The 72,089-nt window shown below is 34.8% G+C and overlaps 1 long non-coding RNA gene across 1 annotated transcript; it reads right to left on the reverse strand.

Moving 5' to 3' along the window:
• Nucleotides 1-24,472: 24,472 nt before the first annotated feature.
• Nucleotides 24,473-59,273, reverse strand: LOC124102505 (uncharacterized). Its single transcript, XR_006854887.1, has 2 exons — nucleotides 59,000-59,273; nucleotides 24,473-24,724 (listed from the first exon to the last, which is right to left on the reverse strand). It is a non-coding gene; the product is annotated as an uncharacterized LOC124102505 (long non-coding RNA).
• Between the last annotated feature and the right edge of the window lie 12,816 nt (nucleotides 59,274-72,089).

Here is a 72,089-nt window from a genome sequence, read left to right on the forward strand (position 1 = left end):
AAATAAATGAAAAATAGTCCCAATATCGGTTTTCTAAAGTTATGAAGCCCTGGTTTGCTGTTACCACTGGAGCCACTGCTGACAGTAAGTCAATAATTCTGGAAATCAACATGCATTCTTTGTAGCCCCAGACTGGAAACATAGGAACCATCTAATTTAGGGCAGTTCTGTAGCTAATTTAATTTTCATGTTGCTGAGCCTATGATGCTTAATATATATATATATATATATATATATATATATATATATATATATATATATATATATTTAAAATAGATATATACTATATGTACCTATCTACATATATATTTTATTTTATTTTGGGGGGTACCAGGGATTGAACTCAGGGACAATTGACCATTGAGCCACAACCCCGGCCCTATTTTTTGTATTTTATTTAGAGACAGGGTATCACTGAGTTACTTAGCGCTTTTGTGAGGCTGGCTTTGAACTTGCGACTCAGCCTCCAGAGCTGCCTGGATTACAGGAGTGTGCCACCATGCCCGGCTTATTCACATATTTACTTTAAATTATATTTTATATTTTATTAAAAATATATATTATATGTATATAATATATAAGTATACACACACACACACACACACATACACATGCTCACACAGTCTCTAAGACTGCATTCACTTCTGACACCATTTGCCAGGCTTGGGGGTTCCCAAGACCTTTGCAGTTTCACTAGAAGGACTCAGAACTTACTGAAAACCATTTTATTCACATTATATTTCATTACAAGGAAAGGATACAATAAAAATCACCCAAAGGGAGAGATTTGTGGGGTGGAAAGTTCTAGACAAGGGGCTAGATGAAGCTTCCACCTATACTGTCCTCATGGAGTCAAGGTACAGCATGACTTTTCTGGCAATGATGAATGACAGTACAACTAGGGAAGTTCATCTGAACCTTGGGCTCATACTTTTTATCAGGGCCTAATCATATGCTTGACACCTGACTATCTGACCTTTAACCTCCAGTTCATTCTGAAGTCAAGCAGATACCTTTAGTCTCCAGGTCTTCTGGAGGTGATACTATGTGGACCAAAGCCCCCATGACGAGTCACATTGTTAGAATTTCTGGTGCGGCCCCAAGCTCCCAGGTTAACAAAGACACTCTTTCTGGAGATCACCTCTCAGGAGACAAGGACAAAGGACAGATATTACTTTGGGTAATAGTACATCTTTTCTACATATTCTGAGATTTAACTAGCTTAACGTACTGACTTTCTGATCCATTTCTTTTCCACACTCACTGGTAAGGAGGTGACTTGGTATGCATACAGTCACCCCAAAGAATGTCACAAAATGTGTTTTAACTGTCTCTTCCTAAGGACTTATCACATTTTGATGTTAATTTCCAATGTTTTATCAGTAGTGGCATAATGGAACTAAGTGGCAGCTTTGGATCAGCTTTTAAATACATATCCAAAGGTACATGTTCTGTTTCTCATGCAGGAATCTGTGGCCCAACACAGCCATTAAACTGCAGAGCTTCTCCTTGTCGTATATATTGCACTGGCTCGCTTCTGCCTCAACTGTTTCTTCTCTTTTGTAACTATCATCCATCTTTTTTTTTTTTTTTGATCTGCCAATGAAATATAGGTGGAGGGTACAAATGTTGATTGGAAAATAACTATCTATCCTATCTTATCTATCTGTCCATCCATCCATCCATCCATCCATCCATCCATCCATCCATCCATCTTTCCTTTGCTAACATAGGCTTGATAAACAACTTGAAACTATTAGTCCTGGCTTATTTGAATGGAAAATTTTTACTTTGCTGTGCTCCACTTATGTATTCAGAGTTTATTCATCTTCTGCTATGTGTCAGGTACTGATGCACACACAATATGCATGGCATATATCGTCACCTTACAGGAATGTTGTAAAAATACACATGACCTCCTCTCTGCTCTCCTCCTTGTGTTCTGTTGTAGTTTCAGAGTGGCAGTAAGTACTGGAAAGGTGAATGCATACATACAAAGAAGTCCCTCAATCACCTGTTATGTTCTGTCCACCTACTGTTAAGAGCTACTATTAGAAGTTTATGATATAAAGGAGACAGAGATGAATAAATAATTATAACTCTCTGGCTGAAATATTAATAGAGGAATATTCAAAATGCTGCTAAATACATTCAAGTATTTGGCTAACGTTGTTGGGTAGAGGAAGCAAGGTAGAGGAACAGATTCTCTACTAGATTTTTCCAGTAGGTAACAGATTTTCAGCAAAGATAATTTAAAAGATAACTGAAGGAAGAAAAAGAAGTATTCAGTTATTTTTTTTTTTTGTAAAACTTACCCATTTTCTTTTTCTTTTGGTCCCATGAATTGACACCTGTCAGGAACTTGGCATGGGTCATTTTCCTGATTAAAATGAATGGTTTGACATTGAAGAGATGTGTTTGAATTTTGGACTAATGTATAATTTCAGAGGAGAATAAAATTAGGCAGTTTCACAATAGTAGAAATTAAAAAGTATAATCATGAACTGTGTAACACCACGCACAAGCATTTTATTGTGGGAAGAAAAATAAGCCTTTTCTTTTTCATTAAAAAGAAATCTATATAGATGTAGCCTGGAGAGGATGAAAGTGTCGGTTTTTACATTTAAGGATTTGTGCTTTATGAGCCTTGATATGTTAACGCTTCCTCTGGGGCTCTTCTGATGAGCACATTGCACAGGTGGCCCACTGAATTTATAGACACAATAACCGAACGGGAGAAATAAGAGGCCAGAACATTTGTGGCACATGGGATGCAGCTGGCTGGGCCACTTAACAGCCGACATAAGTTTTATGTGACAGAGACACTTACTGAAACTCAGGAGACACTTTGTCCTGGGTCCCAGACCTGCTGCTTTTTTACTCTTCCCTTCCTCTAGCCCAGACCAGACCAGGCTCTGAGAGCTGCCTTGTCAAACTCCAAAATGAGCAAATTAATTTATCATAATTTACAGTGTTCTGAAACTTCTTGAACATCTGCTAAATGCAGCTTCTCTTTGTAACACTCTAAAGCTTGGATGAGTTCAAGGGGTTGGAAACTTCAAAAAATTAAGTGCTTGTGTCTGAAGAAAGTTCCAAAAAACCAAAGAGCTAGCTTTTGCAAATTAAAGTGGTAAATTTTTCATCTAAGTTATAAATAAACATTTACATGTTTGCTGCACTTGTAGGTATAAGGAGATCTTGGAAATTCCATTAAGTCCATTGGTATAGTTATTGTCAAATGTAGCTGGAAATAGAAAAGAAAAGTAATTTTGCACACACATATACACATTCAATACTTAAATCTTAAAGGAATAGATGTAGTGATTGGCAAGTACCTCCAAAGATTTAAGGTATTTCCCTGCTAGGTTAATTTAAGCTAATTGTGTATCCAAGTTTGCTTGCTACTAAAGGCTCACACTTCGAAAATATTAGGATATACACAGGCAAGACAAACAATTGTCATACTCATAGCAAGTCCTGACCCTTGGTTCATTTAAGTTAGACTCCTAAAATTCCAAACAAAACATATTTTCTTATTACTACTCTATGTACCCATAGAAACAAACCTACATTTCTTTGAGGTATTTTATAATTCAAATTATTTACTACTTCACATTGGTATTTCTCTAACCTATAGTGAAAAATCAGGTATGTTTATATAAGGAAAACACATGAGCATGGTATGTTTTCGCTTGCTTTGTTCAAAAATATAAGTAGATTGAACTAAATTATTAACATAGCTCTTCCAGTTTTCCTGTTAGTTTGATGCAGTGACTGTGTGTGTGTGTGTGTGTGTGTGCGCTTACTGGCACCCTGAGCACGCTCACCTGCATTTATTCATGCACCTGAAGCAACCTGAAATTATTTAACTTCAATAGTTTAGTGGATTTTGATGTTATCACAATGACCCTATGAGCTCTGGGCTGCAATTAAAGAACAGAAGTTAGATTAACTGGAGAAAATGACAGAAATAGATAAAGCATTTTTACAATATATTTTGCAATGTATAGCATATGCTGATAGAAACCATTTTTCTTAGGGAGCATTCTATAAAGGGTAATGCCTCCTTGATCTTTGTGGGCTTTGTTATCTTATTTTTTTAATATTTATTTTATAGTTATAGTTGGACACAATACCTTTATTTCACTCATTTATTTTTTTATGTGGTGACGAGGATCGAACCCAGGGTCCTGCGCATGCGAGACGAGCGCTCTACCACTGAGCCACAACCCCAGCCCCATGTTATCTTATTTTTAAACATATCTTGATTTGAATAGTAATATAATTTTTAATTTGTTTTAGTCAGCTTTTTCCACCACTCTGACCAAAAGACCCAAGAAAGAAAAGTTTATTTGGCACTCAGAGTGTCAGAAGTCTCAGTTCACAGACAGTGGATTCCATTGCTCTGTGCCCAAGATGAGATGGAACAGGACAGAAGGATGTGACAGAGGAAAGCAGCTCAGGACACAGCAATCAGGAAGCAGAGAGAAAGCTCTGCTCACTAGGGACAAAAATATATACCCCAAAGTCATGCCCCCAGTGACCCACCTCCTCCAGTCTCACCTACCTGCCTGCAGTTACCACCCAGTTAATCCATATCAGTGGATTAATGCACTGATTAAGTTAAGGCTCTCAAAACCCAATCCTTTCACCTCTAAATTATTTTTGCATGATCTTGCATATGAGATTTTAGGGATACCTCATATCTAAGCTATAACACACTTTTTCTGATTTCATTAGAAATATATTTCTTCTTGGGAATTTATTATAGCTTATGAAATGATTAGTTAGGAAGTAATTGAAACTGTTTGATGATTGAAAAATGTACATGGTTAATTGCAGCTAATATGACCATATAGTCCACAAAATTAATACAACTAATCAGGTGTTTAAAATGCTCCTTCCTCATTAAAAATGGGTGGAACTCTTGGCCAGATGTGACTAGTGATATTGTCTTTTTATTATGGATCTGGCATTGGGATGTGGATTTTAATACAGACAATCAAGAATTATCAGATTCTTTTCCTGGTAGTGATCAAATTTTTGTCATTAAGTTTCTCTTTTTTTCTTCCCATTATCCTCTAGATCTATGCAAATGCTAGACCATAATATTTGCTCTGATGACATGTGCTTTCTGTGAAACATCTCCTGTGTTGCTATGGATACTTCTTTGAGATATAATTGTATTTTCTTTTTAGAACTCTACTATAGTGGTGGCAAGAACTCAGAATGTTGTAGATCTAGTTTTTTTTTATAGAAAATGATACTTTTTTTTTTTTTCTTGAAAAAGTCATAGAACAAGAAAAAGAGGGAATTCCGCAGGGTCATAAAGTCAATTGTTTTAGTTGCAGAATGTCTCAAATATTTCCTTGAGGCTTCTAGGGGAGAATTAGTTCCTAACAGTAGAATGAGTGACTCAGAACGTCAATATCCAGTAGTATTTTTAAAAGAGTTTTACTCCTTTAAATAATACATTGTTCTATTAGAGGGAATATAGTGGCAAAGAATAATTCATTGTTCAACCTTGCCTTAAGAAGAGAGTTAGTCATTGAGCTAATGATAGACTTTTTTGATTTCTAAGAATTTATCCCTAAACCATGAGTATCATACACACAAACTTGACTATAGGGGTAATCGTCTTAATGTGCATATTAATAGTAGAAAATTAGAAAATCATTAGTATCTCTTGGTTCAATAAATTATTCTAACAAGCAAGATGGAACCTTGAAGTAGCATGTTATTATTGATATGGGATATTTATTGTGTAGTTTTACTCTTTAAATGACAGGACAGTAGTATAGTATAATTTCTATATTGAAATTTTAGTATAGCTCTTTAATTGGTGATATTTCAGTTAATAGAAAGTTATGAGGTAAATTACATATTGATTAATTTGCTTTTTCATTTAACTACACCTTATGGACATTTTTCTATGTCCATAAATGTTCATTAACCTCATTTATTTAAAGTTGTATTCTGTTTTATTGCCTAAATATATTAGTTTTATCAATACTATATTCATGGACAAAATGGTTATTTTAGTGCTATATTAAACCTATTTGTAGTTACACCTTTATATACTTGTAAGAGTATTTCAAAGGACAAATGTTTAGTAATGGAATTTCTAGACCAGAGAGAATGCTAATATACTAATATATAGCAAATATCCTTTAAAAACCTATCACTTCTCACTCAGACCATCAGGGTACCATTGTTACCATTCCTCTAGATCCTCAAACACTGGTTATTATCCATTATAGCTGTTTTTCAAAATGAAGTCACTATCAAAATGTGTGATGATTTAAATTAATTAAAATTAAACAAAGTTTAAAAGTTTTTCATTCTCACGAGTCATCTTTCAAGCGCTTGGTAGCTACCTGTGGCTAGCTGCTATCATAGTAGACAGTCTATATGGAATATTTCCATCATCTTGGAAATTTCTATTGCACTGTGCTATTACAGTTTTGACCTTTGCTAACTTGGCAAATGAGGAATACCTTTCAAAATTTTTCATTTCTTATTTCTCAGTTAAGCATGATTGTTGATTTTATTTGTTTCTTTTTCTGTGAATTGCCCTTTCTTGTCTTTTGCTTACTTATGTACTATATTCATGTACTATATTGGTATTACTTATTTTATAAGATCTTTTTGTTAAGAATGTTAACCCTTTACAAATCTTTTGCACAGTTTTTCTTACTGTTTTCTTTTCATCTTTCAGCCAAGTTTATAGTGTCTTTCATTACAGAGATTCAAATCTGTATGTGGTCAAATGTGTGTTACTGTAACTGTCATATTCTATCACTTCCACCACACACGTTATTTTTATTTATTTAATTAGCCTTAAATATACAAGTAAGGACAGAAGAAATAGATTCATATAATTTTGAAGTTTTCATATAAGGATGGTGATTCATTTTGTAACTAGAAGTAAGTACATTAAAACTGGTAATATTCAATTTTATATTTGTGGTTTGGGCTCACTTGTATGCCTATCACTTTTAATCTTGTTTTGACTATCCAGCCTATAATCTAGTCTGACTAGTTTTGTGTCATTCAAAATTTTGTTCCAGTGGGGAATCAATTACATTTTCAAAAGATAATTATTAAAAATGCCAGCAGGAGGTCTGGGGTTAGAGTTCAGTAGTGGAGTACTTACCTAGCACACATGAGGTCCTGAGTTTAATCACTAACATATAGCACACAGACACGCACACAGACATGCACCCACACACACACATATGTACACGTATGTGCAAAGTGCTAGCAGGATAGAGTCAAGCCCATAATATGGTGAGCAAATTAAATAACATAGATTTGAGATCTATTCAAATAATTTAAGCAATCTCTAATTTTATTTAATATAAAAACTATATTTTAAGACAGATTTATTTTTTAAATATTATTTAAAATTATTCAGGAAGTTGTTGAAGATCTTTATTATTTATATATCACTGATTCTTATACAATTTATGTATAAAGGTATTGATTAGTGAGGTTGGTGATTGGCAAAACACTAATAACCTAATCACCAGACTTTCCATCATAATACAGCAAGAAATATCACCTTCTCCCCAATAAACTCCATATTCCTCTGCTCTCTTTTCAAAATCTTGCTCTCACTCAAAGGGTCAAATTGAATGTTTTCTATATGTCCACTTCTGCTTGCCCAGTTGGTCCAATATTTGGCTTACTTGCTGAGACAATGAATGTCAGCTCTCACTCCCTATTAGAAACCTTTAAATCTTGCCACAACAAAGGGATAAGAATTCACTGTGCTGCCCTCAACTTTGAGTCTGTTGTTTTTGGGTGACTCCTTATAAAGCCTCAGCTTGCCTTTTCTCCAGCCATCTCCACATGAATCCCACGATCAATAGCTTATATTCCAGATACCATCGAGAGTGAGATCCTATTCTGAACACCAGGCTGATTTGGGTCCTACTGTCTCCTTTTTTTCTGAAAAGCTGAATTCTATATTTAACTTCCACTCACTCTGGTTGAGGCATTGCTTCAGTCTATCTTTTACTGCTATCTCAGGTTCAAGATAACTATAGGCAGGTGTGACCACTTTCCAGATTCACATCATAATGACCCCATCTTATAGAATGTGAGACACAGAGGATTAAAAGCTTGAATGGGACCCAGTTCATAATCTTTCCCTAAGGTACTAAGGTTGGATTCTTGGTAATTTCATTTGGGTCCCATCCTAAAACCTTTTAACTGAGTCAGTATAATCCTAGTTCCAAATACTTGCTTTTTCCTGTCAGGTAGCTTCAGACATTTTGTCTGAGACTCTGAATTTTTTTTTTTTTTTTAAAGAGAGAGAGAGAGAGAGAGAGAGAGAGAGAGAGAGAATTTTTTTTTAATATTTATTTTCTAGTTTTCGGCGGACACAACATCTTTGTTTGTATGTGGTGCTGAGGATCGAATCCGGGCCGCACGCATTCCAGGCGAGCGCACTACCGCTTGAGCCACATCCCCAGCCCCAAGAGACTCTGAAAATTATGACATTATTATATCTTCCTTCACAAGTATAGAGTAATTATTAAATTATTTTTTCATTCAGTTTGTAATTTATTCCAATCTCCTAAAGAGTGAAAAGTATACATTGCTCTAACTATCATTATGGTAGTAGCCAAATTTTCTAGAAAAGGTCCAGATACATGATTTGATAAATTCAATTTTCTTTATAGGGTCAGAGTATGGATTATTTGAAATAAAATTTTACCTTGTATTCTGACTATTGTGATTACTCTGTATGTAGCATAGTTTCTTGCATGTAATATTCAAAACATATTTCTTGGTTAATATATATGAATGATATATGACATGCATTGGATGAAAAAGCATTTGTGATTGTAAAAAGTCATGATTATTATTATCAGGGACTTCTGAATATATTTCTTAATTTTTTTTGAAAACTCTTAGCATTTACATATTATGTCAGGCAGACCCTTTCCTCTTGGTACATAGAATAGTCCTTTCAACGTAGCACCTGAAGGGGTCACTCATGCACAGGACAAGTAACATTCTCTCCCTAGCATCTAGAATTTGGACAGAGCAGTTGAATTCTGTCTTGAAATAAATGTTGTTTTTCCTAATGAATATGTTCAGACTTGGGAATTTAAGGAAATTTGAAAAATCATTTTTGAAAAGTTTTTAATTCTTTGACATTTTTCTAGAAGCTTATTCTAAGGATAAGAATGAAGCCTGGAGCACATAAGCATTAGAGAGATTAAATTTTTTTCAAATATTTTTGATGGAAATAAGGATGAGGGAAATGTCTTGTCAGATTTTTTTCCTCTATATTTTTTATCCTAGAGAAAGGATCCTTTTTTATTAAAGAGTAGGCTAGGAAAAGGCATATTATTTTCAAAACTCAAATTCAGTTGTTTTTTTCTAATCCAAAATACAGCTCAAGAAAGTATCCTCTTCCTTCATGGTTTATAACTGATTTCACTGTAGGCAAGAATACAGGAAAATAAGCAGCTCTTGGCAATTAGATACTGCTGAGATACACTCTTTTAATAATACTGAGATGATTCTTTCCCCATTAAAAAATGGGACAGATTAACTTCACCCAGAAAGCCAACATGGAAATTCAGATATTTGTCTGATTATCATATATCTAGCTTTTTAATTTAAAAAGTATGTGCTTCTTATATAATAATGCAATGATCATATGATAAAATTAAAATTTGATATTGCTTTTGCAATGCTTTATGTCCCTCTGTGAGAGAAAATTAGGAAGGCCCATTTTCCACCCGTCCTCTGAGTCATCTTTTTTTTATTTCTAAATTTAGTTGCGTTGACATCTTAAATAGTTTTATCGAGGAAAATACAATCACTTTTCTCGGTTCCTGGTGTTTGACACTTGCGTTTTCTTAAGCAATACTCATCGATTACCTAGAAAGTTTCTTTATGCTTTGTTAATTTGAGAGACCAGGCAATTTATTAGGTGTTTCCTGTTTTTAACTGCAGTCTGATTCTGAAGGAAATGAGGAGAGTCTGTGGCACAGCAGATGAGTCTGTGTCTGATGAGAGCCATGTGGGCCAAACACTCATTTTTCATAAGTGCTGTCATTTTACAGATGTATGACCTTTTTCTTCTTTCTCTGGAGGAGGAGGGGTTGGGGGAAGATAATGCACAGGGTTCATTTGAGAAACTCTTGTAGGCAGATACACAAATCATGTCATGTAAACCAGAACAGGCTAAGGAAACCTCACATCTCTTTTCGGAAGACAATAACAGATAGGACAGAGAAAGATGGAGTCAACGATGATTAGGAAAACAGGAATGGTTAATGGATAACAGCAACGTGGCGCCAAGCTGTTCATTCCATGTCATAAAGATATGAAGCCACACAAACAGAGGCCAGGTAAAAGGTCTCTGACTGGATATCCAATCAATGCAGATGTAGATTTTTGCTTTGAGACTATTTGGTGCAGTGTAATAGGAAGCATGGGGAAGTCACTTATACTAAATTCAGCTATTCCTCACTTAGAAGTTTTAGCACACCTAGGGCTGGCTTTATAGGTGTGTGGTGTGACCAGTGGTATCACACCAGGCCCTGAGTTAGATGCCTGAGTCCTTGGTCTCATGTTCATTGTTGCCCTGCATTTTCATTACACACTGGGTCCTGAAGATTATGTAGCAGTCCTGAGAATGCCTACTAAATTGTGTTTTTAGTACACAGTACTTTGTTTTTAAATTCTGAAACCCTAGGTTCATATGGTCCTTGAAACCAATGGTGGTTCAAATGATCATCAGAGTAAGTCCATAAGGAGAGGTATCTTTTGTTCTCATTGTACCCAATGCCCAAACCACTTGCCCTAGGTCCTGGGTGTTTATTTAAGCAAGGCCAAAATGGATGAAAAGATCATATCTTGTTTTAGATGGGATGAAGAAAAAATTATTCTCAGATTGTTTTGCTAAGTAGAACCCAAAGATTATGTTCTCCAAAGTCCATCAACCAATGTGTGCACTTGTGCACACACGTGCACACAAAGCTAGGAATAAGTTCAATGTTAAAAATTACATATTATGTTAAAAACAAACTTCTATTTTATAATCTGAAGTGTATCTGAATCAAGTATAAGGTTTTCATGCATATGAAGAGATATTACTTTATGAAGCCTGTCCTTGTGAAAATAAACCTTCAACCAACCAGGTATTCTTTGGAATAAACATTCTATGATATTATCACCACATCTTTTAAAAGTGTTCATTAAGAAAACTATTATTTTGTCCCATCACTCTTGCTAAATTATTTTCTAACATTGAATAGGTTTTTTTTTTTTTTTTTTTATTCCCTAAGCATTTATACGAGGTCTGTCAGGACTGTATTATAAAGTCAGACCTCATTTGATTTTGAAGAACGTCTTTGTTTGATTCACTACTTTACTTTGTCCTGTAATAAAATCTCATGGGACGTGAGTGTAACTGATGAAAGCCAAGTGAATTATCTCATCTGGGGTTTATTTGACTTCATTATTAAAGGGAATTTTCTAATCTGAGCTTCCCAGTAGCTGTCTCCACGTCATGTACACTATAAACTGTGTTGGGAGCCTTCCCTCCTCCTACTGTCTCTGATGCAGGAGTTAATGTTTATTTTGGGGGAAACTACAAAGGAAGAAACTCTTTCACTTCAGTTGATCTTTTGCAAAAAAAGACAATAATGTGCTATCTAGCTTCACATCTTGTATCTAATGATAAATGTCCAGAGTGGCTCTGATATCAATTAAATCAAATTCATGCATTCATCTTAAAGGACAATCAATCTAAATGCTTTCCGGCAAGGTCCAAGTGGACCATTAAATGACAGTTGCCAAGCAATTTCTATTTTACAAATCAATTCCATACTTGGATTGAGATATAAGTTTAAAATATCTAATCTATTACAGAGTGATTTTTTTTAAAAAGACCCTGCCCCAAACCCAAACTGTTAATTATTGCATAGTCAACCCTGCAATTAAAGTCTGGATAGATTTGTGCAGTGAGATAACAGAGGAAAACCGAGGGACAGTATCTCTCTATGGAACAGTTGCATCACACTTGATAGCCCTCTCATGGATGCTGCTGTTTGTTCCTTAGCAGAATGTCCTGGTCAATAGATATGCAAAAGTAAAGAGCAATTGAGATGAGCATCTGACTGATTATTGGAAAGAATACACCTCTACGAAACGCCTGAAGGATTCTCCTTTATCCTAACATCTCAATACGCCCTATCTCTAGTTAATTTCTCAGGAAAATGTCATTGATGACCATATAACTATCCAATCATTTATTTACTCAGAGATAAGGGACCATGCGGTAAACTTATTTAAGATAGACAGTGATTCTTTTAAGAATCTTTTAAGAGATTTCTTTAAAGATTTGGCTTATCTAACAAAACAGAGTTAAGACTATAGAAAGATATTTAAAAGTGAAGATAAGTGTCTTAGTATTATTCTATTTTCATAACAAAACTTGAAGTCTCTAAGGTTACTTCTAAGGTGACTTTGATTTGTTTTCAGCATTGTTTTGAAATCTTTTGCCTAATATATAAAAAGGTTTGTTCATTTAATTTTTATTTTTTCTACTTTTCAGTTTTTAAATCATCTACTTCTGGAAGTAATTGTCTTCATCCATTTACTCCACACTCCCCACCACTTTTAAAAAATGATAGTCAGGGGCTGAGGTTGTGGCTCAACAGTACAGTGCTTGCCTGGCATGTGTGAGACCCTGGGTTCCATCCTCAGCACCACATATAAATAAATAAATTAAATTAAGGTATTATGTCGAACTACAACTAAAAACTAAATATTAAAAAAAAAAGATAGTCAGCTCTTGTTTTAGTCTCTAAAGCCCATGTTTTTGAATCTGGAAAGATGCTCTAATTCATTTTTTTTTGCTTTCCTTTTGGATTATCCCTCATTCATGTAATGCCTTATTGTATTTTCTATTGTATATTTAACTCAGGGACACTTGCCTGTATCTTTCGGCAACATTTTACTCAACTTAATACAAGGGGCATTGATCAAAATCTATGTATAAATTCTTTCTCCTTTATTTAATAAATCTACTGTATTATAATTTCTATATGTGACAGAAATAAGGAAACATGTTCATCTATTTGAATATCAATAAAATATACATAGAAATGTAATGACCCAACCATGGTGTTGCTTTGAATCGAATCCCACAATTGATCAAAAAGGTGCTTAACTGCTTTTTGGGATACATGATTGTCATAACTGCATTCTTGAATAGTTTTTGACAAGAAGGAAACATTTTTCTTTGCTACAAAGATTGAAGATCTAAGGAAAATATCCACAAAATAAAATGTGGAGGAGTGGGGCTTATGAGAGATTGGAGCATGTGCCTAACTCTTGCTTGTAACATTTCACTGATTTAATTATGTTGAGAGTCATAATAATATTTCCCCCTTTACAAGTTCACAGTAATGATAAATAATTGTAAAAAACTGGCCAGGGAATTTAACGAAAGGTGAACCTTCCCCCACTCCTTTGGTATCAGAAATTGAATCCAGGGGCTCTCAACCACTGAGCCACATCCCAGCCCTTTTCATGTTTTGGTTTTGAGACAGGGTCTTATTAAGTTGCCTCACTAAGTTGCTGAGGCTGGTTTTGAACTTGGGAATTCTTCTGCCTCAGATGCCTGAGCCACTGGGATTACAGTCACATGCCCCAGAACTTCATGTGAATCATAAAACCTTCTTTGTGAAGCCTGCAATAGAATAGATCCTACCCAAGGTTTCAAACTTTTCATTAGCTCTGATGTGCATGCATATAAATTTGTATGAAACTTGAGATCACTGGGCTCTCCTAATATTCTGACTATTCTTGAGTGATTTTCATATGACTCATTTAATCTTCCATTTCTATTGCATCTTCAGAAAGGCCTGTAGATCCCTATTTAAGGTTTCAATTGCTGCCCATGCTGTTTTGAGTATTAGGAAGCTCAATATTGTCATTGTGATAGAGCATATTCTGGCTTTTCCTTCTTAAAAAAGGCAATGACATAATCTAACAGGATATTGAAAGCTGATTTCTCATTTTGTGCAATATCTACTAGGCAGCAATTCTGAATTGAAACAATATAGCAAACTTTTTACACTGAGCAGCAATATTTATAAGTTTTATATTTTAGACTCTTTGGGAAATTGAAAATACAAAATAGTATGTCTGTTTTGCTTAATTGTATCATTGTAAGATTTAATCTTCAAGCAACATGCAAATCAGAAAACAACATCCAGGAAAGAGTCAATCAAAAAATACCGTGATTAAACAATTCATTTGGTAACTATTCAAAGGGACGCCCCAGCCCCCCATATTCTTTTTATTTTTCAGAGTAGTTGTTTTCTCTCTTATTTCCTCAGGTCTATGGCATCTTATTTGCATTTGATTTGCATTTTGTTCTTAATGGGAAAAAAAGAGAAAGCGGGGAGATAAGAGGAGAGAAGAAAAAACAGTTCCAGATATCTAGCAGTAACCAATTCCTTGGTGTTAGCCTGTGCTTTTGAATATTTTATAATTTATAAACTGAAAACACATTATGCTCTGCTTTTTAAACAGGCTTTGTCACATGCCTTTCCTAAACCTTTTAAGACATTAGGCTTGTGACTGGGATAAAAAATCTGCGTTCTTTATTTCTCCATATCTTTTGCATTGCTACAGTGTGGGAATGGAAGAACAGAGGAGGTTAGAAGGAGATCCCAGTGCCTGCTAATCAGTTACAGAGGCAAACTGATTTTTAACATTTTACTTTTATTGAAAAAATACATGTTGATACTTTAGAAATATCCAGAGAATAGCTGCTAGCTAAAGAATGCCTGATTTCTTAACCATCATCTGGACACAATATTTTGGGAGATGCTACTGAGAGATTTGTTGAACCCTCATTGAATTAAGGTCAACTCATCAATTCTTAACAAGAATATAAGTTGAAGCTGATTCCTAATAGCTTCTGGAATGTAAAAGAAATTCCGACCTTTAGTCTAGATGTCAATGGAAGCAGAGTCAAGAGTCAGAGAGTTTGGATAGGAAATTTATACATTGCTGATAAGAGGTGCAGATTGTCTGTGTTTCATGTGCTGGAATCCAGAAGGGACGATTCTACTTCTGCTCTTTAAAACCAGGATCAGTCATATAAGTGCTTTTTTATTTTCTTGTGCTAATGAAAAATTTTTTTATGTTGGCAAATTGCTTTCTGGAGAGAAAATGAAAACTAACCAATGTAGATATTCAATAATTGCAACTTGTGTAATATCAGTGATTTGAATTTTGTAAGAATAAAGTTTCCAGTTAGCTGAAGTCCAGATCTGGGAGCATTGGAAACATGGAAGAGAAGGGCTGAGGCTGTCTGTTCTTGGAAAAGGATGGTCATGTGCCCTGCAGCTTCCAGACAGCTGCCCAAGAGCCAGGCAGTGCAGGGATCCTGTAAAACTTCAGCCCTTGAATTCTGTAGCGATAAGAGAGGCTGTTTGGATTAACAACCCTGTCAAGGGGATCCCTCTGAAGTGCTTATTTGTTTAGAAAAAGAATCTCATTCATCATCAGGGAGTGACAGAAATGGGGGCTCTCTGACACTATATCTGAAGGCTACCTGGATGTATGGGCTCTTTTGGCACCTTCCATCAAAAGGAAGAGAAAGGAAAAGACACTCTTGCTATTCAGTTTCAACTGAGTGTTAAAGGGAAATCTATTTATACATGTTCAAAGTTGCTATTTTTCATGATGCCAATTTCATCCTTTTCCTTATAAACCACTTTGGGAGAAAATTTGTCTTAAGTAAAAATCAGAGATGACAATCATAGCTATATTGTTAAGTAGCATAAGATGGTCCCCCATCCTCCCAAAAGTAAAGTAAATCTGAAAGTAGAATCACAGTTTGCCTTTTCATTACTTTATTATTAGATCTTTTGAAACCTCTTTTATCAATTCCCCTAGTCTAGCATGTGGCTCTGGTATTTATTTGCTATAATAAAGAGATTATAAGCCCCAAATGTTTTTGTTTTAAAATGTTATTGCTGAAATGGTGACTCAAAAAGATTTGGGATAATTTCAGATTTTTTGATAGTCTAGTGTTTATAATGTTATTAAAATAAAGTTCAAAAGCAAATATCTGAGAAAATGAATAACAAAAATTAATATTAAAATCAAGTACCCTAAGTATAAATAAGAATATAATTACTTGCTATGTAGGCAAAATTTTAGGTACAATAATTTATCAGTTATGTTTTGCAATAAAAACTTAATTCTAGGGCTGGGGATGTGGCTCAGTGGTAGAGTACTTGCCTGGCTTGTTCAAGGCCTGGATTCAGTCTTTGGTACCACGGGGAAAAAAAAGAAACAAAAAACAGAACTAAATTCTGTAATATTTAGTATATGTATAATGATTAATAAGAGATTTCAGATTTATTTAAAACATGAAATGACCTATTTCAATTAGCAATTTGTAATATAAATCACAACTACTATGTCATGATAGATTCATATATTACAAATAAGACTATATATTACATATTATAAATATACATATTATATGTTATCTGTAGATAGAGAGAACCTGTAAAATTCAAAGCACATCTGCACTCTCTATTATAGCTATAATTTTTAAAGAAATATTATTTGCCAATAGTTATCCCTTTTTAAATGCATTTATGTAGGCGGATATTATGATTTTAGTTTATATGTGAGGAAAGTGAAGTTAGGACAGATTAAATGACATCTGCAAGACCAAACAACTAGTGAGTGCTAGAAACAGACTTTGAAGGCTAGTTCACCTTGTACCAAAGCCCCTGCTTACCCTTTATGCTGAGCCTTCCACCCAGCCTTCCTTTAACACCTCTATCTACATGTTTCTGCAAATGTCACTGTTATTTCTAATAAAGCCATGGGAAATGCATTTCTGAAAGGATGTAACAGCTACAAAGGGAAAAACAAAACCAACTACAATGCCTGATACTTACTGCCATCTAAGAATCAGACCCAGCATACACAGTAGGTTGGAAGAGCAAGCTGTTGTTAGAAGAAAACATGGTGCAATAGACAGATTGTTTCTGATATCATCTTGCTGCTGCTTCTAATTTTTTCCAGTGTTGTGGGAATCCTCCCCATGACTGCTTTACTCAGATCTCACATCCCAAGAACTTCCTTTATTTTGTCTGATTTCTTAAGGTTTTGATAACTCCTGGATGACTATGGGTAAAAATAGATTATCCTAGTAAACTGGTTAATATATAGTAAGCTAACCTGGGTCTATTTAGAGAAATAAAATTATAACAATACCAAGAAGAGGAATAAAACAAACAATAATGACAACTAAACCATCTTCTGAAATGCATGGCTTGACATTACTCCCTCCCCTACTCCTCCACACCAACAAAATTTGCTGTCTATATTGACTTGAGCACTATTTCATGATTTTGCTCAGGCAAGTGGCTTGGTTGTTCATTACAAGAACTTCTCTAAAGACTGACCAGCTCTGAAGGCGAGCACCAAATGGCAATTAGGGATGTACAAATACACATGATCTTCACCTAATTCTAATCAAGGTCCCTAACAGAGAAAGCCATCATAAATCAAACTTCCAGTTCTTGAAAATGTTGACCTTGCTTTCTTCTGTTCAGGATATACTTGACCTCACCATAGTAAGCAACAGGTCATTTCAGGTGGTTAGTAATATTAGGGGGGCCGGCATTAAACAATAATATCAACTATATTTGCATAGTACAGTACGTAAATGTGTCAGGTCCTTTAAGTGCATATGTATAACATACACACACACATCACATAATAGTTTTAACAAGAATTGTCATTAGTGTTATTGCCATATTATATAAGGGAACTGAGGCCCAAAGAATTGCTATGTAGCTTACCTAGATGATATGGCTTCTTAAGTGACCTTCTAGACTGTCTCTTGGAGTCCACCACCATCAGAGAAATGTGTCTTCAGGAGGCCTCTATGGGAACCACTGTTAAGTGGACTTATGGAACTCTGAAGGCCTAAGGTATATAGACAGCTGTTACTGAGTATGTTTCTAGGTGCTTTCATTGTCTGCAGGGGGTACCAATCTTGCACGTTGAGTCAGTCAGGTTGAAGGAATTAGTGTGGCATATTGGTTGAGGCAGGAAGATACAAGGGGCATTAGCATAGGTAACTGTCCATGATGGCTGGTTTCTCACACAAACTCTATCTACTTTCACAGATCAGACTTACATTCACCAGGAAGCTCTCCTGTGCTGAATTCCAACCAAGAAAGGACATCCTCATGAGGTCAGGACAGAGGAAACGAAGCTGCAGATAAAAAGCTCAGCAACTCACACTCCCGAGTACTGGATCAAACTCAGTGCCATAACAATAAATCATCATTAGGCTTCATTAGCACCAGGAATGATGGGGGCAAATACTCTGCTTGATAGTCTACCAATTCTCTACCAATAAACTTTAGGCAATGGGACTGGTTGGATTCCCCACACCACTGTCTCTCTTACCAGTGTCTGGAATAGTGCAAGCATCCTTTGCCATCAGAGCTTATCAAGTTCCTGAATTTGGATAGGCAGAATTTGGATAACAGGGGATACCTGTGTTTCCTGGTCCTCTTTTTTTCATATTTTTTCTCTCTCTGTCTTCATCTTTCTTGCAAATTCTTCCCAATAAAATTCTTTCCATCCTGTTTCTCTGATGCTATCACAATTCTGCATTAGGTTTCTGTAGGTGGTGACTAGGTCGACATGTGTTTTGTGACCTCATCATCTGGGGAGTGAATTACTGTTTGATAAAATGCTGCCTGAGAATTACACTCCTGGGATCATTTTACTTCCTGGAAACTAAGAGCAGGGAGCCCTGATACTCTTTAGGAATTAGTAAAAAAGAAAATATGGGATTAAGTATGACACATTTAAATACTTCTTAAATCCTTTATCCTACATGACTCTCAAGTGAACAACTAAATAGGATTCTAATTGTTTTTGTGATATATGTATCTATGCACATGTATATATGTGCATGTATGTATATACAAATATATATGGATAGATATGTAACTCTTTAATTTGCAGTATTATAGTCTTCTTTCTAAAGTAACTTCCCTGTTTCAAGTCTTTATCTTCATCTACAAAATAGAATATGAACTGTGTTCTATAGCTTATGGTTCTATAGTGTAAGCTATAGAACATATAATCTATATATTCTATAGCTTATACTTACCTACTGTAGTTTTCTAGAGAAGGGCGTCTCAAATGTTAAAATGTGCATGAATCACTGGGGGATCTAGTTACAATGCAGATTCCCCATTCAGCAGATCTAGATTGAAGCCCAAGATATTGCAGTCTCACATACACACAAGTGAGACTGATGATGCTTATCCCTGATCTACTTTAGAGTAGGGGTGATTCTAGATTCCAGATCCTGGATACTTCAGTAATAAGCCATTTTTTCCTACTCATTACCACTTTTGATGATGTTTTACTCTTCCTGTCCATTTGCCTCATGCAGTTTGTTTCAGGTCAGTCTCTATTCTCCTGGTATTGTCTCCAGAAATAAAAATGAATCGGATAGCTTCTCATTGGCAGAACATGTCTTTTCAAAAGCCACATTTTCATGCCTGTGAAGGAAATCCTTTGAACCCCATTTTCCTGGGAGAATACATATCTTTGAACCACCCTTTATATCCCCTCAAACACCCAAGGAAATGGAGACTCCCTGCCTCATGCAACACTATAAGTCACAGAGGACACTGGCACAGACTGGAATACAGGCTTAGGACAGAGAAATAACACTTTCTCTCAAAACATTACAAAATCTACCATGAACTGTTCTTCTCTTTCTCTACCCCTAGGAAAAACATGGCAGACTCAGGATGACGAAAGCTAATAATACTGGCCTTTAAGACACAAGATGAAGTACAGAGCACTCTAGCAGGCTCTGTAAATTAGAAACCTCCTGAATTCTGGGACTCTTGTGAGCACGTGCCTTTCTTTGAAAGGAGTTTGGAGTGATTATCTCACAATAGCTAATGACAGTCTCCCCTAGAAAGTGCTAATTAATAACACAGGACCATCTCATCCAGTATTTATACTGCTGTTGTTGGTCACCTGCCTCCTTGGCAGGAGGACACTGGGGTGGCAGAGCAGGCATAGGAGCAGCAGTCAGTCTCTCCTGATGAGTGCCAACCCCTCTGCACCCATTCGGAATGCGCTGCTCTCAGGACACAGACAGCCCTTCAGCCTCACAGTCCTGATCTCCCCAAAGTGAAACCCTCTGTTCACCTGGTTAAGCTGGCTAATCCTAAATCAGCTTTTAGATAGTCACTTAACAACTCAGAGGCCCTCCAGCCGGATCCTGTGCAAATCCCGAGGTAAATGAGGCCCAGGGGGAGTGAAATGAATCAACACAAAGGATTTAAAATGAACAAATTCTCTACCTAATTGCGTTTTATTTCTTTTGTCTGAGAATTAGGTTCAGTTGCCATCTTCTAACGATGTTGTATAATCTTCAGATTTATCCCATCAATGCTACATGACTAAATTTAAGAACCAGGTAATAGAAGAAAAGCTACATTTTCTATTAAATTTCTTGGTGCATTGTATAACCTGCAGAATTTCAAAATCTGCTTGAGGCTGGATATCATTGCTTGTAATTTGTTCATGCAGTTGAGGAAGTGCACACTTTTCAAAATATACATGTTTTGTTATGGAAAGGACTGTGTCTTTTTGAGAGTGTTTTCCTCACTCTCACGATGCCATAAAAGTATTAGTGCTCCAATGAGAAGTTCTCAAATTTGAAATGCAAATTCCTTATAAACCTATCCATGTTCTGATTTAATAATTCAAGAATGAAGCCAGGAATCTGTATTTTTATCATGCCTACCAGGTAATTCTAATGCACACTTAAGCAGGTTCTATATTTCTTAAGGAAAGTGCCTTTTTAATTTGTAAATTTCTCACCCAAAAATTAAAAGAGTAAAAAAGTCAGGCATGAAGCACACCTTTTTTTTTTTTTTTTTTTTGGTGGGGGGTTGGTTGCCTTGTAGTGCTGTCTCAGGGAGGAAAGAAACCACCTAGATGCTGTGGGAATCCACCACCCTGGATGAGAACTGCTGGCACAGAGCTAGTCCTGGCAGGAACAGATCCATGCAGAAAGATCCAAGGGAAGAGGGCATTTGGGAGCTCTGATGAGTGATTTTGAAAGGAAGGAATGATTTGAGTAGAGGCCACATGGTTTAACTTACAATGAACCTGCAGGTTTTGAAAATTGCAAGCTGGATTTCCTCATAAACATACATCAATCTCAGAGAACAGCAGGCTCTGCTCTTTGTATGCAATCTTTTGGGAGTTTTTCCTCATTCGGTACAAAAACACAGAAAATATGGAGTTGAGAATTTAAAAATGCAGAGAAATAGAAAAAGCTTTCGACAATTTAATAAAAAGCACGTGGGCAAATGTGAGCTCCGGTCACTTTCCATTTAAACTATGAAACCTTAGAATTTGCTTTTAGGAGGATAAGCACCATGTCCCTTGGCATTATTTTTTTCTCTATTTTTTTTTTTTAAACCTGCACGTCATTTTGGGATGAAGTGGTAGCAATTATTGTCAGGGACCCAAGCAAGCAGTAGCGCTTCAGAAGAATGACACATGGTACAGAGTGAAATTGGGGTGCCACCTGCCACCAATCTTAAGCACTTATCTTTTCTGATAGACAATTATACAGAAAAAAAGAGAGAAATATGAACACACAGAGATATTAAAGTATTATTTTACTGTTCTTTTGGAATTAATAGAATATAAAAAAGATCTCTGGTTGTCTTGTAGGAAGTTTAGTAAGTTTCCAGGATTAAATGGCTTTCCTCTTCTGTGAAGGGTCTGATGTAAACCCTTGTACCAAGGCTTAAAGTCTTAGGTCTGTTAGAAGTTTCCATCAGTCAGTCTGTATGTCAGTGGATAAAGTCGGTTGCTGATATAGCCTATTCATTGCTTTCTGGAAAAATGCATCAAACTACAGATATATTTTTTAATGATGAAGGAAGGCTGGGGAAATGTCGACTCATCCAAAGATAAAATGCATTTTCTAACTGGCAACATTTTGGAGCAGTGTTTTACCACAATGCTTTTCTAAGAAATTCTAAGTGCTGTATTTGATGAAGTGCTGATAAAAAAGGCATGAGTTGTCTTTGGTAATCTATCTTTAGTTACTTTCATGAAGTTGAAAGTATCTGTCATTTCCATGGTTAGAAAAATTTGTGTTCTATGTGTATTCTGCTTGGAATAATTTATTTTACACACTCAGTATCAGACAGATTAAGTGAGAAGAAATTTGTTTTACCCCTATTCTCTTTTATCTTAATTTGATGTACACTTTAATACTTAAAATACCTTCATTTTACAACAACATTATATTATGTGTAGTGGGATGCATGTGGTCTGTTGGTCAACTTACTTTGTGCTGAATTGTGTACTGTGCTCGTTCAAATGTTAAAAGGGGGCAGAGAAGGACAGAACACAGATCAAATGTGTCTGGTCTGGGCTTTGGCCCTCAGGAGTTGGTTATTATATAGTATTTGAAAACATGTGATGGGAGCTGTTCATAAACTTGGCTGAGATACATGTAAGTATCCACATGCTTTTTAGGCCAGTGAATCCTTAACAGGCTTCTCTTATAGTTCATGTCACAAAGTTCACCAAAGGAATTTGCTAATGATTTAACATTGTTGAAAGTACTGGATTACATTTCAGTCCAGCTAGACTGGCAAACTTTCTATAAAGCATTTTAAATCAACCTTATTACATTGTGTTCCAATAATGGGGGGTTCCCAAAAGACTCATCAACTTCTCTTTTGTTATCCTGTTTTTACGATTGCTTCTGAAGTTAGATTACATTTATCAGATAGTCTCAGCACCAAATTATCACAATAGACAATGTGTGGATTCACAGGGTCCTAAGGTGGATTTTGACATTTTTCCTTCAGGTAGAACAACTGTATTCAGAACTGATTTAGTCTATTTGGCCAGGCAGATACATGGTAGCATTATTCATGTTTCTAAATATTATAATTAAGTCTTTGACTTAAGCACATTGCAATTGATCAACAAATATATGAAGAAATGTTCAACTTCTACTTGTAAGTTCATGTCACTCCAGTCAGAATGGCACTTAAAAATACAAGCAATAATAAGTGTTGGTGAGAATGTGGGGAAAAAGGTACACTCATACATTGCTGGTGGCAGTGCAAATTGGTGCAACCACTCCGGAAAGCAATATGGAGATTTCTTAGAAAACTTGGAATGGACTCACCATTTGACCCAGCTATCCCACTCCTCAGTCAATACCCAAAGTACTTAAAATCAGCATACTATAGTGATGCAGCCACATCAATGTTCATAGAAGCTCAATTCACAACAGCTAAACTGTGGAAGCAACCTAGATGCCCTTCAATAAATGAATGAATAAAGAAAATGTGGTATATATACACAATGGAATATTCCTCAGCATTAAAAGAGAATAAAATTATGGCATTTGCAGGTAAATGGATGGAGTTGGAGAATATCATGCTAAGCAAAGTAAGCCAAATCCCAAAAAACCAAAGGCTGAATGTTCTTTCTGATAAGTGGATTCTGATCCATAATGGGGGCTGGTATCTGTGGGAAGAATGGAGGAACTTTGGGCAAAAGGGAGGGAGGGGGCTGTAAAGATGGTGGAATGAAACAGACATTATTACCCTAGGTATATGTATGACTGCACAAATGGTTCAACTCTACATTGTGTACAACCAGAGAAATAAAAAATTGAGGTCCATTTGTGTACAATGAATTGAAATGCATTCTGCTGCCAAGTATAACTAATTAGAACAAATAAAAAAGAAAGAAAAGCACATTGCAATAAAGCTATGTCCTATTGAGAGCTATAGAATAATATTTTTGTACACAAGCAAAAGGCAATGATGGAAAAGTGACAAACTTGAAATTTCCCAAGAGATATCTATTGATTGGAAGAAGTTTCATTGCTTTCAACAAATATAAAACAGAAACATGGTGGGTTTTTTTTGCAAGTCTAAAATTTGTGTAAGCCAAATTCTGTGAATAAATCAGCCACTATGAGTTCCAGGCTGGGATTTTAGGAAGGGGATCAACTCTTTTGGGGCCATGTGGATATCCAAAAGTGGTCAGCACTTCCTAGGAGAGAGGTTCATTCATAAGTAGCATCTGGCTCGAGGTTAGCTTTGTTATATTTGCATTTTTCCCCTTTACAACCTGGTATTCATTTCCTGCTGCTACTTTCTCTCAGTTTAGATGATTTTTGGAGCTGGAATATTGTATCTACTTTCTTCCTTCTCTCTTTACCAACTGCCAACCCAGATGTCTAAAAAATTCTTGATTTGAATATAGAAAAGATCATCAACTTTTTCCTTAAAAGGAGATTTGGTTTAAAAAAACAGTGAAAAGTACATGGAGAAAAAATAAAATAAAAGCTTACTTGAGTTTCTCAACAAATTTTTAATTTTAGACCACTATAAAAATAACCTTAGCAGAGTTTAAAACAAAAACAGTTAACCCCAATTCTAAACAATAGAATAACTCACTACCCTATCATCATAGGTGAGAGATGTTTCCTCATTTACTTCTTAAACAATCCCTGGAGAGCAGTCCTTTCCACAGATTTCAGTCACTCCTGTCACGCAACATAACTTGATGGTCCAGTGGGTCAGGGGAGCACCATGTTGGTTGTCTAAGAAAACAAGCCAATAAAAGTTAGCTTGGTTAATTTTTTATAGCTGATAATATTAGGAGAATGCAGAGTTTATCAATTGGGAGGGAGAAAATCAGGATAGAAAACAAACATTAAACTCACATATCACAGAAACAAACAAAAGAAAACTTTGGTCAGTCACAGAAAATAATGTCATGAAACGAGTCTTGAGTAAGGCCTAATTTGCTTCGCTTTGTAAAAAGCTGACCATTCTTTTTATGGTAATTTATCCTTGTTAACTTTCTGCAAGCTTTCACCCTGAAATTATCTGGATTTTTTAAAAATTTTAATCAGTAATATTTAATTGAAACTTTTTTTGGATAGAGTAACTATTGAAGGTTTAAGATATATTTTATATGCTAAACTCTCATATGCAGAGGACATCAGCTCTTTACCATCCAAACCTGAATGTCTTAGAACTGAGGAGATTGTTCCTAAGATTTCATTTGCAAACTAACCCACAACTATCTTACAGACCAAACCAGAATTTCATCTGGTTATTTTTATTTACCATAAAATTGGCTTTTGGTTAAAGCGCCTGAATTATTACAAAGGAAAAAAAAAAAGAACAAACCTTCAAATCTATGAATAATTACCAAAAAATAGTCCCTTTGTGCTTTGCATGGAAAAAAAAAACACATCCTGATTTTATCAAAATTTTCCCCAATAAAAGTTTGTTATTATAATGAAAAGTAGCAGCAATAGATATTATAATTTTTAAGATTAAATGCTGTTGATATAACTTCAATAATCATAATCTTCCAATAATGGAAATTTTTTTTTTCCAGAATCTCAAACTTTTTGGAGAATTAGGGTCCCATCTCACATCTTATCACATGTATTACTTTGGCAAGGAACGTGACCTTTTTTAGCATAAATTTCCTTATTTTTGAACCAGGGACTAATAATAATATAAAATATTTACTGACCCCCTTTTCTGTGTCAAATGCTATCTTAAGTTCTTTATTGACTCTTCAGAACAATCCTATGATGCCAGTGTACTATTATTCCCATTTAAAGATGAAGATACTGAGGCAAGAAAAATAAACTTGTCCACAGATCAGACAATAAATAGCAAAGCCAGGATTTATATGCAGGAAATATTGCTTCAATATTATTTCTTTTCAGTTCTTCCATAGATCTTAATCAGTAAACCACTCTACCTTTGTTTTATTTTGTGTGTGAATTAAATATTAGGATATTCCTTAAGAAGTAGAGGCTTCATAATTATATATTGGTTCAGAAAAATTTATAAACTTTCATAATATTCTTTAGCTCTTTAGAGTTATAATAAAAACATTTATATATTATATCATGTTAATCCTGGTGAATTTTAAAGTTGTGAAAAACAATTGAGTCCTTCTAAGTTGAACAGAAATTCAAGTTTATTTTCATCTGGCATAATTTATTTTAGACTTTCAAGTTCTGAACCTAAATCAATATGTGTAGAAATATTAAACATAAATAAAAAAGGATGTTGAAGAGAAAATGTGAATTTAGTTGTAAATTTTATAACAGGATATTACCATTTAATTACATCAGAACTCTTTGGGTTAATATAAAACCAGATGGATATCAACAGTAGGCAGGCATGATGGCCAATTAAGTTCAGATATTAAGATGTTCATTTAATAGCTTTTCATTGAGAAATATATGGATTCACGATTTTTGAAGTCCCTGACATGGGTAGTTCATAATTTGCATTTGATGATTATTTTTATAAGAATACAAGTGCATATCACCTCAAATTTTAAAATTCTTTGAGTACAAAATATGGGTAGAGGCAAGAAATTTATTTTATGGTATGTATTTAGGTTGCATTTTATTTAAATTGAAATAGGCAAGTACCTTTTTATATGCTGATTTATTTAAAAAATAGTGTTAGAAGAGACCCTGTGCTTTAGCTTCATTCGCCTTTCACACCATTTGCCTCCATTTCTGGTTCCCAGTGTTACTGGAATTCATAAAATTCCATTAATACCTGTGGAAAATTTAAGTCTACATAACTTAAAATTTATAATTTTCAGTGTACCAGTTAGGTAAAATATGCATAAATTAAAATTTACAATTTTTTAGTGTACTATCCATTCAGTGATATCACATATATTCACAGTGTCATATGACTATTGCCACTATATAAACTTTTTCATTATCCCATACAGAAACTTTGTACTCGCTAAACAATATTTCCCCTACTCTTCTTTCCCCTTACACTCCAGTAACTCCTATTTTATTTTCCGTCTCTGTGAACTTTCTGAATTACCTGCAATCATGCAATATGGACCTTTTTGTGCCTGGTTTATTTCACTTAACATAATGTTTTGAAGCCATCCATATTTTGGCATGTATCAGAATATCATTCTTTTTAAGGCTGAATAATATTCCATTGTATGGATATACCTTATTGTTTATCCATTTTTTCTGATGATGGATCTTTGAGTTGTTTTCACTTTAGGCTATTGTAAATAATGCTGCTATAAAACATTGGTTCAAATGTTTTTGTTTGGGTCTCTGCTTTGACATCTTTTAGATATGTATTAGAAGTAGAATTGCTGGATCACACGATGATTCTATATGCACATAACTTTTTGAGGAAATGCCAAATTGTTTTCCACTGTGACTTCATCATTTTACATTTTTATTAGTACTGAACAAAGGCTCCAATTTTTCATCTCTTCATCAACATTTTCCATTTCCTTCTTTTCCATCCGTCCTCTCTTCCTCTTTCCTTCCTTTCTTCCTTTCTCTCCACCTCCCACCAAATTATATATAGCCATCCTAATGGACATGAAATGGCATCTCATCATCGTTTGGATTTGCAACCCTTAATGACTAGTGATGTTGCCTGTGAAGGATTTAAGTGTTTTCCAAAAACTTTCCAAGAATGATATTGATATTTACCTCATATGGCTACACAAATCATTGGAAAAACAAAATTTATTTCTTAAAGCTTTCATCAGAGTAGGAAAGGTTGACTAAATGGGAGCCAATACAATGTGACTTAAAAATGTGATTTATAAATAAGCAGTGACTGAAATAAAAATCTACTGCCTCACTTGTACGTAATAAGGTCTTGGACAAGTTTTTCAAAATTGGGAAGCACTTACTGCCCTTGGGATATTATGAAGCTTACATTGAGTTGTGTACCTATATTTATTCATTGCTGTACCCCCACATTTATTGTAATTTCTGGGTTATAGTAGGTGCTTGCTAAGTATTTCCTGAGTGAATGGATAATGCTGGTAATATTAAATCAAGATAATTGTTGCTATTCTTATTATTCAATAAGCAGAGGCATTAGACCTTCTATTTAAGTAAATTAAAGCTGGCAGATCTCAATGTATACACATTTTTATGATTTGAAAAATATCACTATATGTACATGTATAATATGAATATATTATCAACATATATCTCACATAAATATACAGCTCAGAATCATTTAGAATTTACAATATAATATTAAATTTCAAAACTTTCACCGAAATAAATTCTGAGTAGCTGAATGGAAAAGAGTATATCCTCCTCAGTTGTTACTGCTTGGATTGTAAAATGATTTAGGATCTCTCTTAGAGAAGAATTTAATTGTTTTCTAGTAATGTAGGCCACAAGAGTTAGTAGAAGTGTTTTGGGAACATAGCTAACCGAATAGATTCGGGTAATGCTATCTCAGTGTGCACTATTCATTTTTGAAATATGAGTTGTTCAAATGATTGCACATATAATATATAGAGACAAGTTAGATCCCTGCCTTTTCCCTTGGTTTTTCAGGCATTTTTAGCAGTTCCTTTGTGTTTGTCTGTTTGATTTTTTTTTCAATTTATACTGTTTTAAATCTACACAGAGTTCCCAAGTATGTCCTTATATTGTATGTACCATGAAAACAAGGTAAACTGACCAATCTACTACAGATAATTCCAACTTTTGTGACTTTGCTTAAACAAGAGAAATTTTAAAATGAAGCTATATGTTATTTACATTTTAGACAAGTAAAACAATTAGTTGAGATGCAGTTATTTTACATAGCCTTAGAAAAATCACCTTTGAAGTTTCCTGCTGTACAATTTTAAGAAGAAGATCTTTCATAGGTTCTCCATTCCACAGAATCATTAATCAAATAAGCTTTCTTTTCAAATTAGATGAATTCTTCCTGCCACCTTCTTATGAAATGCTGATTTCTTGTGAACAATGATATCTTCTTGGAAGAATTTCTCACTCATCAGCTGAGGGTTTTTATTTTTTCAATTTTTATTTGGAAAATTACTCCTCTCATGACGTTCTCCTCTCCGTCTCTCTAGATGGCAGCATTTGCCTTATGGACTGTCTCCTGTTCTTTTCTTGATCACCTTCTTCAAGAAGGTGCTGCATGAGGACAATCCAAGAGTTGGCTGCTGACTAAAGACTAACTGATACAGAACGGCTGAGTGGCTTGTGGGTAAGAGTAGAGTTTGTTACTATGTGAACCTGGTTTGTTTCTCAGCAAAAATACTGTAGTTCATGTGAACTTGCAGATGGGAAAGCATTCCAAATGGAATGAGTAACTTCCAAATCTGAAGGCTTTACTTCAACCCCATTCCCAATATGTTCACGTGGGGAACTAGTATTCTTCTGTTTTAAAATAATATCATTGAGGTTTAAACCAACCTGGCAGAAAACCAAACACTAAAGAAATGTAAAAACAAAACAAAAATCTAAAAAAAACCAACCAACCAACCAAACAAACAAAAATCAAGTTTCCTTGTTAAAGTAATCTGGGAATAAACATGTGTATTTACTTGTTATATGGAAATAGAAATAAGAGGCCCAAAATTTTTGAGATTGGTAGGAAATGTGGTTCTAGAATTGTGACTTAGAAGAAGCTGAAATATACTAGCAACAGAGCCAACTTCTGCAGATGTCTGCCCTGGACTGTCGCATAGGGCCACACATTTAGAAGGACTTAAAATTTGGCTTAATGCTCTGCTATAATTGTTATAAAATTCTTAATAACATTGAACAAGAGGCCCTCCATTTTCGTTTTGCACTGGCCCCATAAATTAGGTAGTCATTCTTGCTATACTTTTAAATATTTAGTTATGATATATTTTAAATAAGGATAAGTGTCTGACAATATCTACATAAAATAATAACAGGAGCTGGTGGCATAGCTCAGTGATAGACACTTGCCTAGAGTGTGTAAGGCCTTGAGTTCAATTCCCAGCACTGAAAAAAAAAGTAATAACAGATCATTGCTGAGATTGATGTAATGTGAAATAAAGCAGATGTATGATAACTAAGACCTTTAGGTATAATAGAAAATACTCATCTAGGTCTCACGAATGTTGAGATTGCAGTTTTCCAAAATTAATATGTTTTTTTAAATTTATGTCAACTGTGAAAAAGATGACAGACAGAATGGAGATAGTATTTTTTCTCTTTTTAAAAACTGGATGTATTTGAATACCTCTATTCCTGTGGTTCCAACTGGAATCCAGAAATCTAGTAGCACGTATAAACGAAGGAAGACAGACAGAACCAAATGTACTTCATGTATGTTTTGTAGATGAAGCATCTCACGAGCTGTTAGAAGGGCTGGAGAAATAAAATGAGGATTTGGTGCTTCTATACAAACAAAAATATTGAGCAATCAGTTTTTAACAGTGTGAGAGAGTATTAAAAGAGAAAAATAAATCAGAATGTTGAGACTCTTTTTTCCATACACTCTTTAAGGAAAAACAAAACAGCATTAATTTATAGCCACAATAGGGGAATAAAAAACAAACAAAATTTATACTCATTTTCCTCCTGTAGTAGTAATGTAAGGCAGAACATGTACTGACAACTTTCATGCCTGAACAAAGTAGTTGTATAAACCACTTAAAAAAGCTAAGGTTAGAGTTCCCAGGTTAATTTTATGGCTGCATGTATTCAGCTTACTTCATTGACATCTAATTAAACATTTCTTGTAATAGTGGTTCACTCTTTGGATGTTGAAGAAGTAAAGATCATGTAAACAACCCAGTAACCTCCATCAATCAAGGGGGAATGCAAATAATGTCCAGTCTCCCATTTATCTCAGTGGTACCTTCCTAGATGCCAGCGGAGAAGTCAGAATGATCCCAGAAAGCCATGTGATCTCTAGAGAAGTTTATTTGTACAAGAACTTATGTGGAAATATCATGATATAAGGAAGGAATGAAGGAAGGAAGGTAGGGAGGGAGAAATGAAGGGGAAAAAGGGGCGGGGGAAGAGAGAAGAAAAGATCAAAGGAGGGAGGGAAAAAAGAAAAGTAGAAAAAAATTTGTATGTGTACATGAACTTTGAAATTAGTAGGGGTAAAAGAGAATCAGGTTTGCAATATTAGAAAAAAGGTGTTAAAATTTTAATTTATAGAACATATATGGTCTGCTCCAAACTTACAGAGTGTGTGGAACTTTCTGAATGTACTAGAGGGAAGTTTCTTACTTAGAAATGTTGGTAAATGGGACAAAAACATTCACACAATCCTTTCCCAGTCTGTAATATGAAGAAAACCACAATCCTAGGGTCAGGGACAAGGATATAATATTCTCATTTTATATTGTTGGGTATCTTTGACCCTATTTTTAAGTGTAAAAACTTTTATTCAGCAGGTCAGTTATAAACTCTAAACTTACAACTAAACATAAGAAGCAATAACAGTACTTTCTCATATTATAAGCTCATAGGTCACTTATTCAGTGGAAAATATTGTCTGAAGGCATTCAAATACTCTCAAAATAAGAGACAAATATAAATTGGAAGGTTGTAAAGAACATGCCAAAAGGAGAAAATGGTATTAAAATAAAAAAGAAAATGACTTTCTTTAGAGACTTTCCAACTACATGGTTTGGAGAGAGGTAAGAGAGTGGTATGAGTCACTGCCGGTATCAGAATAACTCAAGGAGATAAACAGAGAAGTTATCTAAACAAACAAGTTATAATTCTACTCCATGATGACATTTATAGGAGCAGTCATTTTTTCTCAAGCCGATAGAATATCAAACGATACATAAACATCGAAATAAATTGCATATTCTAGATATATGTGAAAGGAAAGGCACTGTAGATTAATCAGGCACATATGTATCACACATAGTTTCTTTCTGAGCCACAACTCTGTCTTTTTTTTTTTCCCAGTTGGGAAAATACATCTGTTTCTTCTCCCTCATTTGATATGATCCAGTAAAATCTAAGCTTTGGAGACATTTGCCTGGAACATCAATGATTACTCGATTTCTCAGCACATAAATCTAATTGCAGTCCTTGTTGGACAGATATTAGGTATGAGGTAACTCAGTCTATGTCGTCATCTGCTCTTTGTTTCTCTCCACCAGGGGACTCCTTGTAACCCACCACTCCAACACTGTCAAGGCTGATGTCAATTATTTTCCCAGTTCCTCATGATGGAAAAAGACATGCTGTTTAAAGAAAGACAAAAAAAAAATGCTTATGGAGTTATGAAGTATTTCTGGATATCAGCACCATGAACACTGAACTCCAAACTTGTAGTTAAATTATAAAACATGATGTCCTGAAAGACTCAGTGGGAACCAGGAAGATAATTCACTGTTAAACTATCTTCTCCCATGCCCCCTGTATGCTCTTTTGTCTCACTGCTGCTTTTCATTTTTAAACTTAAAAAAAATAGATTCACAGCTCCTTCTTTTTAACAGAATACAACACATTCATAATTATATTTTTAAAATTCTTATTTTAGTTTCAGAATATTCACCAGCCTTGCCAGAAGGGCACGGACATCAGTTATCTGAAGATGAATTCTGTTGTAAGCTGTTTGTTTCTTGGTTGGTAATTTGGTGTGAAGATCTGTTTGTTTTGCTGATTTGACAAGGAAGGGCTGAAAACAGGCTACTTTGATTTATGAAAATTTGTGTATCTATCAATGCTATGGAGCATATATATTTAAATGCTTTTCATTTAATGTTAATATTGCATTTTAGATTTCTGGTGTGGCCAGCTGTATGGATGTGACACATATCATTTCACAAAAGTCTGCACTCATTGAGGCCCCTAGTTTATTTTATGCCCACTGTTGTCTTGAAATTCTTAATAATGCTCAATAATTTTTAGAGACAGAACCGAGAATTGTCATGTTGCCCTGAGTCCCATGTATTGTTTTGCTAGTCTTGACTTCTAATAATAATTTCTTTCTGATTCTAAGCCTCCAGGTACATTGTTACTGGACAGATATTAGGTATGAGGTAGTTCAGTCTATGTCGTCGTCTGCTCCTGGTACATTGTTACTGGTGGGGAGGACTAGTTTATATTGCTCAGGAAAACATACTAAGTATTGAATAAATTGTTGATTTAGACATAGTGTAGATCTTGAAAAAACAATATAGGTGTCTGATGATTTTACAGGATTGTTTATAAAGAATAATTATATACATTTTTTCATCATCATTCATTGTAAAAACAAAGATTTGTTCTTATGGATCATTCTGTCATTGCACAGAGTTGATATCCTTTGGTGACAGGAGTTTGACTCAGTCTCCATGGATTCTCTGGGCAAGGCAGAACCAATTGCTGAGGAAGAAGCAAAGGACCTAGTTAATGAGGACTCCAGGTAGACTGTCTCAAAACTGAAAAAGGAAGTGACAAATACAGGGATTACGTAAAGGTAAAATTTGTCTGCACAATGGATAGTGTTGCTGATGCTCAAAAAACTTCTCTAGAAATCTTCTGAGCAGATAGAGAAGCTGGGGTTGACATCACCTGGAGCCTCAGAGTTTTACAATGCAGCTGAAGAGGACTAGACATTTGCTCTTTGGTAAAATGTAATACAATTATGTGCCGCATAATATACTGCATTATGGCAAATAAGGGTCCCGTAAGTCTATAAAAATTCCTATCACCTAGTGATGTCATGGTTGTCAGAATGTGACAGTGCAACACAGTTCTCATGTTGCTATGGTGATGTTGGTATAAACAAATCTACTGCAGTGCCAGTGGTACAAAGGTATAGCACATACAATTGGCTCATGTATATACTTGTATGGTTATTTTTAAAGTCTACTCCTACTTATTAAAGAAAGTTACTGTAAAGGAGTGGACTGTGTTATGCTTCAGAAGATTGTCTCAAGAGGCTATTTCTAGTGACTGATCCAGGTTTTTAAGGATACTCTATGAAGTTCCTATGATAACAAAATTGCCTATTGACGCAGTTCTTAGAACATATCCCTGTTGTTAAGTGACACATGACTGTATTATTTTTTATAAAAGATGATAGGCTGTTGAAGGAAGTAAGAGATTGTGTTTACATAATTAAAATGAAGACTTCTCCCTTCTGTTCAATGAATACTTTGGGGGAAAGTTACATTTATTGTTGTAATAATTGGCTAGTTTGTGATCTCTATCTAAGCTTCTTCAACGTACAGCTTCTACACTCCTACAATTAACTTTTTGTGATATTTTCCAAATTACTGGGTGCTTTTATGGCCTGTGGTCCTGTGAGTGAAGATTATAAAGTCTTTTAGAACAACAGAGATCATGTTTAAACCCCAGCCATGGTACAGCGATGGGTTTAATCTCTGACTACAATAAAGCCAGGCATTTTGACATTTCATCGCCGTAGCAGGAACTCTTGGCTTTGTTTTCTGCAGACTGGCATTGTGCCATCACTTTATATCCCCCTGAAATAGCACTTCTTATACCCGTGCCTCCTTCCAAGGCTCTTGCACTGGTTCAAGGCTAAGAAGAAGTGGCGCAGTGCCAGATCTAATTAAGCAATAAGACACTCCAGGCGGTACATTTCTGGGGATTACTGCATGCCTGCCTTAAGTGCGTCACTACTCAAGAAGGGCAATCATCCTTTAGAAAATGCATTCTCTGGAGTGACTTATTGCCATTTGGAAGGGGAACTTCTATAAACTGGAAAGAAGAAAGAGAGGAGGAGAGGTATTTCCCAAGTACTGGATGGTATTCTGTGTGTGGCTTTCTTATTCCTTTGCCAGAGGGGAGCAATGAGAACATCATAGCATGTAGATGTTCCACCCAGACCAGATCTTACTACAGACACACACTTGTTCTGTTGGTTTCTCACTACTGGACAGTATACACAATGAATATAATCTTTAATAGGAAGTGTTTTTGCTTGCGTGTTGAGGGAACAGATTAACTTTAAAATAGCACCAGAACTCTCTTGTTTCAAGTTTTGATGAGTTAAAATAAATTTTGATGAATTTAAGAAAACCATTTGGCTTTAGTTCCCTCCACCCCCTGGAACTGGGGTTTTGAACACATGGGTGCTCTACCACTGACCTACAACCCCAGTCCTTTTTGAATTTTGAGACAGAGTCTGGCTAAGTTGCTGAGACTGACCTTAAACTTGAGATTCTCCTGCCTCAGTCTCCTGAGTATCTGGGTTAATGAGTACACCTTTTCTGTCTAAGAGACATACAGTAGAGAGTGCTGGTTTTGAGAGCAACCACTCAAGCCAGACTGATAACTTGCAAGGTCATCCCTGACACTTTTTTTGCTGTGTGACCTTTATTTCATTTTTTCTTATCTGTAAAATGTGTATCATAAGAATAGAATTGTTTTCTGGATTAAATGTGATGACCTACATAAAGTGATTAAGTTGTGCCTGTTATCTAGAGAGGTAAAAATGTATTTCTTGATTTTTGTTTTTGAAAATAATAATTATTATAATTTAATTTTATCAATAATCCTGAAAAGATGCTGAGCAGGCATTCAGGATTTCTTTATTGCCCTTTGACTATGTAACTTGGGAAAAATTGACATCTTTAGGTTTCAACTCCTATATCTATAAAATGATCAGTACTTTTAGCCAGCCTCTGATGGCCTCGTGGGATCCTAGCCTCTTGCTAGTCACACCTGCATAATCTCCCCTTGGATGCGAAAGGGACTAAGATGCCACTTCTGAGATTAGTCTATAAAAGATGGTGGCTTCTGTCTTGGAAGTTCTCTCTAGCTCTCTTTATCTATTTATATGGCTCCAAAAGTTGTGACCAATTAATTCCACTGTCTTTCTATTACCACATCATAAGGACACTCAGGCAGCCCATGTGATGAGGAACCCAGGCCAGCCAGCAACTACATGAGTGAACCTGAAACTAGATACCTCAGACCCAGGAGAGCCTTATATGGCTGCAGACCCAGCCCTGGGTTTGACTGCACCCTCATGGGAGATGTGGCAAGAGGTGTAGAACCAACGTACCAGCTAAGTTGCACCCTAATTCCTCATCATAGAGTCTGGAATACCAAACATTTGTTACATTTAGCCACTAAGTTTGAAGTAACTTGTTATGTGGCAACAAATAATTAGTACATTTAAAAGCTAGTGGGTATGGAAGATGCCGGAAGAGCACGAATGCTTGCAAAATTGAGCAGTTAATATTATTCATGGCTATCCTAAAGTAATATAGGCAAAAAGAGACTTAAACTTTTAATATAATCACTTCACTGCCTTGTTTGTATTTGTATGATTCCTTTATTTTAAAAATACCTCAGTATTTATCCAGAAGAATTAAAGTCAGCATACTATAGAGATGCATGCATACCCATGTCTATAGCAGCATAAATCACAATAGCCAAGTTTTGGAACCAGCCTAGCTGTCTGTCAACAAATGAATGGATAAAGAAAATGTGGCATGTGTACACAATGGAGTTTTAATTTCATTTTCAGGACAATGGCTGGAACTTGGAACTTGAGGGCATTATTGTAAATGCTCTCAATACACTCAAAGTCAAGGGTCATATGTTTTTCCTTATATGTGGAAGCTAAAAAGGAAAAGGGAAAAAGGAATCTCATTAAAATAAAGGGTGTCTAGTAAAGAAAGGGGACCAGAGGAGGGAGGAGGGGGAAGAAAAAGAAGGTACTGTAAAATTAAAGTTGACCAAATTATATTATGTGCATACATGAATGTCACAATGAATCACACTATTATGCATAATTATAATGCACTAATAAAATTTTAAAAGATGAAAATGCTTCACAAAGTAAAATATGTATGCAATATCTAGAGAGTACCTCCAACATGCCAGGCACCATTACAGGACTGGTGATTTAGCAGGGCACAATACAGGCAAGCATTGACCTTTTAAAGCTTGGATGTGGGTAAATAAATAAAATACATAGTATATGAGATACTGGTAAGTGCCCATGAGAAGAATTAAGCAAGGTAAGGGATAGGGATTGCTTGCATTTTTTTTTTTTACTTTTAAAACAGATTGACTATGGAAAGACTCCATGAGAAGATAGTATTTAGATCAAGATCTAAGCAGAGGGTGATAAGCCTTGAGTATTCTAGGGAAAAATGTCCCAAGCAGAGGCAAAAGGAGGTGCAGATGCCCTAAGGCTAAGGTTGTGAGGAGCAGCAAGGAAAGTTTTTATTTTTATTTTTTTTTAGTTATATAATATATGATAGTAGAAAGTATTTTGGTAGAATGTCCATACACGGAGTGTAACTTATTCTATTTAGGTTCCCACTCTCATGGTCGTACATGATGTGGAGTTTCCCTGGTTGTGTATACAAATATAAGGCTCCAAAAGTTATGACCAATTAGTTCTACTGTCTTTCTATTCCCTTCCTCCCTCCCTTCCCTTCATTTCCCTTTGTGTAATCCAGTGGTTTCTATTTATCCCCTCTCCATTCTCCCTTGTTGTGAGTTAGCATCTACAAATCAAGAGAGAACATTTTGCCTTTGGTGTTTTGGGGATTTGCTTATTTCAGTTAACATGATATTTTCCAGTTCCATCTATTTACCTTCAAATGCCATACTTTTCACTCTTCTTTGTGGCTGAGTAATATTCCATTGTGTATATATACCTCATTTGCTTTATCCATTCATCTGTTGAAGGACACCTAGGCTGTTTCCATAGCTTGGCTATTGTGAGTTGAGCTGCTATAAACATCCATATGGCTACATCACTATAGTAAGCAGCACATGATGTTAAAGGAGTCCAAGGAATAAGTGGAGTTTCTGATAGTGTGTTTAAGAAAGCAGTATAGCACTTATGTGAGATAGGAAATCATGGAGTGTTCTCAGCAGACAATTCTAGTTCTACTTGATTTTTGGCTGCAAGTAGAGAATAAGTTTGGGGTTGGGGAACAGGGGAAGGGAGGGAAGAGATGACTGTCTGGAGGCCAATTATTGACATTAGATTAAGTAAAATACTAAAATGTGATTTGACTTTGTGGTAATTGAGGAAAAGATGTTAAAATTTCTTTTCATTTGTAAATATTATATTGTACAAACTTTTAAAAACTTTCATGAGAAAGGCAATATATTTAAATATTAAAATAGAAGTAAAAGTGTTATTTTGCACATGCCACTAGACAAGACCTAGCCTTAGGAATAAGATTATGAACGTACATCTCATTAATTCTCAAATGATTCAGCTATAAATGTACATGTACGTGTGCTGGCTATTATAAATATATATGTATATATAAACATATACATACAAGCACATATATGTATATATAGCTGCAGACGATGTATACATGTATATATTGTCTATGTGAATATACACACATAAAAACAGACACATGCAGACACATACATGATTATGCAAATGTGACCCCCCAAAAAGTGTTGGCAATTGGTAAATCCAGGCAATGATGTTATATGGGTGCTTACTTCCTACTCTTGGAAATGTTCTGCAAGTTTAAAGAGTTTAAAAACAAAGTGTTAAAGGATAAATACCCCATTATCATGTATTCATTCAAAATTGATTTTTGGGGAGGGGAGGGGGGATAGTAGAAGATAGGAAAGGTAGCAGAATACAACAATTACTAATATGGCATTATGTAAAAATGTGGATGTGTAACTGATGTGATTCTGCAATCTGTATTTGGGGTAAAAATGAGAGTTCATAACCCACTTGAATCTAAAGTATGAAATATGATATGTTAAGAGCTTTGTAATGTTTTGGACAACCAATAAAAAAAACACTATCTACATAACTTTACTATGATAGGAAAACAGAATTATGACCTTGACATTCTCATTCAAGTGTTCAAATACTACCAAACTAAACAGTATAAACTTAATTCAAATGATCAGTGCTTGAGTTTCTGGTCATTTTCCATATGATTATTTTATAACATTACCCATAAAGACTTGAAGAAAACCTCATTTACTTGTGAAAATAATTAACTGCTGAGCATTTGCTAAGGAGAAGTGGACATATCTAAATGAATACATAGAATGTGGCAGCTGTGGAGAAGCTGACTCTGACCAATATGTGCACTGCTTAGAAGAGTGATTCATGTATGCATTGTAGACAAGAAACATGGATTGTCCCAGAAACACAGCCAACTAAAGAATGTATGTGGACAGTAATGCTTTAGGAGTTTGATGCATGAAGAGTGCTATTGGTCTGCTACCACTAGTTTTATCACAATGCTATCTGTTCTTGTCTTTGTCTATCAAAACTGCTGTTTATGCATTAACATTTTTTTCAGTTTTATTTATAAAGTCAAAGCAAGTGAAATGAATGAAAGGTAAAGGGTAATTTTAGGTCACACAAAAGAGATAATTCTTATATCCAAAATAATAATAATAATTGCAACTATATATATATATGTTTTAACTATATATATTATCTTCCATTTGTATATATGTATGTATGTGTGTGTATATATATTAAACCAAAAGTTGCTGGAAAAACACTCATGTTATTCATTAACTTATAGTTTTTAATTGTCTATTGGGGCCCTCCCCCCAAATCATATCATAGTTCTACAGACTATATTAGTTATGAGCAAATTTTGGACTTAATTTCCAAGATATTTTGGACAATAGTCAAAGGTTGGCAGGAATCCAAAACAAATCAAATTACTGTTGAAGTTAAAAGAATTCAAACTATATTTCAAATATATTCTCTGAAATTTTATGACATTTATTAAAAAGAAGCATTTTAAGTTATTGTTGCCTTTACTATGTTAAGAGACTTAAATTGTGGGACATTTACTTCTATATACTGTCATTCCTAGAACTGAGATATGATAATGATTCATGTTCTTGGTATAATACCAATAACAATAATTTTGGAGTAATAATGCAAAATTGTTTTTCTACATCACTTCATGAGAAAACACAGAGCCCAGCTAAACTTTTTGCTTCAATGATAATGAAACATTTTTACTTTTATAAGGATTATGTGTGAGAACTAATTTACTCTGTTTAAATTCAAATGTTATAATTGTAATGTTAATCATTAAGTAATAACAATGACCTTTAATGTCTCTCCATATTATTCTATTTTAAAGACAGATATAAGTCATTTGTTTTATATATACACATTTGTTATGTTTTAGACATGAGGTGTATCCCTAAAGCTCATGTGTGAAACAATGCGAGAAAGTTTAGAGATGAAATTATTGGGCAAATGAAACTCTTAACTTAGTGCATTTATCCCCTGAGAGGGATTAACCGGATGGCAGGATATGGATGGCTGTGGTCCGTTATTGGGAGCTACTGTCTTCCTCAACCACATCCATCCATCATGATGTTCTGCCTCATCTTGGACCAGGAGCAATGGAGTTGGCCATCTATGGACTGAGACCTCTGAATCCATGAGCCCCAGATAAATTTCTTCCTCCTCTAAATTTTTTCTTGTCAGGTCTTTTGGTTACAGAGGTGAAAAAACTAACTGAAACAACATTTAACAAATTTTAAAAATGTTACATATTTTTATCAATTCACTCTGCACATACCTTCCCCTCCCCACACTTTGCTCTACATGGTCTGTAGTAACAATATGCCTGAGGAAGTGGAAGCCAAGACATTGGACACTCTAGTTTTAGAAGGCTTCTGTCAGGAAGGCCTGATGAGAAGGTGGATTTGTACTCAGTTTCATAGTCAAATTCTTTGCATTTAGTTTCTGATCCAAGGGTCATTTTTAATACCACAAGTATCCCTATCTTATACAGCAAAAAGTTCCTTTGACAAGAGATAACTCTCTGGCATAATTCTTGTCTAAAGAATTTACACATATTGACCTTTTCTTGGCCACCATGTAGACTTTCATTAGTTACTATTTGTAAATCTGGTTGCCAGGGATAAGCACTTTACCTCAGGAGAAATGATGGTGAGCTGGACAAGGAGGTATGTAAATGAAGTTATAAAAAGTAGTTAGGGGAAAACTGGAAGAACTGGGTCATTTTATTAGACAAAACAGTAATTATTGGCCTAATCATTCCCAGGTTTTGAGATTTCACAAAAGAGTACCCACATACATATTTCATGTGGGGGCCTCTCATGTGGTTAGCCACTTTGGAGGGGGGGTCAAGTGGGATTTTAACAAAAATTTGAGGGAAAAAATAAGGCTCTTACCTAACTTTACCATAATTTCATAAAAATAGAATTTTAATATAAAGAGGAATAGAACATGATCCTACTTTGGATCAATCGAAGTATTACCACCTAAGAGAGGAATTCAAGGTTATAATATCTTTCTGCTAATGATCTTATCAAGTAGCCTGAGGGTGAGGGGGACTTATTTTAATCCCAATATGCTTTATTTTATCCGGCTTTATTAAGATATAATTGACAAAAAAGAAATTCTTTGGCAATGCTGGAGATTGAACCCAGGCTCTTGTGCATGCAAAGCGCAGTCTATTGCTGAGCTACATACCCTTTTAGCACCCATATTATATATTTTTAAAGGGACATTTTTTAAAACTTCAGGTTTATGAAGTACACACATTATTTTCTTTTATAATAAACTTAAAACCTGGAGTATGTCTTTATTTTGATTTAGTTAATTTTTCTGAGAGGCATTATGCTTTCTTTATGTTTCTACTTCTACATCTGAACATTTTGTGATAGTTCACCACTGGGCTTGTTCCCCTCAGCAGTATTCCTGTCTGAGGTGCTCTGCCACCCCTTCCCTGCTCCTATCACATACTCTCAGTCCCCCAGGAAGCAGCCCATGCAACATAGAATAGTGACAAATCGGGAAAATGTAGGGTTTATTTTAGAAGGAAGGTTACTGTCCATAGTCTTCAATGGAAGGAGCAAACATCTTTGCATAAGTCACCTCTGAACACCAATACAGCCATATTTTGGTTTGTCCTTAAGGTCAAATAGGCCAAATAATTGAGACATGTATCTATATGAATAATTTATGTGAATTTCTCATGCAGAAGGACTACAAATTTACTTCAGTATATTCCTTATTGTTTTTCTACCTTCTGGTTAATATTCTTTTTAACAGATTCTCTTTAAGGAAGATCCTTCTTATAATTTAAATTTTAAAATTTGGAACTGCCAATTTTCCCTCGTCTCTTGCTGAAACTTAATTACTACAGACCACTAAGAATAGCCAATTATGCTTCCAAATGTATTTATGAGGACAAAGCATTACAAAGACTACATGTTGTTCAAATTAGTATGCAGGTATTCTTGGGGCTGGTTATTTGATTAATGTGATGTTAGGACCCTGGAAAATCTCAAAAACCAATGGTTGGAGCTGTGCATAGTGGCATGAACTTGTAATCCCAGTGAGTCAGGAGGCTGAAGCAGGAGGATACCAAGTTTAAAGCCAGCCAGAGCAACTTAGCAAGGCCCTATGCAACTTGGTGAGAACTTTTCTTAAAATATAAAAATAAAAAGGGCTAAGGATATGGCTCAGTGGGTTCAATCCTCATACCAAAAATAAATAAAATAATAAAATAAATAAAAGCAAAAAATTGTAACTTGCATTAGTGTTCTAGGGCCCTGTGACACATGACCAAGAATTTAGCAACTTGCCAGCTGCTTGCCAGCTCACAGTTCTGTAGTTCTTGGCTATGGAGTAGCTGGACTCTACTCATGGTGTCACCAGCCTTCAGTCAAGGGTTGCCTGGGACCGTGGTTCTCATCCAGGTCTCAGAATCATCTCCCAAGTTCAGGAGCTATGGACAGAGTTCAGTTCTTCTTAATGGTAGGACCAAGGTCTCTGTTTCCTTGTTGGTTGTCAGCTGGGGCTGCTCTCACCTCCAGGAGGCTGCCCACCTTCCTTAGGGTGCCACCTTCATTCTGAGCCAGCAATTCTGCAGCAGCATGAATCTTCAAACCTCTGACTTCCTTTTTCCTCAACCAACTAGAGAAAATGTCCTATTTTTAAAGGGCTCATGTGATTAGGATAGGCCCAACCAGATAATCTCTTTGTTTCAAGGTCAATTGATTTGGTACCTTAATTACATCTGCAAAAATCTCTTCACAGCAGTGTCTAGATTAGTGTTTGATTGAATAATTGGGAGAAACTATGTATATACCAGAGGTCAAAATCTTGGGGGAGTGCTTTTATTAGAATTGTGATAACCACAGATCTTACTGCTTAAACTGTCTTGAATATGAACTATGTCAATTTCCTGTAAACTGTCTTCAATTCATTTACTAATGTGGATCAATAGCTGGGCCTTTCCAACTTCATTCCCTTATTTTGAGTCAGCTGTTGAAATGCTACTTCTTTTTCTGAAGGAAAAAGTGCAAAATAATTTGTTTTAATATATTTTCCTAGTTACAATTACACAGGTAACTAACATGCCTATTCAGAAGGGGGGAAAACTGAAAAAGAATTCTGTAGAAATTCAGGTTTTCCAATTGTCATATATATTTTTTTCAATGTTATATTCATTGAGATGCCAGAGATGGAGATGCTGGATGAAGCAGAAATACCTCAGTCTGCAATTCTTATGTGAGGTGTAATGGTGTGTATGTAGGGCTGGGGCATGGGAGTAAGATATGGAAAAGTAATGGCATCATTGAAAGCTTTGCTCAAGTTCCTCATGCTGCTATTCACTTTGTGTTAACATAAGTTATAGAAGATGATGTTAATTCCCCAACGCTGAATCATTTTGAAGAATGGCTGGTGCTTCCATGTTGTGATTTTGGCACCATTTTGGATGTATTCCTTCATATTCCATACTACTTCCTGTGCCTTCGCTGAGGCTTTCTCACCTCGTGATTGGATTACTATTTTAGCCTTCATCCTCACCCTCTCGCCAAGGCTCTCGTCCTTCAATTCAACCTGCATGTGGCTGTGCAATCAATCTTCCTGAACCATTGCTGTCATCACATTATCCCTGATTTGGCAGGTAGAATGGATCAGAGAGAGATAAAATGGGAGCCAGAGACTTGGACTGGGGTCCTGGTTCAGACTTTATCAGTTGAGTGACTTTGGATGTGTCTTTCTCCAAATTTCTATTTCCTTCTAGGCAGAATTAGGCTGGTTAAGTCGCAAGACCCCCTCCAACTCTACAATCCCACATAACATACCTGTGGAAAAAAACATCTTTAGCCTCATAGATAAGTTTATTCAAATTTGATTTGTATAACCCTGCTGCCATTCTCAGCCTCCCTGCCTTACCTGAGCAACCCACACAATCTTATCTTCCCTCTTTGCAGAGATCATAAAACTTTTGTTGAGTGAGAAGTTAATTATTTGAATTATTACTGACACTTGCCCAGGTGGATCCAGTGCAAGCTACTTTTAAGGTGTGTTCAAGGGTCTAATTTACTGCAATTTTTTAGATAAAATTTGATTTTCCAGTTTGGCATCACCTGATGCTTTAGTCTAACAGATTTTTCTTTCTGGACAATGCTTCCCCATAGCCTCACGACATGACCACATCTACCTCTCCTGGCATCTCCATAGTTCCTTTGGCTTTTGTTCTCCACCTTGAAAAGGATTCCTTCCTGTCCCTCTACTCATCCACTCCATCCTGAAAATTTCACCTAGTACCTTACTTTTATGAAGTTTTTCTAAAGGTCTTTAGTTTGTACACTACAGTTCATATATTTAGAACCCTTGCCTTTATCTCACAACTTAGCTCTCACAGATGATCTAAATATGGTGACAATAATATTAGCTCGATCTTATTAAACACTTAGCTAGAATCAGTACTTCATCAAATGCTTTATTTACCTTATCTCATTTATTCCTACAACAGGATGCTATCATTATTCTTGCTTTATGGATTAGGAAAAACAAGGCATAGAGAGGATACCAAACTTCCAAAGAGAATTAAGGGGGTATTATCTAGACACACATGAATCCAAGCTCTTAACTACCAAACCATGACATCAGTGCTGCTGCCTCTGTTTTGTTTGTCTTTGTTTCTCTTGACAATTGAAATATATAATCAAGAACTTTCATGTTATACTTCTCATTGAATACCACACAAATCTGATCCTGGGAATTGACAGGGGCACATAAGTTCTCAGTGAGAAATTATTGATTAATAGAGACAAAGAGGCATTTGCTTAGGGCAGGTAGTTTCTAATTGTGTTATTAAACATAATGAGTTAGATCTATATGTCTTGAAGAGAAAAGAGTTTATAGGTTGTATTAGTTTAAAAAATACTCCATTTGTGTATAATAATTCAAAGAACATTCTGCTGTTATGTAGAACTGATTCAAATGAATAAATAAAAAAAGAATAAATAGTACTATATAAAAATACTGTGATAAAAACCATGTGTACTTTTATGTATTTAAAACTTGAGGACAATCTTATTTTTATATACTTTAAATTAAAAATTAAAAGAAAGCCATGAATATGTATGTAAATACTTACAATAAATATTTAAATTAGCATGGAAGAAAATGTGAAAGCTATACACCAAAATTTAATATTAATTTTTAATATTACTTCTGGTGTATAAGGTTAAAGGGAAAGAAGATCATTTATTATAACTATTATTTGAGTTGATACAAGGTATATGCAAGCTTTTTTAGAATTTCAGAATGAAATATTAAAAGTTGAAATTTAGTTTTTAAACTTTCTTAAAAATAGACTTTTATTATTTGGATTAAAGCCATACAACATGACATATGGATACATAATAGTAAAAAGATTACCATAGTGAAGTGAATGAACATATCCAACATCTCACATACTACCCATTTTTTTTTTGCAGGATCAGCACAAGGGTCACCCATTTAGCATAGACCTCAAGACAGAAGGATTCTCTTAGTTTTATCCTTGAGATAGCTTTACAGTGCCCTTTCCTGAAATAGTTGTTTCATTTATGTTTATCATGCCCTTGGCTGACTTTTAAAAAATTAATGCAAGTTTTTCTTACCTTTACTGGGAGAAGAACATAACCCTGTAATAATTGGAAAACTAAAGAATTCTATGCTGTGTTTCTTCAACACAATTTGTCTAAACCTCATAGAAGCTGTAAGGTTGACACTCAGGATTGTGAACCCTACCTTCAAATGCAGGCAACCATACTCTTTGTAGAGTGCTGATATTGAAATTATTGTTGATTTATTCTTCACATAAAGATTTGATTTTTTTGTCTTAAATAATTCAGAAGACGAGTCATGAAAATATTTCTGGATCTTTTTACTTATCATTTCTCACTAATATTATATGCCAGAAAATCAATATTTGAAGACAAGAGCTAAAATTTTGAGATAATATTCTCAAACATAGTCTGTGAAATTCCTATAATTAGCATGACCCTTGGAGAATGTCATTGTATATTTGATGAAACAGGGCATGAACTCTGTCTTGGGGGTGGGAGTGTAAAACTACCCAGAATGATGCCTGGGAATTTTAAACTACCAGATAGTTCTTATCTAAGAAACTCAGAGAGAAAGGTGTTTGTCCACTCTAATGACTTCTGTTAGCAGATTTATGTCACTTGGATCAATTTATTTCCACCTTCCCACCCATTAAATTCTGCTTTTTAGATTCAAAAGGGTGGGGGGTGGGGGTCGTGGAAGAAGACAAACTCAATCCCAACTTTCATAAGTGAAAAAAATGATGATAACATTAAAAACTACTCTAATTTCTACTTCTCGTTACAATATTTTAAAACATACTTAGAGATAAAAAGAGGTAAACACAAAGGAAGCTATTAATGGTCCTTATAGGACTAATTATCCATTTTAAGAGAACAAGCAGAATTAAATTGAAGTAAGAGGCCAGAGAATGAGATACTCTATCAAAACCATTTCAATCAGAAGTCATCTCTTAAATCAGCTTTTCAAAATGGTCATTGTTTCAGTAATTATAAGACCATTATCCTTTATCCCAAATCAGTCTTGACTAAAGATCAATGAAAAGAATAAATGTCTCTTTTATAAAGATAAATATTGTTGGAGAAAGGGAAATATTTTTTAAAGGTGTGCAATAGTTTCAGAAGTGAAAAAAAATTGCCTATTGTAACCAAGGGTTTGCTCTTTGATTAAAAGTATTTCTAGAGCAAATAACCTGCATGTGTATATGTGTGTGTAACTAATGCAATTAATCTTCATGCTAGATTAACTTGATAAAATATTGACCTAATTTAGGATTAAAAGATTACCAGTAACATTTTGTGCTGAAGGCTGCAACATGCTTCATGTCAACGCAGTAATGACAGAATTAACCTCCCAAGCCCTCTTCAATTGGGGCATTTCTGAGCAGCTACTTGAGCAGTGTTTGGATGACCTACAATGATGGGGGCACAAAAGGCCCCAAGATGCTGTTTTCCCTGCCAGCTGAGCAGGCTTCATGGTTCAGGATCCTACAAAGGGAAAATATTTAGAAGGTAGTCTAGAAATCCAGCTTCTGCTTGTCCAGTGACTATTTTAATTTCCTAGTCAAACAACTTGTCTGGAAGTACTTAAAACATTTTTTATTACAAGTATAAAAATGTCCTTTGTAAACATTGTATAATTGCTTACAAGTATCATTTGGTTATTAAATATAAAACCCTGAAGCTAGAAAAATTTTACTCTGATATTTAATTCTTTTTCTCTGATTTTGATTATAGTTTTCTGACAATTAGGAATGACTTCTTACTGACTGATTAGTGTGGACAGATAAAATTGACTCCTTTTTCTCATTAGGCTAACTGAATGATACATTACAGTTAACTCTCCTTTACCCTTTGGAATTGGGAATGAGGTTTCATGACAAATGAAATGCATAAATGATTTGAAAAGATTTTATGCAAATACAGTTGTGAAAGAGAAAGAAAAACAGCCTTAATGTAACTTTCACTTATTGACTAAAACAGACAATGGCTAACAAGCCTTGCTTTCTTGAATTGACTCTATCTTCCTTTAATAGGATTTTGAATTATCGGATTTTCCCGGCCTGTATAAGTGCAGTAAATTATATGGAAGGGAGTTAGGAAAATCCTAAATCTGTTAGCCTGTAAATTAATGAAAAATTTCATATATAGAAGTATGTGAAAGAAGAATATCTTAGGCAGGGCCAATCTTGCAGATAGGGACAACGATGCTTATAGTGAGCCTTGAAGAAATTATAGGTCAAACCTTCATAAAATAAAATGAAGATGGACATGGTGGCACACGCCTGTAATCCTGACAGCTTGGGAGACTGACACAGGAGGATTGCAAGTTCAAAGCCAGCCTCAGCAAAAGTGAGGTGCTAAGCAACTCAGTGAGACCCTGTCTCTAAATGAATATAAAAAAGGGAATGTGGTTCAGTGGGTAAGTGGCCCTGGGTTCAATCCCTGGCACCAATAATTTTAAAAATAAAAATAAAAAAATAGCACATGATCAGATTCCTAATCTTTCTGCCATGAAAGCCTCCTTCTTTTAGGTTTGAAGGCATTTGAAAAGTCTCAGGTAATGATTATTTGATTTTATAACACCTCCCATCATGTTTGTTTTACTTTACAGTGACATTTGTAATATTTAGCTATGGCCCTCGAAATTAGTCAATTTGCTGGGTAACTGTCAAGATATGTATAGATTTTTCACATCTTTCTTCCTTTGAGAAATGACTTTTGAGTTCCTATAATGTACTATATCCTACGCTGGGTGTTGGGGCTACAATGAAAAAAGATATTTTGGAAGGTTCTAGCAAAAATGTGCTCTGCCTTTACTGAAAAGAAGTTGACATGTTAAAAATGTTTTAAAGACACATGTTGTAGAAATTTTTAAAGTTCACAAAAATTAAAGAGGAATTAAAATGAGAATACTGGATCATGGTGTGTCTGAAAGATCACCATGTCATTTACTCCATCCATTTACTTTCCCCCTGCTGAACAAGTGCAGCTGAGACTTTTTATATACAAAAATATCTGAAGTATAGAAGCTCTCAAATAGATCTTATTCAATGGATTGCGTGAGTGAAATCTCTAATAAAATAATTATTTTGTCCATTTCTTTTCTATTCATTTATCTAAAACTGTTCCTAGAAATTCTGAGGAACCAAGAAATAACATTCCAGCACACCTAATTTAAACTCTGAAGCACACGAAATACCCAATAGTGTTTCTTAGTAGATGGCAGGGGTTTTAGCTTTTCTGCAATCTTTCATTTTCTTCTTTTTATATCTTTTTACTTATTGTTTCTGATAGTTCCTATTTTATTTGATAAGAGAGTCAACACATGGTAGTAGATAGAATAAAAATTTTTTCCAGATCAAGAGAAACAATACAATAAACCTTATAAAATAAAGAACTGTATATATATGGGACAACTACAATGAAACATTTGATTTCTTATTGCATTTTTATTATAACTCTTTGTTCATATGAGTTAAAGTTCTTATAATTCATAGGAGTTGTGTTTCTTATTAAGTAATAATGTTCAATTTCCATAATTATGTATTTTGAAGGGACTGCAAATTTCAATATTTTCACACAGTTGTTAGTAAGGATGTGATTACTACCTGTCTCAGAAGACAATTATAATGATCCATTTATGTTTTATTTTTGCCTGCTAAAACTGGTTTTAAAATATACATTTTGATTTGCTGCAGTTTAACTATCTTCAATTTAAAATGGCACTGTGGTATTGTGGAAAGCGTGCCAAATGGAAACCACACACTTTACCTGGGCCCACAGGGGCTGTGAGGATGCCGCACCTTTCTTTCTTCTAGGATATAATGGTGAAGAAGAAAGGCATAGATTCTGCTTTTAGGGTTTTAACTAAATTTTGTGGTCCTAGAAAACTGACTTCTCTACTGATTGGATTTTCTCATCTGGAAACAAACAAACAAAAAATGTTGTGATAGATAAATGTCAACTTATTCCAAGTTTGGGCAGTAATGAAGTACATTTTGCAGTGCCTCAAAAACATTAAGTACTTAATAAATGGAAGGTATTTTAACACTTTATATTATTCCTATTATTTATAAAACTAGAATCTTGGTATCTGAGCTAAGAATTTTTGAATGTATCTACTACACAGTTCACCTGAAAAAATACTTGATGAATTCATGAATTTAAATTTTCTCCCATCTCTCACCTCCATTTTGACGATGCACAAAGACATCTATTTTTTAAAAATGAACCAATGACTAAATGCGCACGTGCACACACACACACATAGTATTTATCAATTTTATAGTTAAAATGATGGGATTTTATGTCAACTTTTAATGGCTTTCATCAGTAATTCAATACATATTCAAAAATACTTGAAAAAATTATCACCAGGGGTTCTGGATCATTCTAAATGAAGGGTCAGAGACAACTCTTTCAGCAGTCTCTTGCCTGCCATTCTTTCTGTACATTACTCATTTCCTCTCCTTGTCTTTTAGTGTTTTTTATTCAAAAGTAACTCAAAATCTTTTTGAAGTCTACATAGTTCTGCCATTTTATCTCCACAAGTGTTTAGCACATGGAGCCAGTCTTCATTGTTTTTCAAGTATAGAAACTCAAAATTCAAAGACGAAATAACAGAAGAAAGTGCTATTTTGTCAGAGATCCCATTAGTCCAATCCATTGACTGTGGTGTATATGGCAGCTTAGACTTCAGATGTTTTTATAGATAAAGACTCTCAGCCACTCTTGCCTTTCAGCAGGGTCAAAATAAATTAAAAGGTAAAAGAGGTTGTAATCTTTCTGTCAATGTGTGCAATTGTCTTCATGAAATGATTAGTGCTTGCTATAAAAAAAAAAGCAGACAAGCACAAAGTTGTAATTTGTCCTGGTACAAAGTTCTACTTTTGTACAAAGCACAAAATTAATAGTGCGTGCCAAAGAAAAGAACAGAAAACTTGTTTTTCCTGACTGAACTTGTTCCTTTATACTATTAATATTATTTAATTCAGCAGAATTTATTGGGTAAGTGGTCCATGATGTTTATATTAGTTACATATGATGAAGATCAAGAAAGAGTTGTGAGAAAAGTAATCCCATTGACCTTTTCTGTCCATGTCCACAGTTTTGATTGTGAATTATTTCTGATTCTGTACTTATACCTCTGTCTTAGAATTCTTCTCCTTCAGCTTCCAGAGATGTGATTGTTCCTATTCTATTTGTATTGTGGTGATATTTTCTCCAGTCTTTCTGTTCATAGTTCTTTGTTTTTGTATTCTTTCAGTTGTTCTCTTTTACTTCTTTTATACCTCTCCCTTAGTGAGCTCATTATTCTCTTGACTTCACCTATCAAATTTAGGTCTGTAACATCAATAATTAAGCTTGCCTTCCCCCCAGCATTCCATCTAGATATTTTCAACTTGTCATGTTTGCTGGGCTCAGAAAAATTGTTCACTGGAGATAGATACCAGGACAGATTTCCCCTTTTACCACATCTCCCTGTTTCAGGGCAGTGTCTGACTGTGAAAAGACAGCAAGGTTTTATGGGTACACTCTGTTAGCCAATGGGACTCTTAGTTTTTACAGCCCACAAGCCCATCACCATGTCCGTGCTTATCATCATCCTTTACCAACAATCAAAAACCACGATTCACGCTTTCAACTACACAGTCCTTGATCTCAAGGCATTTTTGTTTCTCTCTGTAGATATGAGTTCAGGCATAAGAATAGAGGAATATGATTGTAAGACCTTGTAATTATATGTTATGAAAATTTAAATTGAGAATGTTTTCAAAATATACATGATTATTTTAAGCTTTGCAATGTTTGCTAGCACATATATTAAGAGAAAATAATGAACATGAAATATTAACAAATAAATGTTCTGTGCATATAAGTGAAAAGAATGAATAATAGAAACTACATTTTCTTTGGTTTGTTTATTCTCAGTCCCTAATGCTATGCCTGCTCCACAGCAGGTGATCCCATATTTTGTCCTTAGCCTCTCTATTCCATGAGTCAGAACACATAACGGATTTGGATGGGTTGTTTTGCTGTGGCTTCTGTTTCTATTCATCTTTGTTGATTTCCAGGTGCAAATTGAATACCTCAGTAGGACTTTCTATAAGGGAGTCCATAATAAAAGGAAAAATGATCTTAAATTAAACCATGAGAATTTATTCCATTCTTAGGAAAAAGCTGTAGGAAATTAATACATGTTTTGGCTCATATGTCTTATTATTTCTCTTATTTCAAATACATTAAAGTATTGATCTCCATAGAAAATAACTAAATTCATTACTACAATTTAAAAAATATTTTAAACTTCCTCTAAGAAATATTGACAATAATTTCTTAGTTTGGTCATAAATGAGTAAAAATTCTCTGTGTCTGGAAGTAACTCCTGTAAGCAGAACCCAGAGCATGAAGCAGAACTTTGGGAAAATCAGATTGTATGAGATTGTATATGTGCACATATTTCACATAGAACATGTGGGGATTTTGGTTGCTGAAATCTAGTGTTTCTTTCCAAGGAATGCCATTACAGGGGACTTTATATAATCTCTTTAATATTTGAATTTTTAACAAATAATAATTATGACTTTTAAAATAAAAGATAATGATGGTGTTCTCATGTCATCTTTGAATGGCTTAAATCAATGGCTCAGGCCCTAATTCTTTTAACACATCAGTTAGTAACAGTTATTTTCCTTTCGTCCCTCTGAATCAAAATGTAGCTCAACATACCCAGTCATAGCATAGCTCCAAGGGTCTTGGAAGTGGGTCCCAAGTTATTCCCATGGATATATCATTATCTATGAAGATCTCTCCATTTCTGAGGTTTTAGACTCCCTTTGTGCATTCTAATGTCCCACTTAAGATATATTGTGTTAAATACTTCCAAGTTACTTATCTATTATTTAAAATTTTTAATATGATTTGCAAATTACCTAAGGTTTACAAATTATAGTGAGAATACTCATGATAAAACCTAAACCAGATTAATTGTCTTACCAAATAATAAGGGCTATAAAGAAAAATAAAGCAGGAGTAGGTGACTTGTGTATGTGTGTGTGTGTGTGTGTGTGTGTGTGTGTGTGGTGTTGTTAAATATGGATGATGATATTTGAGAAAGGGAGGAAAACCATCATGATTGTGCAACTTATCTCTGTACAACATATGCTGCTATACTTATTCAGTTGGGACTACCTCATTAAGGGAATCTGTCTCTCTCTCTCTCTCTCTCTCTCTCTCTCTCTCTCTCTCTCTCTCACACACACACACACACACACACACACACATCTTTTCTTCACTTGAGTTTTGGGAAACAAGTCTTTGAAAATGGTAAAACACACACATCAACATTTGCATAAGCATTGCATCTGCTCCAGCTTCCTTTAGCTGTTACTGTATTGCTCTGCCAAGAGCCTTTTAGCAAGAGGGAAAATATGGTTTCCTTGCACTGTGTATGTATATTTTCCTAAGTCAGCCCTCTTCTTTCTGATTCACTCTCTGTGATATTTATGGCCTGCTGTGGCACATTAAAGCCTGGGTTTATTATGGCTTGAATCTATAAAAATTTTCCCCTTTGTATGACTCCTAACACTTTCTTCAGTGTATAAAACACATGTTTTTTCCTCAGTAAATATTTTTTTAATTGAACTGAATCCATAATTTGAAGGTTTCATTCTACATGCTAGGAAGGGTTGGAATTTCATAATTTTTTTTAATTAAGAGATTTCAGTAATACTTTTCTTCCTAAGATTATTATAATTATACAAGGTAGTACTTTCATAGTGTTCTAGCTTACAGAGGTTTGGAAGCTAAAAGAAATGTCCCCTGGAAAGTTGGTTACTTTTTGCTCATTTGTCACTGCTCATGAACATACCTGTCCCTATAGACACGAGAGGCTGGATTGTCCACTCTCTGTCCAGAAGATTATCCTTTGCCTTCCGGGAATCATGATCTTTCAAATGTGGCTGTGGGGGTCACTTTGGAGGTCAGGCGTTTACATTTTTTTTTTTATTTTGTGGAAAATTTCCATGAAAACTCTGAAAACACTTTTGTTCAAAGAATAAATTACTTTACCTTCAGCATATGCTTTGATTTTGACCTCATGAAGTCATGACATAAACCTAGAAGTCATGAATCAACTTAAAAGTTTGCTCAGAAGCTGAATAATTTTGTTTATAGAATTAGAAAATTATTTTGAAGTTAATTAGATTCTCCCATATAATTATTTCAAATTGTGGCCAAACTTTTGGGAGTTTCTCTAGATGGGTTCACCAAACTTTGCCTTTTAGAATTGTATTGAAAATTTTAAAAATTTGTTCTGATACTTCCATATTGAACAGAAAATGTGCTTGTTTGTTCCTTCAAATTCTAGAATTCCCATTTTGTCCTTAGCCTGTCTATTCCACAAGCCATCTCATATATATCTAAATTTAAATAGTTTCTATGACTTTTGCTAATTGTGCTAATTTCCTTGATTTGTACCTTTTCCTAGTCACTGGGTTCCTCCTCTTCTCTACCTTGAGTGGACCTCATGGCTGGTCACCTGAATTACTCTGTCACCAACATCCTTGACTCTTGGGTATGTCTATTCATCTACTACCTAACAAATCCTGAATCTGGATTATTGCCATAATTTATTTTCTCCAATTCCATATCCAGGCAGCTGAACCTATAGAAGAATAATCACACAAAATTGTAGATTCTATTACACAAAGGTAGTCTCCAATTTGGCCATTCATTCTACTAACTCCCTCTTTTAGCAACTCCTTTCAATCTTTTCAATGAATGATATAAACTTCTACAATCTTTCTCATGTGCCCTATTCAAACTTTTCCTTCTAAGAAATAGTGATCTCTATATTTATTCAGAAAATTTTCTCTATCATAACTTCATTGCAAATTAATTATAATTGCTACCTATCATAAACTCTCTCTCCAGACCAAAGTCTTCCCACTAAACTTGGAAAATGTATCCATTCACTCTATTGGGTGATTCCATAGAAGATGTATCCATTCACCTATTGGGTAGTTTCATGGTTTCCTTATTTTCCTAAATTTTACTTCCCTTTTCAGGCTCTCACCTCACCTCAAATGCACTGCCTTTGATGACTCCTTCTCATGGACCTAAAATGATGCTCATTTCTTTTACTCTAATAAAATGTTCCTTAACTCTGACTTTGCCTCATTATCATTCTTTTGTTTTTCTTTCTCTTCTTCTCAGCCAAACTTTACAAAAGAATAATCTTCACACTGATTTACATTTATTAGTTCCTTAAAATGATTTCTTTCCATAAGACTTTATTTTAACATCTTTCATTAGTTTTAATTTAATTAACACTAATAATTTTAATTTTCCATACTCAGTCATCCCTTTTTATCCTCATTTTACTGGACCAGACATTGAACATAAAAATGCAGGCATTATATAGTTGTTGAATTATTTGACTTTTAATGAGATTTTTATTTTATACTGTCAAATCTACAACAATCTAAACATTACTACAATTTGATGTTCTTATTTATGTTTTCAAGGATAAAAAACAAGACTTTCAAAGATGCAAAACAATAAGTTCACCTACAATAAAAACTACAAAACTGATTAGTCCACAAAATGATCTGAACCTGGACTCTTTAGAAGTTTTGTAGAGATTATTGTCATTTTTGAAAAGAAGATCGATAAAGTAATGCAATAGTTTTATCCCATTAAGAAAGCCAGCCTTCTGGTTGAAAGTGTCATAGGAGTCTTTAAATGCACAATAATTCTAATTTCCCTTCCATCCCTTCATCCTTCTTTATTTGGTGCATATAGTTTATTCAAACTTGTGTCATATCAATTATCACAGCCATGAAAAACACAGAAATTCTTTGTCCTAAAAAGCTTGGTGGTCTCTTATCTTTGAGAAAATGGGAAAGGATAGAGGCTTGCTTGGAACCCTGCCCTGCAGGTGGTTTCACTGAAGTGACTCAATAATTACCACCCATATAATATCTGTAAAACCTTTCCTTCCTCTGACAATCTTTTAGCATATTTAAAATTGTAAATATTTGGAGTTTTTATATAACTCCAAACCATAGCCCATTTGTTTGTCTTTCCACTGATTCTTCTATGTACATAACATGAATGGCAGTTAAATAAAGTTCTCTTATTCTATAAACATTCTTTGAGGATGATGTTTTTCATAAGCTTCATTTTTATTTCAAAATGTTTTCTAAGTGGTTGTATTATTCATGACTTTATTTTTATTGCTATTTCACTATTTAAAATGAAGAAATATATTTTAACTCCCATCATTTGTTAGTGCATATATGCTTCAGAAACAAGGAAAAAAAAAACCCAATGTTTCTCTTCTTTCACAACTAAATTTGTGACATGCTTGTCCTAAGGTTTTAAAAAAAATGAGTCTAGGACCTTAGAAATTTGAACTCAGAGTGCCAATGCACAGTGGCTTCTTGCCCTGTGGTTTAAATGTATTCAGAAAAATTGAGGTCTATAGCTCCGGGAAGTAGGGTGGACTCCAGACAATAGCAGTTTTGTCTATCAAACCAGTGCCCAAGAAAGTACTATCCTTTCCTTTGTACATTACAATATGAAAATAATTAGGAAGTACAACTTCACAGTAAAGCAGAATTTATCCTTAAGGGTATTATTGTAGAAAATCAACACTCTGATGCTTATTTATGTAGTTGTTTATATTATTACAAATACAATAAAATAAGTATTATTTTATTAGAAACTAAGAAATCCCCAAATGGTCTTTAATGATTATTAACTAGTGAGAAAAAGCTGTATATATAATATATAAATATGCAGTTTTTAGTTCACTATTTAAAGTGAGAATAATGATATAATTGGTTAGTTTTTTAAAAAAATAATATTATCTATAGTGATGGTCTATTGTCAAACTGGTTTGTAAGTAAGCATAGATTTGAAAGTTTGTTCATACCCATAACATTGGCTTAATTGACTCACATCGCTTCAAGACAAAGAAATTTTATTTGCTCTAATCCCAAATAAACAATTGCACCTATGTTTTTTATTCATTATTCTTACTCTTTATGCTCCATATGTTAAGATTACCCAATAGAGCAATGTTGTCAAAAATAAAATTTCTAAGAAGCAATTTTTTTTTAGCCTCTTGTGGAACAAAGTAAATTCAATACATTTTGTGTCAAACATGTTTTACTGATTTATCTGTCTTGTCATCACATATTTATCGTGTGCCTACTATGGGCCAGACACAGTGAGATGACAGAGCAATGGGTAGGCAAGATGGAATTCATCCCAGGCTCAAAATGTTAATTTGGGACTGAGAATTCCTTCCTCTCCTAATTATATATAGTAAAGTGCCATACCTGAGGAATTGAGACTTAATTCATACTATTTCCTGAGGAGAAAACAGCTCTTCTTAGAAAATGAGAGAATTTGTTTCTAAAATCAACGAGCAGAACATAAACATGCTGCTATTTTACTTTTAGAGTCTGTGATTGTTAACTCCCTTAAATGTCAAAGCTCCATTTTAAAAACTATTATAAAGTTATAGGGAAAATTCAGCTAAAACTGAAGATATCTGAATATTCTAAATTTTGATATTTTAGAACTATTTAGAAAATATATCCTAGTTTCTCCTTAGTCTCATCTGAGAGCACGTGATGAGAGGTACTTTTCACTTTATGAAGCACAATTTGCTGAGAGAAAATACAAGCCCTAAGTTATTTTAGATGGTAAGATATATGAGTAAATGGAAATTTTGTCATCAAAACTATTTCACAACCATTCTTTAAGAATTTTAGTAACTCTTATTTTTGAGGAAATATCCCTTCTGTGTATCCTTACCTCTTAACTCTCTCAGGTAGTTTCTGGAACTGATGTTCAAGTGCTTTTATGAAAAGAAAGAAAGACAGGAGGGCGGAAGGAAGGATCATGTACCACATTTTGTTACAATAACAAATGAATGAATATTATCATGATTATTTACTTCATTTCAGCTTAAATTTCATTACATAATACCATCATATTAAAATTTAATACGAAGGCGAGAGAGAGAACACATGTATTTGGCTATGTCACCAATGTCAACCTTTTTCTTTCATCATGGGGGGAGGGAGTGGGGGAGGCCAAGCGTCGTTAGGAGAATAACATCTCTATCTTTCTTGGAGGTGGGGGTATTATTTTATGAATCCAATTTCATATCTATCTTGCCATCTGTCACTAGGCAGAAGAGATATAGGACAGTGGCAAACTCATGTTAAAAATGCTGTCTTGGGATAACAAAGAAAAAAGTTAATGGACATGGATTTACAAATTATTAATGATTTTTCTTGTCATTTCTTGAAAAATGAAAGCTATGCACGCTGCCTCTCTCCCCAAACAGATTGCATTTTATTCCTCTGCAGTTTGTCCATCAGCCTTCACTCTGACAACATAATCCAGAACTAATCCAGAGCATTCAGTTTTCCTTGTTGGCTCTCAGGCAGCCTGCTTAGACAAATCCTGCTACCTGTCAGCCCTCCTGTGGGTGCCAAACCGGCTGCCAGGTTAACCTCTGGGGAAACAGCAAGACCTGCTGGTTTAACCCCTGCTTCCCTTCCAGTAATCCACAGTAAATAGGGGGGATGTGAACAGGCTAACTGTTTTAATCAGGCCTGGATCCCTTAAAATCTGTTTCATACACAGCTTTAAGAACTCAGGTCATGAACATCCCTATGTGAAATCACATGGCACTTCCTCCAAAATGTGGGCCCTAAAGAAACAGATGGATCAGATACATTGAAAGGTCTTAATCCTTTAAAGTCGCCTGGTAAAAATTATATACTACTTCCCTGAGTCACATCATTGCTAATGAATATTTCCTAATTGTCAGGGAGAGGTCAAAACTAACGTAGGGACAAAAGACGAAAGGGGGGAAAAAACCCAATTTGGTTATTATAAAGGCTCACATTTTGTTAATTCCTAATACGACTGCCATAATTTACCTTCTCTTTATCCCCTACCTCTCCCAATACATGTATATGCACACACCTTAATTCTCGTTGCATGACAGTGAATTTGAATATTGTTTACAGATAGGTCTCAAATGATTCCAATATGAGCAAATAACTAGACAAAGTTTTCAAATGAGTAAATATAAATTAATGTTGCCTGGCATTTAAATGACTCACATCGAATTGATCAAGAATAAAAATGGAACACAGTAAGGTAAAAAGCCTCTCAAAGGTATGCACTCTTTATTCAAAAAGAACAGCACACTACCTTCTCCTTGTTGGAATTCAAGGCACATCAGTCTATCTGCTCCTGCAGCATCAACAATCCACAGCAGAAAAACCTTGCATGAGCACGTCGTTCCAAGGCAAAAACTTTAAAGTTCCCTAAGTTTAGCCTCCTGCAAAATGTAATGAAATGAAATGTCACTCAGCTCTTTAGTGATAGGCAGGTACGATATCCAGGTTAGTACAGGGGGAGCTGAGCTTCCATCAGTCCCTGGGGAGGGAATCTGAGCTCCACCACAAACAAGTGGTGAGAATCACTACTATGACTTCTAATGAGTATCTTTAGTTTTCGTCCATTTAATCGCAGGCTTTTCTTTAAGAGCAAGAAGGACAAGTTTACCCCCTCCCTACGAATTCCCTCCCACAGAGCAGAAGATGAAAGATGAGGAATGTTCATTATGCAAAGCAAACACCCTATGTGGGCTCAGTGCAGCCAGCAGACTTATACATACATAAACACCCTCACCTACACCCACTTGATGGCTTCTGACCTAACCAGTTTTGAAATGAAAAATTTTACTCAAATTTAATTATTGTGGTGGTAGATACATTTTTGTGTCAAAAAGTTATATCTTAAATTTTTTATTCAATAAAAATGAAAATAAGAACTTGGCTTCTTAAGTAAATAGATCTTTAAATAAATGTTTGCCTCTTTTTTTTCCCCTATTCGGTAAGTAATAAATATTTATAGTTACTTGAAGAGGGATTTTTTTTTTCAAACTCTTCTTGTTTTGTTTTTGGTAGCATCCTTTCACCTATTCCTTTTGCTCTTTTTCTGGTTCATGTTCTCTTGTTTACTTCTTTTAATTCGTACAGTATTTGTTTTATTGGTGTTAAAGTTCACTAGGGCTCCAGCCAGTATTTATCACAGAGTTATCAGACTCCCATGGTTAAGGTGAGAACAGGGGTTAATTGTCAAACAACACTATAGAAGATAAAGCTTGTTTTAAAGCAAACCAATTTGTGTATATTCTGTTTGATAATGAAGCAGTTATTAAACTGAACTCTAAAAATAAAATTCAAAATCAGAAAGACAAGATGGATTTTAAAAATTTAACCATTAGAGTAAGAGTCTTTAAAGTCTTCTGTAAGATTATTTTTATTCATTATTTGTAATGATTCCCTGTAATTATATTCCTCATTATTTGAAAAACAACTTTATTACAGCAATGACTGTAAATTCATTCATGGTAAGATGCTCTGTGGCTAATATGTTAGAATGGCAATGGATGATAACAGGCCAGGAAATAAGGAGGTGGCCAAAGGGAGGTGGGCAGGGTGTAGAGGTCAGAGGAACCCAGTGGCTCCAGAGAGAAGATAGAGCGAAACTTTTGGGAGAAAAGCAACTTCAGGAATCAGTGTAAATAAGTTGAGAGGTGAAGGAAAATGGATAACAAAAGGAGATAAAGGAAGAAAGAAAAAGTGTGCGGCAATAGGTTTAAATAGGAATATGACACATGAGTGAAAATAATCACAAAGCTTTTCAAAAAGTTTGGCGAGTTAATGCAACCTTTGTGTTGCATTTAAAAATCATGGAATTTTCAGGGAAATGGATGGCATTAGAGCAGATTATGCTAAGTGAAGCTAGCCAATCCCTAAAAAACAAATGCCAAATGTCTTCTTTGATATAATGAGAGCAACCAAGAACAGAGCAGGGAGGAAGAGCAGGAGGAAAAGATTAACATTAAACAGAGACATGAGATGGGAGGGAGAGGGAGAGAAAAGGGAAATTGCATGGAAATGGAAGGAGACCCTCATTGTTATACAAAATTACGTATAAGAGGTTGTGAGGGGAATGGGAAAAAAAAACAAGGAGAGAAATGAATTACAGTAGATGGGGTAGAGAGAGAAGATGGGAGGGGAGGGGAGGGGGGATAGTTGAGGATAGGAAAGGTAGCAGAATACAACAGTTACTAATATGGCATTATGTAAAAATGTGGATGTGTAACCGATGTGATTCTGCAATCTGTATTTGGGGTAAAAATGGGAGTTCATAACCCACTTGAATCTAATGTATGAAATATGATATGTCAAGAGCTTTGTAATGTTTTGAACAACCAATAAAAAACAAACAAACAAACAAAAACTTGTGGCTTGGTGGTAGAGCGCTTGTGTGAGGCACTAGGTTTGATTCTCAGCACCAATTAAAAATAAATAAATTGTGTTCCTTTACAGTATATATATATATATATATATATATATATATATATATATATATATGAAGAATTTTAAAGATACATAACTTAATGCCTACAAACAAAATATAAGAAAAAACTTCTCAATTCTATGATGGCACAGAGTTAGGAGCATGAACTGCAGAGCTGGACTGTCTGTCTAGGTTTGAAACTCAGGTCTACCTTCCACTAGGTGGGTTACTAAGGCAGATTCAGTTTCTTTATGCTTTGATGCTCCTCCCCTTTAAGATACAGAGTACCTGCCACAGGGTGGTGAGGTGGGTATTACATGGAATAGTGTCTGTGTGATGCTTAGGGTGGAGCCTGATGTGTAGAAGGAGTACAAGTGCACTTAAACCTCATTTAAATTTCACTGTTAGAAATCTTTAGTCAGGAATCATAGGTTGGTGTTTGTTAAAGGAATGTATCAAGTTGTTTAAGGTTTATATTAGAAAGAATATTTAGAATCTCCGTATCAGAATTATATCCAGGGCTTTAGAGCTTTAAAACAGAGCTTTGATCCTTTGGGATATTGAGTAAATTGATTTAAAAATACTCATACTCTCCTTTGCTCTGAGATATTTCAAGGCTTAAGCTGACCTACTTTTTGTTTGTATTTGACATATTTACTTAGTGAAGAACACATTATTTACAGGGTGGTTGCAAGAAAAGTGGCAACCTGCATCAACAAGGTTATCTATTAAAGAGAAATACAAAATATCTGTAGTCACACTTGGGTTGCTTTTTGGTAATGATATAAGGGAACTTCGGCGCGAGCAGTCATGCTGTTTAGAATACACTGACTGTTGTACAATTGATCCATATGGTATAAACACGCGCTGAAAATGTTGGGTTGGTTTTGATCATCTTCTCTTTCTAAAGCACCGGCTGTGAGGTGCTATCTGATTATTGATCATGTTTCTTATCTGCTCTGCACAGTATGGTATGTTTGCGGTTGGTACATAATCTAAACAACACTGGCCTAATTCATCGACCTTTGAAATCTGGGTTCAAAAGGCAGTAAAACAAGAAGACTGATCACTCTCAAGGAAGTGTTTAACTGTGTCTCACTGTCCAGTGAAATTTGAAATGTTCACAGTCCAGAAAGTAAACTGAAGAGTATAATTTATCCCAGAAATAAAGAATGTTCAAATCAACAGATGAAAATTGAATTTGAACTTTAAATTTTAAGTCATTGTTTTTTTTGTTTTTTTTTTTTTTTTTTTTTTTTTAGAGAAGGGGAAACTATGCTCATTTATTTGTTAAAACATAACTAACCCAATCTCTATTAGAATTTTGCCTCCTCTTTCTGCCAAGGGATAATAGGATGACCCTTGAATAGGTCTCAATAAAACATAAATGGTTCTAATTTGAAATGAAATATTACTAATGAAGTTTTGTGGTCTAGAGGTTTTTAGACACAATTTGCCTACCACTTAGGACACATATTATTCAGTGAGCGAAAACATAAATCTCTTTACTAAATGGATTCTAAGTTCACATTTAAAAATAAAAATGTGGCCATAAATTAAAAACAGAAGAAGGAAAGGTTTAAATTAAATAGAGTCAGTAAATAAATGGGAAACTTTAATTAATAGGTTCCTTCATCCTTGACCAAAGCCCACTAGTTTGATACATATGTACTCTGACTTTTTAAATGGGATCATTCAGGACTTACGAATGCTCCTAAAAACTTCTTCTGAATGTCATTACTTACCTGAATATTATTACTCTTTGATTATGAAAGTAATGATACCCAGGATAAGTTTTAATTGTCTTTGTTTATTTATTTATTTGGGTACTGGGAACGGAGCACAGGGGTGCTTAACCACTGAGCAACATCCGCAGTTTTTTCATTTGTAGACAGGATCTTGCTAAGTTGCTGAGGCTGGCATTGAACTTGCGATCCCCCTGCCTCATTCTTCTGAGCTGCTGGGATTACAGGTGTGCACCACCATGCCAAACAATATTCCCCTTTAATAAGTTTGTTTTCAAGTTTTCACTTTTTTGATCATTATGGAATGCAACATATTTGTCTGCTCTCACAGTGTTTTTTTTTTCCTTAGGATAAATTTTTAAAGATGAAATGAATGGGTTAAATAGTATTCATGTTGAAAACTTCAAATATATTTGTTACCTTTTAGAAAGAGTGCTTCATTTTATACTTTCACTTTCTTTCCCATCATTAGTGCCTTCCACATTCCATCAACACTCTTTTGGATTCATTTTGTTGCTTTCTGAACTGACCAATAAAAATATCTTATTTGAAGCTTGCATTTTCATTTGTTTGGTTATGATAGTGAACAACTTTTCAGGTTGTTGGCCTTTTACTACTTTTTTTCTGACTTCTCTATTTGCTGTTGTACACTTTTCAATTGAGTTGTAAAACTTTTTCTTATTTATTTATGAAATATAGTTCCTTTATGAATTTATAAATATAGTTCCTTTGCATAGGAACTATATTCTATTTTATTATACAGAAGAATATATTTATGTGATAGATGTATTTCTTCTAAGTATTACAAATATTCCTCTTGTATTTTAATCATTAATGTTTTTTATCTCTAAGTTTGTTACATTGTGGCTGAAGAAAATGGTGTACGGAATTTACTTTTGGGATTTTCTTATTTTCTTTGTGATTTCACATGCAATCATTGGTTAATAAATATTTCATGAATACTTATAGGCATACTGCAAAGAAGATATGTTCTCTGCTATGTATTAGACTTAATCTAATACATAGAATGAGGAGTAGCTTAGTTTGCTCAAACCTTAAATAATAATGTTGAGAAAATGAAGTTGAACATGAATGGTCAAAAGAACTTAATAGGTTCCTAAATGTTATATTACTTACAATAAACAGTAGTTTGTATGCTTCTTGGCAAATTAATTGCTATGTTAAAGATAATTCTCATAAAATCCTAAGATCTGTTTAATATACAAAATGGTTCTAAAATTTAACTAGAAGAAAAAATTATTAATGAACATTTGGAAAAAATGAAACTGAACACAGATTCAATAATTTAAGTTTTCAATAAGGATGTTAAGAATAGGCAGATAGATAGATGTATAAGGGTCCTGACATAGACTTGTTGAGCTGCAGGAGACGCTAAAGGTGCAATATAAAGGGAAGGATTTCTTGGTATTAGTTGACCATTTGAAGCCAGCATTTCATATCTTGTATTTAAAAAAAACAAACATCAAATCACATAATTTAAAAATATAAAAACATCTAAAATTAAGTAGAATAGAATACTTCCTAAACTTTTATTATGGAGAGAAAGAGAAAGCACAAGACTAGCAAATTTTAGAAACAATTGAAGCCAACTTGGAGTTGAATGTCTATAGTTGATACAAATATAATTAATATGAATAAATAGGGTGTGAATAGATGTAATGAAGTGGGAATCTGAAGGAAGGAGAGTTCATTTTGGATTGCAGCAGTTCCTGGGAACATATTAGCAGTAAAATGGGGCTTTATGAGAAGGATTGGATTGTTCAGAGTAGGACAAGCAGACAGGAGTGTGAGTGTAAGGAGACCTGGAGCTGGGAACTCCAGCTGGCAAGACTTGTGCAGGGCACAATTATCAGACTGTCTTATTTCTGGAGCAGAATGTGCTTCTGGGAAGAGCTGAGAGGTAGGATTAAGAAAGGCCTTAAGAATCAGTGTCAGCAGCCCCATGGATGTTCATAGCAGCTAAATTCACAACAGCTAAACTGTGGAACCAACCTAGATGCCCTTCAATAGATGAATGGATAAAGAAAAGGTGGTATATATACATAATGGAATATTCCTCAGCATTAAAAAAGAATAAAATCATGGCATTTGCAGGTAAACAGATGGAGTTGGAGAATATCATGCTAAGTAAGCCAATCCCCAAAAGCCGAAGGACAAATGTTCTTTCTGATAAGTGGATGCTGATCCATAATGGGGCGGAGTGTGGGAAGAATGGAGGAACTTTGACTGGGCCAAGAGGAGGGAGGGAAGGGGAGGGGATGTGGTGGCAGGAAAGATAGTGGAATGAGATGAACATCATTATCCTAGGTGCATGTATGATTGCACATATGATGCGACACTACATCGTGTACAACAAGAGAAATGTAAAACTGTGCTCCATTTGTGTACAAAAAAAAGAATCAGTGTCAGGAGCATAGATACATGACACAAAATGATTTAAAGGTATTTGTGGGAAGCATGAAATAAAGAAACTTGCTTTATTTTTATTTTTAATTATTTTCTTTCTATTTGCTTATTTAATGTTTTGCCTTTTCAACATAAATCTCCAGAGAGGGAAGAAATCCAAAACTTTGTTCCCATTAAGATCTCTTTGTCACCTCTTGTTCTAAGTGGGGAAGATGGAATGTATTCACAATATTGAAGTCACCTTTAGAGCCAAATGGCACATGAGGAAGCAAATGATATACAATTTTTGTGTCATCAGAGCCTTCTATTTCTAACTAATGCATTTTCAAAGAATGATTTCATCATTGTACAAGATTATCTTGCCACATCTTGTAATTTCTAAAATAGCAAGATATTCTGAAGTGTTAACAAGCCATGGCATATCATTTAGCATTTACTTTTGTTGATAACAATGTTCATCTCCTTTGCCCTTTCGTTGGTGACTCTGGATGACGGTCTGATAACATACTCTTGGCAGTTGCCCTACAACACAATAGTGAGGAATGGTGAAACCTGGGGTGGAATTTCATAGGATGATTTGCTAAGTTCTAGAAAGAATCAATAAAAATAGTTGACATGGATAGCTATGCATATAAGTAGAAAAAATTAAGGAGTAATGTACAAGCATTGTGTCATTGAGTCTTTTGAACAACTCAATCGAGTAAGTACCCATCTTACATATGAAGAAACTAAGGCTTATAGAGGTTAAGTGACTTGCTGGAATCATAGAACTGGTGAACACCACAGCCAGCATTTGGATCCAGGCATCTTCTTCTAAATCTCAGGGTCTTAGCAACTATATCCTATGGCCTCCAACATTCCCTGTGTGTGGAGTTCTGTTCGTTTGTCAAGATTCAATGAAACCTTACTTTCCCTCTGAATACTTCTCCAATCCCTCACCTGGATTTGCTCACTATGTTTTTTAGGTGCTCAGTAAATTTTGCTTGTGCCCTTAGAAAGTTATCATGCAAAAATTTGTCTTATATTTTTTTTAAAACAAGGATTGCAAATTGCAGACTAAATTTGGCCATTTTGATTTATTGGTGCAATGATTTTTTCTTTTTTTGATGCCTGTTGGGGAATGGGGCATGAACTCCACAGTTAGAGATTCTACCATTTCCTAATGTCTTAACACTTAACTAGTTCGCGAGTTACCATTTCCTGCCTGTCCTCTTAAAAGGTTTTGCTTCTGAGCTCTGAATCATGTGTTCAGTTTACCCTCAGAACTGTGTTCAGTTCTCCTCTGTATTTGTCCTCCTTCACCCATTCCCCTCAAACACCTCTAGAATAAAAGCTCTTGGAAGACAGTTTTTTTTTTTTTTTTTTTTTTACTTCCATCACTGTATGCCCCAGTGCCTGGCATATAGTTAGTATTACATAAAAGGTGACTTTTTAAACGTCTTCACTTGCTCTTCTTGATGCTTAGGATTATATCAAACTTCCATAAAAATAGAAGTGCTCTAATTAAATATTCCCAAGAAAATTTTGAAAGGGCATTATTACCATTAACCTTGACATAAACCATTTTTAGATGTCTTAAATAATGCTTATAAATCATTCCCTTTGAACTAGTACTATTGCTTTTGTTTAAAAACACATAAACAAATCCTTTTCCCTCAACAAAAATGTTTAAATTTAGTCAAATGTCTGATAGTAATCTCACCAAATAGCTCTTTGAGGAGCAATCTTTTTTTTTTTTTTAACAGCACTTCATGAGTCTAGATATAGTCATAATGGCTAGGAGTCATTATTTCCTATCTGACAACATGTTATTTTCCTAATCTATAGCAACACTAACACTCCACTTGGAAGGGAATCTGCACTAATGCCACTTGTTATCTGTGAATTACAAATCAAGTTCAATCTTTTAAAAGATTATGCAATAACTGTCACCTTTTTCTCTTTTTTTGGAGACAAAGCCTATGTTTTTAATTTGAAAGCTTAGTATCACCCCAGGTCCCTTGCATCTATGTGAAGGGCAGAATTAGAAAAGATTATACAATTAAATTGTTTCTAATAATTTGTTTGAAAAAAATTACTAACCAAAGCATCAACATTTACAATAGTCTAATGATAATTGTTCTCTGAAGTGGGTTTACCAAATAAAGTATGGTTATAATATAGCTATACTGGAATATAAAACTACTTCAGTTAAATTTAATATATTTTGAATGTGTTAATTCTAATGATCATTATTGGGTTCAAATTATTTTTAAATTATTAGACTGAACTTGTCAAGACATAATGAGGACAATATACTGAAATAGAAGAAACAGAGAATATCATAAGGAATATGGTAGATGTGTTTAAACAAATTTTATATATAATTTAGAATCAAGATTTGTTTTAAATTGCTCTGTGACATCTGTTCTTAGTGTCTGGTACTACCAGCTTCATGTACTGTAAACATTTCATAAGTTGTTCCTTGAAAGATAACCTGTCCTCTGTAGGAATGTTGCAAAATTTTTAATTCTAAAGGGGGAAAACGTAACTTTGCAAGGCCAATACCTTGGACATAACTTTTAACGGTTTAAGTTTAAATGAGACCTATTTTGCTGTACTTATGAATAGAAATGCATCAGAATTTTTCTTTAAATCTTGGGGCAAACCATTTAAAAAATATGAAATTAAAGCTGCACAGTGATTGTCATGCATGGCTGGAAGCGGTAACCACTTCAGCCTTCGAAATACACTGCGATTGGTGTTCATGTGGATTACATTTTAATATTATACGGGAAGCTTAATTATAAAGGATTATTAGCAGATCATAAGAGGACTACAATGAAATGGGGTCATGCAGAGTGGAATATTATTAGCTGTCTAATCCTCAAGTCACATCTTCCTTACAGGTTGCCATCTTTCTTCTCTGTGAACTGTGGACCAGTTTAAAAGGGCTGAGAGCTTTACCCACCCCAGACATATTTAGCAAGACGCCTGTTTCTGCATTGTTATTGGTGGGAATTTTTAGTTGGTTGGTTTGGTTCCTGCTAGTAGTTGATGACCTTGGAAACCGAACTTCATCCTTTGGTCCCCCAAAAGCTACTTGACTGCATTGGCTAATGAACGTCAGTTGAGAAAAGAGGAGCAGGATATAGGAAAAGCAGCTCTTCATTTTATTTCTTTGTCAAAGTTAACACATGAAATAAACGAATGCATTAAAGTACATAGTTGAGCTCCACATTTAAAATCTTGCTAATCTCCCAGCAAAACTGCAATTAGGTAAAGATTCGGCGCTGCCTGTTAAGCTTTTCAACAGATGGCAGGGGTGGTCAGGCATAAGGAACTCTGTCTTTCATAATGTGGGTGCAGCATTGTCTTAAAATAGCACTTATGTTGACTTTGTCATGTTAACTGTGGGAACTTTGGAGGAAATACATTTAGGCACTTGAAGACTATAAGTTAAAAGATAAGGCCAACTGATATGGTGAACAGTGTGCCTGAGAGGTAAATTGCATGGAGAAACTAAACATGACAGGCTTAGATAAAACACTTATTATGATTAATACCAGAAGTAGTAACAAGCTCATTTCTTTCTGCAGCCCCAGGAAACCTCACTTTTACCTGATAATGTTTATGGCTCCAGCTCACTGACCCGATGCCCCACACTTTCTTAATGGCAGGCTACTAATCTGTGAAACATCAGGACTTTAGGAATTCTTGCTTCTCTGATTTTCACCTTTCTTTAGAAGATTTACAAATCGTTACTGTCCAATTCCCACATCAAAAGCTTAAAGAAGGTAGGCCAGAAGCCCAATATTTATTGAGATGAACAAATTGACTATCATGTATTTTCCTAAATATAGTTAGCTATCAACTGCTGTTGATTCTTGGAGCATGTGGAGGAACACAGTAGATTTCACCTGACTTGTTGCAGAGGGGAACAATGAGTGGATGAACTAAACCAATATGTGGAAAGTTACTTTGGGCAAATATGAGAGGAAGCAAGAGATGCAAACACATGGCACTTTAATATCGACAGAAGGCAAACTTATCTGCTTTTATTTACATCATTCATAAAGTCATCTACATCTTAGAACTGTAAAATTTTGATATTTTGTAGAAAATGCACAGATCTTTCTATCTGACCCATTACTAATCTATTATATCCCTGACATTTTTTACCCAGCGCATTATTATTCTCAGAAGCACTTTGGTTTTCTGAATAGCTCTATTTCTGTCCAATTCTAACTAGCATTGACCAGAGCTATTTCTATCACTTCGGCTTGCTTCTTCAAGTTTAGCATCTTGGCATTGTGCATAAAAGATGGAAATCTTCTTTAACAAGGTGATTTTTCAAAACATAGCATAATTTCTCTAAGATCCATGTTCTTCTCGCAGAAAGTTTATACATCCTTCAACCATTTCTCAAATGAAATATTTTTTGGACAACTCAATTATTATTATTATTATTATTATTATTATTATTATTATTATTTTCATGCTAAGGATTGAACTCAGGGACACTTAACCCCTGAGTCACATCCTCAGCCCTTTTTTTTTTGTATTTTATTCTGAGACAGGGCTTCACTGAGTTGCTTAGGGCCTCACTAAGTTGCTGAGGCTGGCTTTGAACTTGTGATCCCCCTGCCTCAGCCTCCCGAGCCACTGGGATTACAGGAGTGCAGCACAGTGCCCTGCTGGACAACTCAATTCTTTATGACCATGAACCATTGTTTTAGTATCCCACTTAAAATGCAGTATTCAAAGTTGAATATTTTGCTTTTGATGCTGTGTGATCAGCTCATAATGAAGTTCATTACTTACACTGTAGAACACTCCTTAACCTAATGAACTTTAAATTGTACATTATATTTTTGGGAAGTCATTTCTTGGTAGACTCATACAATCAAGTAGAGAAAGATCAAATAAGCCCTAAGTCTTGTTTTTTTTTCCCTCGCTTTCTCTCTCTCTTTCTTTCTTTCTTTTTCTTTTTGTTGTAACATGTATTGACATGTACTGCTGTTAAATAGGCCTCCAATTGAGTTGCTGATTTTTAAAAAATCTATATGTAGGACCTTAAAACTCCCCTCATTAGTATAATACCAATGCCCTAATAGCTGGAATCTTATTTAAAGTCTTCTCCTAAATTCACATTAATCCATAAGTCAATAGTCTTTGGCTTTAATTGCACATCTATATAATCTTATTGAGCATATGAAGTTCACATAGCATTGGTGAACATTGTGTGCAAGCTGCATGAGACTAAAGGAAACTTATTGGTCTTTTTATAAATGGCTATATTTTTAGCTCTTGAAAAACAAAGATGTACTGGCACATAGTAAGCATCAAATAAATGAATAAATGAACAACTCCATGAAAACTAATGTCATTACTGCCTAATTGGGAATATAAACTTAAAAAATAGTATTATAGGTAGAAGGTGCTAAAACCTAGAAAGTTGATGTGCACTTGGGTGTGGGTATAAATTCTTCCATTTCTAATGACATCAGTTGACTTGAAAGATGGCAGTTCATAGAAATGGTTTATATCAAACAAGTCAAAGGGGAGATTGTAGGAATTTTCTTCCTGTTCACTCTCTTTCATCCAATCATGGCATGGAAGAGCCATTAGTCTAACCTCTCTTCATAATTTCCCCTGGCTCAGGCATAGTAGGAAATTCTACATGGACAGGGACTAGAGGCTTTAGAGGGGATTGTGTTTGAAGTGGCTTGTGAAATGTTTGGACAGAGAAGGAGTTGCATTGCATCTCTAACCAACAGGAACAGGGGAAAACAGGAGTGTGAAAAGGTGTCCAGTATTCGGAGGACAACAAATTGTTCATTTTGGCTGGATTAGAGAGTGAATAAAAAGAAGTAGCAAGAAAACAACTTGCAAAAAAAATCAGTTGAAATCAAGGAAAATTGTGTCCTAGTGTTTGGGCTAAGGATGTTGAGTTTTATATTGATAACAATAGAGAAATATTGAAGATTTTAACTATAGGAGTGTTAAAGTCGAATTCTTTAATTTGAAGAAGATAATAGATTAGAAAAAGGATATTAGAGACTAGAAAAGAGTTGAAATGCTTCATGGGAAGAAAGTGTTAAGACTCATGGTTTAGATAAGGTTGTTTAGGCTATTTAACATTTAGGCTCAGAAATAAAGAAATAATAATGGATTATAGAAGGGAACAAATCCAAAATATCAGGAAGAATTACAAACAAAGCTGATATACAGCAGATTTACAAAATTACTGATACACTATTGTTACAGTATTGGATTACTAGTTGATAGATCCCATTTTCTTGAGACACCCGTGTGCCCCCACCTCAACTCACTGAATGCTTAGGCTTCTCTCCAGTTCTGGGACCCCTGCAATGCACTAGCAGAAGGACTAACTGGTAGAGCACTGAGAACTGACTGGTTGGTGCCTGCTCAGAACTGCTTATTAAATAGCTTGAATATTACTCTTGACACATGGATTTAGGAACATTAGGTTCAAAATACCATTTCTCCTCTCTTGCCTCCTTTGCCTCTAAGAAATTAAATTATCAGCAAGTCAAAGCAAGGCAAGGCAGGATTTATCAGGTGCTCTGCTTTTAGAGAATGAGGCTTCTGAGTCATGTCCAGGAGGCTGAGTTTTTCAAACATACATATACTTACTGCCTGTGTCAGCTATGTAATTAAGATTAGGAAAATATCAATTATATTTTCTGTGCAGTCAGCTCTGCTGATAATTGTAGCAGTTCAGTCATTATAATATTAAGTAAATCTTTGTA

Source organism: Marmota monax, unplaced genomic scaffold (genome assembly GCF_021218885.2).
Source record: "Marmota monax isolate L192 unplaced genomic scaffold, Marmota_monax_Labrador192_F-V1.1 WCK01_AAM20220418_F8-fsc00002, whole genome shotgun sequence".
In the NCBI taxonomy this organism is placed as follows: domain Eukaryota; kingdom Metazoa; phylum Chordata; class Mammalia; order Rodentia; family Sciuridae; genus Marmota; species Marmota monax.